Here is a 71806-nt window from a genome sequence, read left to right on the forward strand (position 1 = left end):
AAGATACCACAAGTATTGGGATCCATTTGGAAGTCTCTCAGATTCTTCCTATGGGGCATCCCTTTTGGAGCTAGGAAACAGTGTGGCTAGCAAACTAGGAGGCCATGATGAAAGATTTTCATGTAAAGGAGGTTTAACCTATAGCACTATCAGCTTCATAAAGCACTGGTCTTGGCTAGGCTGGAGTTAGGACTCTGCTTGCCCCCAGCTTGTGTGTGCATGCTTCCTTGCAACACTATGAGTTCGAGACTCTACTTGCAAGAAGGTCATCACCGTATGTGACCCCTGGACCTTGTACCTCCCAGACATGAACCAAGTCAAACCTCCTTTCTTTATAAGTAGCATGTCTCAGGTATTCCATTCAAGTAATGGAAAAAAGATTAATACACCAACTGTAGCTGAGAGGTTATTAAAATCGTACATATATATATATATAGTTATTTTTTTTCATCCATCAAAAAGAAAATTACTTCATTTATAGGAAATTGATTGGCCTGGAAAAAAAAAAGCTATGTTAAGTAAGTCAGGCTCAGAGAGACAAAGGATACATCTTTTCTCTCATAGGTGCAAGTTAGATCTAAATTACAACAATACATGTAAACACATACAGGTTCATGTGTATATACACACAAACATATTAACTAAAGCATGACCTATGCAGGGGAGGATTCCAGTGGTGTAACGCCTTTAAACAGCTAACTTACAGTGTAAGACACTGCAGACATAGAGCTGGAACTTGTGGTGTCAGGAAAGTGTTGAAGCCAAGGAATGGGGAGGAATGGAGAGAGGGATGTTTAAGGAGCAAAGAAGAAATGGAGAGAGGAAAGGTGGACAAAAGCAGACACGACACTCAATGTACATAAGTGAATGTGGATCCAGGACTTGGGATGGAGAGGGAGGGTGGAGAAATGGGGGAGTGGGTGCCAGTGGCTAAGGCCTATAAGCTTAGCTACTCAAGAGGCTGAGATCTGAGGATTGTGGTAGTAAAGTCTGTGAGATTCTTATCTCCAATTAACCACCAAAAAACTGGAAGTGGCACTGTGACTCCAAGGGATAGAGTGCTAGCCTTGAGCAAAAGAGCTCAGCGACAGCACCCAGGCCTTGAGTTCAAGCCCCATGACTAACAAGGTGGTGACAAGATGCATTATACTCACAAACTGACGTTATATTGAAATCTCTTTGTACAACTACTTAACGATAATAAATAAATAGCACATTAGGTGTGAAAGAAACATTTCAATAACAGATAACAGACATTCCATTTATTTCTTGATTATAAAGTATTTTTATTTGGTGCTGGTCCTGGGATTTGAACTCAGGGCCTGGGCAATGTCCTTGAGCTTTTTTGTTGAAGGCTAATGCTCTTCCACTTGAATCACAGCACCATTTCCAGGGTTTTGATGGATAACTGAAGATAAGAAGCTCATGGAGTTTACTGCTTGGGCTGGCTTTGAAGCATAATCCTTAGATCTGAACCTCTTAAGTAACTAGGATTTCAAGCATGAGCTACTGGTGCCCAGCTTGTTATTTGTTTTTGATAGTTTTAATAAAATTATAAGTTTTAACTAAAAATTGCAATAATGGCTGTCATATTTTAAGAGGACAAGTTCTTATTTTCCCATCAGATAATATCCTTGTGGGAGGAAAAGCACACTTAGCTATGTGGTTTGAACAATTACATGTTAAAATAAATACACAGTATACCATCAGGAGTCATATGATTGCACCCACAACATAGCACACACACACATTGATTACTCAGATTACTTAAGTACTGTGCATATTGGATTCAAGGCAAATTATTCCTAAATGACAGAATAATTGCTGGAACTACATTGTATTTTCCAACTCTAAATATGAGATAGATATTGAAAATCTTGTGTTAATTTTTGCTCCAACAAAAACAATGTGTATAAAACTATAGTATCATGAAAATAAACACAAAATATACAGGAGATTATAAGCCTCATGTTTTAGGTATGTAGCTGAGTTAATAATTCTGCTTTAAAACAAATAAAAATGTATTTCTGTTATTACCTTGGCATAGTTCTTAAGAGAGATTATTATTGGTGCTGAAATATCCATAAAGTTTGATGTTCCTTTAGAGAGGGTTCCTAAATCATTCCCAAGTCTTTGCTGAAGAGGCTCATTCTCTTATCCAACTTAAATTACCAAGTTATTTTGCCTCAACAAGAATAAGACACTATTCCTACATTTGTTATTTCCTGTAGACAGAAAGAGATCTATGTTCACGTTTGAACAATAGTTGAAAACACCACATGTGATCCAAGCAAGTACATTTGCCTAGTGACGTAAGGTAATAGAGGAAATACTGAGTATAAGAAATCCAGAAAGGGAAAGAGGTTGGCTTGGTATGGAGTTATGAGTCTTTCACAGGAAATGAAGACCTAAACTTTAAATCATGTTTAAATGTATTTCAATTGTAAGAGATTACAATTGGCAAAATTTCTTGTATGAAAAAATAATCCAGGTAAGAGAGCAGTTGGGGGGCAGAAAGTCTAGCCAGGTCTCAGTGTTTCACATGGCCCAGTGTGAGAGGGAGAGGCATGGCTCTGTCCCAGGGCTGGGCCTTCTCTACCTGGCAGAGTTGAAGATACACCTTGGTGCTTGTATGAGTCTTAGAAATGTTTAAATAGCAAAGCTGTGGTGGGAGAGATGGAAATGGGTTGCTCTGTTATAGCACCTGGAGACAAACAGAAGAGGTGGGGTACCCACAGAGTGGTCCTCATCTTAGACTCCTGCCTATCACCATGACCGTCATGTTTGAAAGCATGTGAAGCACTGGGCTCTCCTCATGAGTAGGCCCCAGTGCCTGTGTACGGTCCTCTTATCTTTGGCTCTGATGATCACTAGCAATGATCTACTCAAGGTGACTGAACAAGAATAGGGATACTCCACTGCCACATAGGGGAAGGGAGCCAGGTATTATGTCTCAAAGAAAGAACAGTGTGAAGGTGGGGGATGTAGTTGAGTGGCAGAGAACTTTCACAGTGTTGAGAGAGACCCTGTGTTACATCCAAACACAAACTATAACTCAATCAGGGAACAGAATCACTTCAATCAGTACCCTTGAAAACGAGAGTATAAAATGTAAATAAACCCAAGTTAATGACTTGCAAAAATTCAACAAAACAAGCAAGATAAAATGAACAAGCAAAAAACAGTGCCAGTGTTGGAGAGCACCTAGCCGGATCAAAATCAGTCTTTGCCACTATGCTGAGTTCTCTTTTCCTTTCCTTTCCCCTTTCCTTTCCTTTCCTGGCAGTGGAGAACCATCAGATCCTTACTGAGCTCTCCACTAGGGTAAAAGCCTTCTGTACTTTTCAATCATTTCTAAGAAGTGGGTTCATTATTAGAATGGATCAACTGTAAAAGAAAAGGGAACCTACCATGTGTTCCTGAATAAAATAGATTTCTTTCTTTTTGTTTACAGTAGGCAGGGCCTGGGAAGGGCCTGACTCCAAGGGCTGAGGGAAGGCATGTAGATTGAAGGAGAGGTTCCATTCTGAGGGTGTCACAAGAGGCTTTCAACTGGAATTCCTGAAATCAGCTGACACTCTTCCTGTGCCCTCTGGCTGCCTGCTTGATCCTGTCCCCTTCATGATACGGGACCCAGCATGGACAGAGTGGGCACTCTATTGGCTGATGATGCTGAATAAATGGAGCACAGGGTGGTTTCTAAGAAAGAAAGGCCATGGTAAGGACAAGGAATGAAAAGATCCCTCCTCGTGTTAACAAAGAAAAGAAAGAAAAGGATTTTAAGAAGCCAGAACTGGTGGTGGCTGTGGAGAGAGACAAAAGCAGTAGCTTTAAGAATCATTTTGTCAGGATGCAAGGTACTTATTAGAGATGGAGACTAAAGGGGACAAATGGGTCAAAACTGACTCTAAAGCTTTGGACCCAGGCAAGAAGATTGAACTTCTTTAGCAGACATCCAATAGGGTTTTTATTGCACAGAGCACTTTATTATTTACATATTAAAGGAATCTTGGGTTCAGTGGATAGAGTGCCAGCCAACAAGTAAAAGTGTCAGGTGAAGGAAAGAAAAAGAATCTTAACTCCCTTATAGTCAAGTTCATCCATTTTTTTTTTTTTTACAAAATATATCAAAAAACCATTTGGGATAACACTTTGTTTATTAATATAGATTAACTATAGTGATACAGATTGTTTTTAGCATAATACAAGTGTCACATATTTCTCTTGGACTAAAAGCTATAGATGGCAAGGTGAAATACAATAACAGAAGAACTGAAAATTGTTGAATGTGTTATAATATTGTATATTTGTATTGTATTACTGGAAGTCCCCCTCGATGAACTCAAACCCACTTCACAGATGAGGAAACTGAGAACCACAGAGGCCAGTGTTCTCCCCTCTATAAATGTTGAGGGCACTGACCGTGTGCCAGGCACTTCCTTGGTGCTGGGGATATAAAAGGTAAACAGAACACTGTACCTGTACTCAAGGGGATTTGAGCCAGGATGGCGGAGGGTAGCATTCAGGAAGCAAAAGTTGTCACATTGCATACTATGTATTGTGAGACAAGCATGCTTGTGCTGCTAAGCACGATTCATTCAGGCTCAGAGAGGGGCATGTGTGAGCTGAGCTGGGAAGAGCAAGCGAGGTCAGATAGTCAGAGGTTGTGTCTCTATGAGGTGAGACACCCAGGGAAGCCAAAACGAGAGCAAGCCTAGAGCATCTAATACTCAAAGGAGCTCTAGTCTTTGAGTTGGAATTGATACTCTCCCAACTCCAAGTTCAGTGCTATATGACATTATCTGTCCACTGACAAGTATGGGAAACTCCAGCCCATCAGTCAGCTCTCTTGCATGGAGAATAGGAAGTACACATGGCTCATGCTTCACTATACAGATCTTAAGATTATCCATGCACTCCTGCCTAAGACTTCTCCCCCCTTTTTAGAGAAATATTGCTTCACATGAGAACTTTTTATTTCCTTCTGAAATATTTATGTCCATGGGATCAGGCCATAATATTCTGAAATCAGTAAAGCATTTAAAGGTGTCACTTTGGAAACAGTGGGCCATAATGCAGACAGCTTTCTTCGTAGAGAACGAATAATAAAATGTATCAAAATCATTCTGTTTCCTTATTACCATCCATTCTTAATGTGCTCTGTACTCCCCTGAGCATACATCTACGCACAGAAGACACAGACCCACGTGTATTTTAGAAGGCCTTTAGCCCATTTAGCCTCCTTCTGTAAATGAAGCTGAGTAGCCAGCATCCAATCCAGGAGAAAACCCACATTAGTGCTGATCTGAAAAGTCTTGTTATTTATTTCCAGTGTAGATTCGGATCCATCCAAGTCTGTGTCCAGCTGGGGTCACTAGGGGCTGATGGTCCAGGCTGTCACTTATGCCTGGGCTGGCTCACCACAAACAGTCCTCACTCATCTTCTCCAGCCGGGCCATCTGGCATGTGCTTGGAGGGTTAAACACAGAGGGGTCCTTAATGCCCAGCTGCACATCAAAAAACCGTGTGGACAGCACCACACTGTAATTCCTGATGAACATTTCCTGGACGGGATAGCAATCTTTAGCTGTGTAAACGCCAATCCAAGTTTCATCTGGAGTGGGAGAAAGTTGGCTTTTTAATTGAGGAGACAGACAAAGTAGCTGTGCCTTTTATTACTGTGGACTCACATAGACACACACACACACACACACAATAAAATGCACCATGTTAACTACTTTTAAGCATCTGCTTTGGAGATAGAAAATGCATTCATCCTGATCCAGAACCACCACCATCAACCACCGTGAAAACCTTTCCATTTTCCCACGCTGAGAAATCTGTATCAATTAAGTGGTAACTTCGCATTATTCTTCCCCCCGAGTGCCTAACACCATGCTACTGTCCACCTCTATGTATTTGGGTACCTCATTTAAGTGGAATCCTCTCTCTCTGTCTCTATCTCTGTGTGTCTGTGTATTTGTGGGTTGTCTGTCTGTGTGTCTGTCTGTCTGTCTCTCTCTCTCTCTCTCTCTCTCTCTCTCTCTCTCTCTCTCGCTACCAATAATGAGGTTTGAACTCATGTCTGGGTAGTATTTCACAGCGTTTTCCCTCAAGGCCAGCACTCTACCACTTTAGCAACAGCTCCCCTTCATCTTTTTGATGGTTAATTGGAGATAAAAGTCTCATGAACTTCTTTGCCCAGGCTGGCTTGAAGCTCACAGTCCTCAGGTCTGTCTCCTGAATAGCTAGGATTACAGGCATGAGTTACTACTACCTGACTAACTTCTTTCCCTTAATGTAATGTCAGTAAGGACTACCCACATTGTACCATATGCCAGAATTTCTATTTTATGGCTGAATAAAATATGACTGAATAAATAGATCTCATTTTTGTTTACAAACTTATCTGAAAGTTAGAGCTGTGGATTTTTCCACCTTTTGACCATTGGCTATAATGTTGGTATGAACTCAGCTGTACAAATACCTCTGAGTTCCTGACATCAATTTCGGAATTGGAATTGCTGAACCATATGACGATTCTGTTCAATTTCCTGAGAAAATGCCCCCAAGATTTTCTATGGCATGAATACCTGTGTGTCCAAAACCATCTCAGAACTAAGGAAGTAGCAGCCCATCAAAGCAGGCCACCTTGTGCTCAGAATAATGGAATCAAAGCAGTCACTGCCACCTTGGAAGGAAAAAGTAGCATCTGACCCTGGTGTGAGCTGCAGAATAATGCCTTCAATGACACAGACTGCAGGGTAACCATGGAAGGCCCAAACTCTATTCTAGAAGAGCTAATGAGGCAGAAGATGGAGGTCTTTTAAGTAAAATGCTTAGATGTGAGTATCACATAGATATGAAAATTCATGAGGGCTTCCATTGGTTTTAAGCCATTAGTTTGGGTTTATCCATTTCCCTAGCCGCTACCTTCCTTAAGGGGTTTAACCTTTTGTTTCAATCATGCATCTGGAGATAAAATGCTCCCATCATTCCAGTGCTTACAGGATCTGGCCGACTTCCTGTCAGACCACTCCTGGACTGTGATCTGCTCCTGAGGGCCCCCGATGGAGTACTCGTCTTCAAAGGTAGAGTTCTGAGGAATGTCCAGAGGATCCCAGGGCTCTGTCAGGGGGATCTTTGAGCACTGCTTGGTGACCTGTTCAATCTGGAACATCACTCCTTCATCATAGAGCAGAATATATTCAAATAATCTGAAAGAGAGAAGTAAAGAAAATAGCTTAGGACTTTTACATCTCTCATCAGCATAAAACGCAAAGGATTCTGGGTATAAATTGGCTTTACAACAGAAAACAAATCATTTTGCTTGTCTACTTACTTAGAAACACTAAGACACACCAAAGAACCAGGAGGGGAAATAATTATGATTCAGAGGCCAGAATTGAATATTCACTGGAAAAATTCTCATCAGTGACCTGTTCCATGCCAGCTGCATTGAGGAGACAGACATGGAGACAACGTGGCCTTGGTTTGACAGCTGGGTTCTGACCTCTCACTCAACCAGGGGTAAAGGAAGATTTGTCCTTGGCTTATTTGAGCAAGCTCTTCTTGCAGCAGCAAGCCAAGGAATTGCAGGGGTATCTTGAGTGAGGAATGAACTCTGGGCCTCAGGCTATTGCTCAATTTTTCCACTCACAGCTGTCACTCTACCACTTAAGCTATACCATCACTTGTAACTTTATTTTGCCAGTTAACTGGAAATAAGTGTTTTGGGAAGTAATTAGAAATAAAGAGTTTTGAGGAATTGTCTGACTAGGCTGCTTCAAACCTGGACTATCAGATTTTAGTCTTCTGAGTAGCTAAGATTATAAGCATGAGCCACTGGCACCTAGCATGACCTCAGTTTACACACACACACACACACACACACACACACACACACACACACACATTATTCCAGGAAAAGATAGGAAATGGTGTGCAAGGGTAAAACAAAAACAAACAAATGGAATACAGACTTTTCACATGGAAGTGAATAAACGAAAGTAAATGTGTGTTTTGTGAGATACTGTTCAAAATATTTTATATTTATATACATATATATACATATTCCACATAAAACTGTTAGCTCAGCCTGTCACCAATGGGTCATACCTCTGTCATCCTAGCTACTCAGGAAGCTGAGATCTGAGGATGGTGGTTCAAAGTCAGCTGGGGCAGGAAAGTCTATGAGACCCATCTTCAATTAACCAATAAAAACCAAGAAGTAGAGCTGTGGCTCAAGTGGCAGAGTACAAGACTTCAGAAATAAAAAAGCTCAGAGACCATGCCTAGGCCCTGAGTTCAAGCCCCAGGAGAACACACCAACACACACACACACACACACACACACACACACACACACACACACACAAAACATGTTAGCTGTTTGAGTAACTTTGAAGTTGGATTGCCCTTGTCTTCCCAGTCTGTAAGTCCCTGAAGCACTCCCTGGAGGTCCGTATACTGAATTCCAACTTGTAGAGCACAGTGCACCCAGATATGGACGTCTCTGTCCACTCAGGGATAGACAGGGATAGGGATAGGATACAAATCCTATCCAAAATGCTTCTAATAATAATCAGTCCATCCACAGAACACCTCCACAGTGCACCGTTAGGATGTACAGTTAGTTGCCTTCATTGGTTTTCTCTTCACTGTTAGTATCACTTCACTGTTAGTACTGCTTCCTCCAGTCCTACATACCTCAGCCTGAAAGTCTTTCCTGCTAATTTTCTGATAGTCCAGATGTGTGCTTCTCAAAGCGTGATGGCTGTCCCCTGCGGGAAAGGCAGCTATGTGCACCAGGGAACTGGGGTTCCTTTGAGAGACCACTGTTTTCACCTCTCATATCCATAGGCTAGCAGAAAACCACCCCACAGCCACTGTGGTCATGGCAGACCTTGCCATTCCCAGGAATGGACCGGCAGTGGACATGTGACCCTGCATGCACAATGAGAGCAGTCCTCTGTATATGTGGAGCTGTGACTATGAGTCAGCTTCAGTGGATAACTGGGCATGTCAAACGTAAATTCAGAGGCCATAGGTTGTTCTTTTCCACCACATAAACTGACTAACAGTGAATCCTACAAGCTGAGACTCCAGCAGCTGTCCATTCCCTGGTACATTCATTTTCTGCATTCATTGATGCTCTGTAACTCCAGATCTGAAAGCATTTTTTTAATGTCACCATCAATAGTGAAGTTATGTTGATAGTACATTAAGTAAAACGTAAAATGATCGTTTTACAGGAAAGAACACAGAACTTATCATTCATCCAATGTGACCAGTATTGTTTACAAATTTTAGGAAGGGAACCTTTAATGAATGCTGTATTGGCTCCAGTGCTCATGTGAACATTTCAATCACTACATTATTAATAGTGACCTGAAGCTCAGTAGGGAAGGACAGAAGGTCAAATGCACAGATCAGCCCAGATGGAAAAGAGGCATCATGGGCAACAAACCAGTCTCACAGGAACTGGACATTTTCCAGGCAGGATCCAAGTCTGGTTCTAACAAGGAATACAGAAGTCAGAAATTGCACTTCTGGTGTACAACCAAATAAGGCAAGGTGCTAGAATGGGCATGTAGGATAAACAGACAGACAGGTCAACACCAACAAGCAAAATTCACCTCTTTGTTGGCCAGACACCAGACAGCATAGACCCTAAAAGGAAAGGGTGAGAGTTCTCACAAAGGCAGAGACTGACAGGAGGCTTCAGCATAAACAAGGTCACAGCTGGCCAGGCTGCCCTTGGGTTCAAGACTGAGATCTCCAAGGCAACCACAGCCTGGAGGAAGAGGCCCAGCCTGTCTCCATTCTCATCAGATGGGACAAAAGCTTATCGATTTTCTTAACAAAACCCTCATTATCAATTTTGAAAATCCATTTTCTTTAACACTATGCTACACCATACTTATGTCTTCTAAAAAACTGAAAATCTGCACACGTTTTATTTCTTTTGAAAATAGGTTTATAGCTCTCATAAAAATGACCCATGTTCAAAGTACAGAAATTTGAATAATACAGGAAGGAAAAGGAAGAAGTAAAAGTTGTTCAGAAATTCCAACTTTCAGAAATACTCAACTTTGTGCATGTATCTACATATATATATATATATATATATATATACATATATATATTTCTAGATAATCTTTATGGAATACTGGTTCTTAATGTTAAAATTTTAAATTGTAAAGGTATCAGCTTGATGATTTTCTTATTTTTGGAACCAGGCTTAAACTCTAAGCCTTGAGTTCTGGCTTATCTTTCTTATTTACAGCTGTGTGTGAAATACTGGCAGATTTTTCCTCATAGGACTGTGTTATTTTGCACTCTTACCAGAAATATATGTGAATGTTTGTTTTCTTTATAGTCCTGCCAACAGAGAATGCTGTTAAATTTGGCTTTGAGCCCATCTGATAAGCAGGATGTGGAAATTGACTCTCAAGAGCAATACGGTTTTTTGTTAATCCCATTGCACGTTTTTTCCTTGAGAGAGAGACAGAGAGACAGAGGCAGAGAGAGAGACAGAGACAGAGACAAAGACTGACTTGATTGTGTGCTTAAAAATCTGGTCAAATTTAATGGTTGTTGTTTTCTTCTTTTCCAGGGCTTTAACAGAAATTGGGGATTTTAAATCTTCGCATGTGAAATTTACAGTGAACTTATTTTGCACGCCAAAAAACCTAATCACAAACTTTTCGGCATTTTTAAGATTTAAATGTATACATTATTACAAATGCAATTAGTATCATTATCTTTACTCATCTCTCTAAAAACAATCTGCCCATTTTTTGTGATACTTTGTATACTTCAAGAATATTTTTTTAAATTTTTCTATACAAGTTTTACCCATTTCCTTTGAATTTATTCCTAAAGAGTTTATCTTTTCTTGAGGGTGATAGTTTAATCAGAATATTTTCTTCCATTGAAACTTCTAGCAGGCAGTTTGTATATTTGGAAGCTATTGATTGTTCATGTTAATTTTATATACAGTCACCTTATGGAATTCTATTATTACCTGAGTTGTTTTTATTTTGGGGTCTTTGGGTTTTTTAAGTTAACATACTCTATAGTGCTAACAATGTTGGGTTTTATTTATCTTTCTTGGTTCTCATGTCTCTATTTTATCTGATTTTACTGGCCAATAAATTCATTTCACTATCAATGTGTTCAAATCCTTGAGTTCAAATCCCAATGCTGTCAAACATTTAAAATGTACTACAATCAGTTAGGCAATGGTGGCTCACACCTATAACTCTACCTACTCAGGAGGCTGAAATCTGAGGATTATAGCTTGGGCAGGAAAGTCCATGAGACTTTTATCTACAATTAACCACCAAAAAGCCAGAAATGGAGCGTATTTCGGTTGGTAGAGCACTAGCCTTAGGCAAAACAGCTCAGGGACATTGCCCAGGCCTGAGTTCAAGCCCCAGGACCAACACACCAACACACCAACACACACACACACACACACACACACACACTATTACAATCCACTCTATTAAGCAAAGAAGAGGAAACTTTTCTGTCTCATTTCTTACTTGAGAATAAGGCTTACAACCTGAAAAAAGTATTGTCAGAAAGTTTAGGTCAAGGAACCAAGGTGTTTTATTTACTCTTAGTGAGATGTCTGATTATAATTATAATCTATTTCTCATATGTATTAATGATTTGAAATTTTTGCTCTTACAGCATTATTATGAAGATAACCTAAGATAACTGAATTGTTACGCAAATGCAAAATTATCTTGTTACAACAGGAAACTCATCACTTAGCTTCTACATAGAAGACCTGTTACACTGTGAAACAGGGAGGTTAAGTTATAGAAGGGGACAGAGAGCTAGTGAAAAGACTTATTGAGAGCTCTAGTACAAACCTTCATAAAGATTTAGCATTTCTGCCTCTTGCTAAGTATTTCATATTGCTTGTTTTCTTCATCTATCTTACAGCAAGAAGTAGAATTGATTCTGGCCTTGGAAATGTAAAGGAAAGTCTGCAGGGAAGGTAATCCTTTTTCACCAAGGAAAACGAAAACTCATGTCCTTTTCTGCTTCTGTTATTTCCTGTCCTTGAATGTAGTAGGGTAAAGACAGGATGCTTGGGGTGGGGTCAGTCCTTTCAAAACTACAAGCAACAAGTCAACATACTATCTGGAAACACAGGGACAACATGTGAAGAAAAGCAGAAGAAATGGATGAAGAAACTGTGGTTCTTGATGAGCATGTTGAAACAAAACTAGGAATGTGTATCCCCAGAATTCTAGAATAAACAATAAGCATCTTATGATTTAACATGTTAGATTTTATTTCATCTGTAGCTGTAAGCATCCTTAATGAAATAAACACCCCTGTGTTCAGGCATGATAGATTTGATTCCTTAGACTCTTATGAGCCTTCCCTTCCAGAATGTGCAGGAACCAAGTAGTTGGCTCCTATTAACAATATCAGTCATTGGAGCTTACCCTGGGTATGGGTGAACCCATCAGTTACAGTCAAGAAGTATTGTTTCTCTGTCTTAAATTGGGAAAGTTGGGCCGAAAAAGGTCTAAGGTAAAGTTTACAGACTAACAAATTCAGCTGCTGACAGGTTATTTTTTTAATAGATGAAAAAATGCAAGGCCTGGGTCATAAATACTCAATAATGTGTCCTGGACTAGACCCAAGTTGGGTCTCATACCAGATTTATTTTATTCTCTAACAACATGCCCTGTGTTCACTGGGGAATGGATAATTCTCCCCATCCATGTAGGAATGTTTGGCTATCTACGGAATATTATATTACAGAAAAGGGAGTGGACAGATATTAGGTTGTGATTACTAAAGGACTTTGGATTTTATGGAAGATATTGGTCAAAGTCTGGATCTGTTTAATAGACAATATAATAGGTTAGTAATGCGTGTTGGCCTTCTGACTCCAGTCCACAGATCTGGAGGAGGAAAATCTGAGCTACAAACACTCGCCATTCTGTCATACATCAGCTTTTGAGTTACACCCTCTTGTAATTATGAGCCAGAAAAAGAAAAACACTTGCCCCAAGTGCCCTGTTAGACACAATGTCATTGTACACATCAATGCCAATCACATACAGCAGGGGAAAGTTAAATTGCTTAAGGATACAGTCCAAGGAAAAGGAAAATCTTTCTGAGTTTTACCCTGAGAGACGACCTTCTGTGACCACTCCGTATACTGCACTCAGTCACGTCTCACTCTTGTGTCCTCAGGGTGTATCATGGCAGGCAGTTTTACACATACTGTTAACTGAGACGGGATGTAGTGCAAGATCTATAATATATGCAGCATGGAAATATCTTCAGATACCAGAAGATGTTAATAAGAAACATATTAGATGTTAAGTACTTTAAACATATGAGGTGGTCACGGAAGGAGATACGGTAAAGCTTGTGAGTGGGTTGTGCAGTTTTTTGGGGGGAAAAAACATTCTAAGCAGAATAAAAGAGAACTACAAGTTCCAGTTGAATTAGCAGGCTGAAGCTGTAAGCTGGCTAGGAAGCCCAGGAGATTAAGGTGAAGGGTGGGTGGTGGGAAGAAGATCCTATAGGCCCTTCAGGTCTTCTAAGACATCTTTGTTCAGAGTATGGACACTGACTCTAAAATTGATGGGAAAGCATTGTTGAACTGAATGTGGTGAACAGATCAGGGACATGATACATCTTTAAACACAATAGCTTAGTCTAGTAGGATACTAGACAAAAAGGAGCCAGGACAGAGGTGTCAGGGCCAATAGGAGGCTATGACAAAAATCCAGGCAACAGAGGACAAAGGTACGATGAGAAAGGGAGTTATGTTTAGAATCTGGGTATCCATCAAAATCATAATCAATCAGATTTGCTTTTGAAGCACTTGTGGCAGGTGGAGAGAAAGATAAATTAAGAATCATTCTAAGGATTTTATGCAGAACAACTGCTATCACATAAAGAAACTAAAGAAGGAGGAAGTTTAGTTTGGTTTGGGTTTGGGCTGGCTGTTTTGTTTATTTGCAGGGGAACTTTATCTTGGACATGCAGAGCTTGAAATGATGGTTGGAGTCCCAAGGAATCAATCAACTAAGAATCTGGGCCTATAGTATAGAGTTCACAGGAGATCTGTGGAGCTAGACATGAAGGAATTCTCCACAGAGAGGGGTTCATTTAAAACCAGGACCTAGATGGGATCACCAAGAAAGTGAGTTTAGACATACAGTAAAGGAAAGAAAGCTAGGACTTTCCATCATGACTAGTCCAGAGGAGGAAGAATCAAGAAGACTGGGAGAGGAAAGAAGGCAAGGGAGAAAAGGCAGAAGAGTGTCGTATTAAAAGTCAAGTGGATGGAGTTCACATCCAACAGTAAAATCAGGACTGATAAAGACGAACTGGTTAGTTATGGGGCGTTTATTGCTCTTGCTCAAACCATCCTCAGTGGAGCTGTGATGAAAGTCTGAGTGGAGGGAATTCAACACAATCTGTGAGAATAGAAATTGGAATCAGTATCAGAGCTGCTTTAAATAGAGGGGAAGAAAGAGGTTTCTGCTCATGGCCTTCTAGAGAAATTGTATTTTTTTAAGATGAGTAAAATAAAATAAATTATAAAGGGGGGGAAATAAAAGACATTTACGGGAATTAGAGAATACAAAACTATCATATTTTTTTTTCCAGGAAAAACAAACCACTAATTGGTGGAATATATTCAGATCTTTGGGCATTTTGCCCTTGACCATCTTCTTTAAGGTCAGAATCAGGAAGAATCAGCTCAGGGTTACTGGATAGAAGAAAAACTGTTTCCAGCTTTTTCCAGTATGGCAGCCACCTCTAGCTCTCTGGCTTCCATTTGTAAGTCACTCTTATCTTCTAACAGGATTATGGATTTATCTTCTTGGCACCTCTTTTTCCTCCGTGCCTTTCCCACTTCTTCCTTCCCACCCTGATACCCTGGGTTTATAGACTCTGGAAATTGGATCCCATAAAGAACACTTTACTTCTTTGAGATAAAATCTCTTTCTTGGAGAAAAACTCAGTGTTGCAAATCAACACAGTTTATTCTTTGAGCATCAAGAGGCCACGAGCACTCTGACTTCCTGAGCTAATAAAAGAAAACATTAGCTCCAGCCATCTAAATATCAGAGATCAAGAGAGGAGAGGAGAGGCCAAGGGAGGAGTCATTCCTCTGAAATCCTCAAAGGCATGACTGCTTAAAATGAAAGCCCAATCCTTGCAAAACAGGGCCCATGATCAAATAAAATCTGTTGCACACTTTATACTAATCTATACTAATACCTCCCCCAGACACACAGACACTGTCTGAGGACTTGCAGTGATGATACACTGAGAAATCCAAGAGAAAACAAGCATACAAAAAATGCAACCTGACCTCACTCTTTCTCTGGTTGAACAACTTAGACAAAAGCCATTAGGAGGGCCAAACAAGACTGGTTTCTACAGGGACTGGCCTCTCATACAGCTCTCAAGTGGGGTGAGGAGTAGGTTTAGATGGGAAGAAACTATCCTAACAGCATGTAATCAGTCCACTGCTGCCACTGCATATGGGAACCTATTTTTTTTTGGTCATTGTATGGGAAAGGAGTTACAAAAATAAAAGAGAGCCCTCATGCCAGTGGATGATGCCTGGCAGATTGAGATCTGAGGACTGTGGCTCTAACCATCTTGAACAGAAAAGTCTGAAAGATTCTTGTCTCCAATTAACTACCGAAAAGCCAGAAGTGGAGAGATGGCTCAAGTGATAGCGGACCAACCTTAAGGAAAAAAGCTAAGGGAAAGCTCCCAGGACCAAGTACCAGTACAAAAATAAATAAATTAAATAAGACATATCTAATAAAAAAAACCTGGATGGTGATTCACCAAATCTGTGACATCAGACTAAACACCAAGAACAAACAGAATCAGGTAAGATATTTGAGTTCATATGGAAATAAATGAGTAAACTGAAAGCTTAATGAGGAATGGGATAGGTATAAGGCTTAAAAGTATCTCCCAAGAAAAATACTTATTAATGACAAAGGAAAATGATGTCTCCTCACAGTGAAAAGTCAAACAAGTGATTAGGGTGAACATTGGGATGAAATAAACATATCATATCACATCTGAGATATTTCTGCTAAAGGTAAATAACTCAAAGTTAATGATGAGGAAACCTAAGACAAACCCAACTGGGGAGACTGGGGATAAAATCACAGGCCCAGCATCTTAAAAAAAACTCCAAAGTGAAAAAAAGAGCTTTTAGAGCAGCTCCAGATAGAAAGAGATTGGAGCTGGTCACTGTAATCGCTAGGGTTGCACGCCTGTAATCCTAGCTACTCAGGAGGCTGAGATCTGAGGATCTGTTTGAAGCCAGGAAAGTCCATGAGACTCTTATCTCCAGTTGACCACAAAAAGCCAGAACTGGAGCTGTGGTTCATGTGGCAGAGCACTAGCTTTAAGCACATAAACTCAAGGATAGTGACCAGGACTTGTGTTCAAGCCCCAGGACCAGAGGAAGGAAGGAAGGAAGGAAGGAAGGAAGGAAGGAAGGAAGGACTGGACACATACCATGTACTTATAGTCTTGAACTTAAACTGTTCTCTTTTGTTATAAAGAGACACAAAAAACAATTGGCAAAACCCTAGGAATGAGGGGCTGGGAAGGTGGCTCAGTGGTAAAGCACTTGCCTTGCATGCCTGAGGCCCTGAGTTCGATTCCTCAGCACCACATAAGCAAAAAGAAAAAAGCCAGAAGTGGCACTGTGGCTCAAGTGGTAGAGCGCTAGCTTTGAGCTGAAGAGCTGAGGGACAGCGCCCAGACCCAGAGTTCAGGCCCCACGACCGGACCCAAAAAAAAAACAAAAAACTAGGAACAAATCAGTGTTCACTTCCTGACTTTAAAGGATGCATTGAATTTACACAGGAAAATAAACATTGAGGCATTGGAGGATGGTCTATCAGGCAGTCAATTCACACTCAAGTAATTCAGGGATTTTCTTCAAAAAGTTCTCGGTACTGGGCTGGGAAGGTGGCTCAGTGGTAGAGTGCTTACCTTGCATGCATGAGGCTCTGCGTTTGATTCCTTAGCACTACAGAAGCAGAAAAAAAAGCCCGAAGTGGGCACTGTGGCTCAAGTGGTAGAGTGCTAGCCTTGAGCTGAAAAGCTGAGGGACGGTGCCAAGGCCTAGAGTTCAGGCCCCACAACTGACAAAAAAAAAAGTTCTTTGTACTCTAATTGGGATTTTTCTATTAAGTGAGAGCTAGATAGCTTCCAAAATAAAATTAAATTCTGTGTTTGGAAAGGAAGCCTTATCTTCATTCTTAAACACTGAGATTGTTAAAGTTGCCTAGGGTGATGAAGCCCCAGAAAACTGACCTTCCACAGCAGACACACGGGCAAACGCCCCGCTAAGCAATCCTATTCAATTCTTAGTATGGAGATGGCTGGAAGGAAAGGACAGTCCTGTGAACTTAGGGCCACACATTGAAAAATAACTCATATGTACAGGCTTACAAGAAAAAGAAAAGGAGGGAAAAAATGTGAATTTATTGACACAAAGGGACAACTTGAGAATCATTTTAAAATTGGTGCATTATGGCAGAAACCAGCTTGATAGGTTAGAAGCACAATTGCTACCTTCATGAAATCAGTTAATTCTCTCTACCTAGCTTTTAAGAAATGATCTGAGTCAGGCATGGGTGCCTTACAGTTGTAATCCTAGCTACTCAAGAGGCTGAGAGCTATGGATTCTGGTTCAAAGCCAGCCTAGGCAGAAAAGTCTATGAGATACTTATCTCCAACTAACTACCAAAAAGTCAGAAGTAAAAGTGTGGCTCGAGTGGTAGAGCGCTGGCCTTAAGCAAAAAGGCTCAGGGACAGCCTGGGGCTCTCCTTTAGCTTTTTCCCTCAAGGCTAACACTTGAACTGAGTTCAAGCCCCAGTACCATCCCCCTCACAAAAAATAACCTGGAAACTAGGAGGGTATGTGTTACTACAATTAAATTAAAAGATGGTAAGCATGGAGGCTCTGAGTTAAGGACCACTAAAGAGCACTACTAGAGGCCCTGGTCAGCACCCCTGACCACCTAGCAGATGTTAGTGCTCTCTCTGATGCAGGCAGCTGGTTCTGTATAAGAGTTAAGTCTATTGATCAGGCAACAAAACAGAAACAGACTTGAATTGATCAGAATGAAAGCCCACTGCCACTCCCTTTATAACATATTTTTCATCATTTTCAGAATCTAGTAGAACTTGTTAAGACTGAATAGGTCTTAACTGAATGGATTGCTCTGATCATTCCCTCTGCGTTTTCATTTAATAATGCCTCTGTACAACACCACACCCACAGATATACCAAACCCAACACTGAAGCCACCATGTTGGAACAGCAGTAATTTATCTGTGGCTTTGTGGCCTTCACTCAATATCGACATTGCTTTTCCCATAAAGTTCACCATATGGCCCGAGATAGTAAATAATTGCCTTGTTTTTCCTCCAGCCTTCCAAACATAATTCTTGTGCATTTGATCAAGGAGTTGAGAAAAAACAGTTGGGCTAGGAAAACAAAATGGTATCAATTACTAATATCCCTCATTCTCCATTCAGGCTTATCTTCAGCTTACAAAGTTGTTTAATCTTTTCCATCATCTCAGGAAAAAGAGAGCTTGGAAAATCCTGGTCATACCACAGTAACTATCAGTGGGTTTTTCCATAGCTTTCTGGATGCGAAATGAAAATCTTAAGAAGTCGATCCAATTCTAAAACTCACTTCTCAACTTACTAATAAATACAAAGAGACAACCCGATAATATTTTCTCCAAATAACATCTGGTTACTTGGCCACACTGCTGATACCTGAAAATATTTTTGAGTCAGTTCCAACAAACCTACATTTAAGAAGTTTAAAAGATATTTGTACACTAAACATTCTTTTCATCATCTGACTTAGAGCCAGTGATGGAACTGTGAAACAGAATCTTGCCAAGAACTTGAATAAGAAGAAAAAGAAATCTCCTTCTAAACATACAACTGTGAGACCAACACTGAATGTATGGGTGAAGAAAAGTGGGGAGTTACAAAAGCTTTTGGCCATCAAGATTTGACCAAGACCCCACTAAGGTATTAATGCATCTAAATACCCCAAAAGGAGTTCGCAGGGAGCAATGACAAGAAAGCTATATAGTGAAAATATAGGCATTGCTTCATCATTACCTGACAACCATTAAACATCGCTCTGGGCTAGCCTGTCTTATTCATGACAGAAAACTCAACATTATGTTTAAATGTCTAGCATAATCACCAAATACTTGTTTAATGTATTTGTTCCAACTCGTTTTCTTTTTTTGAGCCAGTATTGGGGCTTGAACTATCACTTGAGCTATAGCTCCCCTTCTGACTCATGGATTTTCCTGCCACACCACTGGCTTTGCATGGTGATCCTCAGATCTCAGCTTCTGGAGTAGCTGAGATTACAGGCTTGAGTAATGAGGGCTTCCCTTCTCCAACTCTTTACTTGTGACCTTTTGATTCCAAACTGGCTGCCCAACTAGTTTTGAATACAAGGAGAGAACAAGTTAGTCTTGTGGATTTGAAAATGCTGTTTCCTATGCCAGGTACAAAACTCATAGAAATATACCACATAGAGCTGAAGCTTCACGTGTTGTGTCTGCTCCCAAAGGAAGAGTGCTTATGTGATTGCTGGATCAAGTTCAGAGCCCATAGAGGCTGGCAGAGACTCTCTGGGACACAGAACACCCACCACGATGGTGCTGCTGCTGATGGCAATAGACCTTGCACTGAGCATCTTCTCTATGTGATCAGAAGGGGATCTATGTACTGACCTATGTCATCTAAGAAATGAGTTATCATAAAGATTCCCATTTTGTAAAAGAGGAAGCAGTGTCAGAGAACTGTATTAACTTGCACAAAGACTCCATTTGGAATCTGGATTCAAATCTAAGCTTACCTGGCTTTACAGTAGAATTTCTTATATCATAAAAGAAAATACTATCTGAGGGGGAGTGGAATGAAGTTTCATCTTTCTCACATCATCCTGTATGCTTTTAATTATCTCGGGATTATGTACAATAGATTATTTATAGTAGCCAATACAGTGTGTGATAGAAACAGTTGTACATAGACTGTATTGTTTAGGAAATAGTAATAAGAAAAAATGTCTACGTGTTCAATACAGGCACAAGCTTTTTTGAAATATATTCCTGTGGTGGGTTGACTCATTCAAAGAAGAGTCCAGGGGTGTGGAGTGCCCTCTGTGTTTATAATGTCTTGTCTTGAACTCTCAATAGATCAAAAGGTTCTGTCCATTCCCCGTCTTCCCCAAGATGGCTACCACACCCACCAATGCTTTCCGATGAAGTGGTGTTCTCTAGCTCTGATGTGCTGTAGAAACAATGGAGCCTTCATCATGGATCTTACAGTCTACTGAAGCTTAGCACACCACCAAGGATTCAGTGTCATAACCAGGGGCCAGCATGACCCTGAGAGAAACCCACAGGAGAAGCTGGGGGGGGGGGGGAAGGAGAGGTGGGTATCCCAAATTAGAAATCAGATCTTAAGCCAAAAGCAAAAAGTGCTGCCCCAGGCAAAAAAGAGTAGCCTCTGTTATCTTTCAAAGTGGAAAGGTGAATGACCTGAGATAATGATGTGTATGTATGCACAGACTATGAAATATTGTGCAGCTGTTAAAAATAGAGACCCAATTTTAAAACATGTATGAACATGGAAGAGGCGAGATTGAGTAAAGAAGGGCTAGATCATAGTACAGGCTGTGTAAAAACTAGCTGGACAAAACGAAGGGTATAAGATAAAAATTTTAGTGGCAACAGGTTGTGAGTTTGTGGGTGTCATTTTCTTATTGTCATATTCCATTAAAATATATATTATATGATACATGATATACATCATATATCGATCTAATACATAGTGTATGTAAATCTATATTAATATAGAATCTAATAAAAGTACATAATTATGTATTATATAATAAATTTAAAAACCTATCGTATACTACATAATATATACTATATATTGCTTTAAAAATATGCTTTCCTAGTGTGACTCACAGAAGGCAAGCCCTAGGCTTCTGAAGGCCCCAGAGCCATGAACCTGACTTGGCAACTTACAGACTTAGAGGTGAACATGGACTGGGGTGCCAGGTGGCTGGCTCTCTGGCAGGTTCTCCTCTTCACTTGGCCCTGCGACCTGCAGGCTGCCCTGGTGGGCTCGTGCCTAGGCCCTGTGGCCCCCCGCGAGGCTCTGGCTGCAGAAGCCTCTTGCGGGGTGGGCAGGGCGGATCCCGGGGCGCAAGGCCGGTCCCAGCGCCCCACCAGCCGCCGCCTACCTCTTGCAGGGGATCAGCGCCTTCCGCTCGTCCAGCACCCGCACGCGCCGGCCCGGCCCGTCGTAGGCCAGCAGGGCGCGGCTGTTGCGCCCGCTCCGCTGCTCGTACACCACCTGGCGCCCCTCCCACTGCTGCGGGGCCTGGCAGGGCCGCGGCGCGCTCGGGAGCCCCGCGGCCCCCAGGACGCACAGGCCGCCCCACAGCAGCCAGACGCCCGCGAGCCCGAGGGCCACGCGGGGAGGGCCGCGCCCCGGCATTGCCGCTTCCTGGAGGAACGAGCCGATTCCCCGCGGGTGCCGAGGGCCGGGGCACGGGGCGGTGCGCGGGGCTACCGCGAGCCGGCGCTTCCGTTGGGGTCGGCGCGCGCGGAGGCCCCGCCTGCCGCCTGGATCTGGGCGCGCGCAGCGGGCCCGGGTGCTGGCGTCCTCTCCGGGCTCGCGGCTGTCAGCTGGGAGCGCTGTGGCCGCAGGGCCGCTCTCAGCCGGAGGGCCGCGCGGGGAGGGCGGGGCGGGCCGGGGAGCTCTGCTGGACAAGGCACTCACCGGTGACCCGCAGCGACTTCGGGGTCCACGTGAGGAATAGGGGCTCTTGGCACACCGTGACTTGGGTGTGCCAATAGAAGGTGGAAAGATGGGCTCCTGGGTGAAGCGATGACTGCGGCTTCATTATGGCCCTTTTGCCAGCACTGGAGCAAGGGCTCAAGGTCGCTGGGGCTCAAGGTTACTGAGCAGTGGGCCAGCCCCCCCCTCGCCTTCCCCAGCCTGCCTGGGACCGAAGGAAGTTGGGGAGACCAAGCTGAGCCAAGATGCTTGGGTTTCGGGTGGAGACAGTGCGATGGGGTCTGGAACCACAGAGGAAGACCCCAATTCAGAGAGGCCTCTGCTTTGAGTCAGTCCCACCTTGGCTGACCTTGAGTTGCTTGGGGGCTATTCACCCAGGAGAAGGTGCAACCATCAGACTGGGGTTTGAATTTTAAAGCCATAGGCCCATTGTTGGTAGAACACAGGGGCCAATTTTGCTTCCCTTCTCCTCACCCACCCCCCCACCCCCTACCAGGGAACTCGTTGCTAGGAATGCTCCAGCCCTAGAAATCAAAAGTGGTGAGACTGCTGTCACTGGTGGCTCATGCCTGTAATCCTAGCTACTCAAAAGGCTGAGATTTGAAGACCAAGATTTAAAACCATCCCTGCCAGCAGGAAAGGCCTTAAGATTCCTAACTCCAGTTAACCACCAAAAAGCCAGAATAATTACAATAATAATTAGAATGTGTCTATAAATCTACAAGTAAATCCAGTGGATAGTGAGCAACAAATAATTACACCTGAGCCTAATAATTAAGCAGCAGTCTAAACATTCACACAGTGAACACAGAGAACTAAGGAGGATATGCTTAGGAGAGGATCGAAAGGGCTCAATAACTATGGGCATATGATCATATAAAATGATGCTTATTGAAGTGAACTTCAAGAAATGGGAGCAAGAAGTTTTTTATTGTACTGTTTGTGTTTCTTTTTTTCTTTGATTTGGGGAGGGGATGAGGAAGTAAAGAACAAAGGGTGAACCAATTCAACAGAGAAATCTACTACGTTGGAAATTAACTATACAACTTAGGGAGAGGGCAGAGTTAGAAGGGGAAAAACTGGGAGAGAATGAGGGAGATGACACTGTTCAAAAGGAAATATACTCATTACCTGCCTTATGTAACTGTAACCCCTCTGTACATCACCTTTACAATAAAATTTTAAAAATCTAAAAAATTGGGAGTGTGGCTTAGTAGTTGAGTGCTTGCCTAGCATGTATGAAGCCCTGATTTCAATTCTTCCGTATCACATAAACAGAAAAGGCCAGAAGTGGCACTGTGACTCAAATGGTAGAGTGCTAGCCTTGAGCACAAGAGGCTCAGGGACAGTGCCCAGGCCCTGAGTTCAAGCCCCAGGACCGGCAAAACCAAAAACAAACAAAAAAAATAAAACACATGATTGGTTCAATTTATTTCCTTTTTCTATGATGTTGGGGGTGAACGTAGGGCCTCATCAGGCTAGGTGAGTGCTCTGCCACTGAGGTATCTCCATGACCTGGGCAAGACTATTTTAAGTACTCTCATCCTTGCTTAAAGGTCTTGCAATCAGAAATGATTCAGGGCATTTCATGAAACTTAGTGATGGATGTGGTACTTGTAAAACAAAACAAAACCAAAACCAAATGCAGTAGGTTTAAATTGGCTGCAGAAATTTGGGCCCTGTCCACATTTGCCTCCCTCAAGAGCATGTGCACCTGCTCTTTCTCTGTTCCATAGGTAGGGGCTTGAATGGCACTTGATGTCATTCAATGAGGGCTTTAGATCCGGTTCACCAATGGGAGAGTCTGCAGATATCACCTGGGCCATACCTTGGCCTGGTATCTTTGGAGCTTGAGATTTGTTCTATAGGAAAGCAGAATAGCTCTCTAGATTCAACATCTGGATACCTCCAAATAACACCAAACTCCTTCAGTCCTGAAATATAATTGTTTCATTTACCACCCTAATTTACCATGTTTAATTTGTATTCCCTAAAAAGTAAAGCCTTTAGAGTAATTAGCTCCATGACTTGTCCATTATAGAGGCCCAATACACTCCATTTGGACTTCTTGATTTTATTTTAATGTTAGCTAGTTTAATAAGGGTTTTGCTCAGATTCAAAAGTAAGCTAACTTTGTCTAAGGTGGAGAGACAAAAAAATGCCTTAAATTCAAGTTTCCAGTTGAACTGTTTTTTTCTCTGTAAAAAAATTATCTTTAAATAGTTGTACAAAGGGTTATCACTTAACAAAAGTTTATGACTACAATATATCTTGATCAATGCCATCCCTTTCAACATTCTCATTCCTTCCCTGAACTGGTGTGTGTGTATGTGCATGCACGTGCACACCCATGCATGCACGCACATCAGTACTGAGGCTTGACCTCAGGGCCTGGGTGCACTACCTCTTGACCCACACCTCCTCTTCCAGCCTTTGGTAGATACCTGAAGATCAGAATCTCATGGCCAGTCTTAACCCTGGTTGGTTCTGAACCTCAATCCTCAGATCTCAGCCTCCTGAGTAGTTAAGATTACAGGTGTGAGCACCTGGCTTGAACTAGGTTTTTAAAGCATACCATTCAGAGAACATTGCCCTATTTTGATGCATTATATAAATATCCAGTAGAAGCCTTGCTGTCTGAAGTTTGATGCAAATTTGCAACCATAAGGCTTTCCTTTTCTGTAGATGAGAAAAAACAAAAGGTGCATACTTGATCTCCACAGCACAGTGCTTCGTGATCAGTTCAAGCACCTGTCCAGGAGTATATCCAAGACCAAGATTTTAAGTTGTTGAGATGGAAATGACTTGAGAATGGGTAAATCTTTCACACTGTAATGTCCCAAATTGTCTGTTTGTTCTCGTGTTGCAGAAAGGAGCTGGTAGTTAGAACACAAGGGGTGGTGGAAGAGAACATTTCCTCTCTTTTCTTTTCTTGTCGGTCGTGGGGCTTGAACTCGGGACCTAGGTGCTGTCCCTGGGCTCTTTTGCTCAAGGATGCGTCTCTACCACGCTGAGCCCCGGCGCCACTTCCTGAACTGGAAGATGCTCCTGGACCTGTAATTCTAAATTACTGGCACAGGAACATACCAAGAGCCAGTTGGCGTGGGGGGGGGGGGGAGGAAAGAAAACAAACGAACCAGAACTAATGTCCACTAGCTACAATAACAACAAATGCCAACAAACGCCAAGCCACGTAGGGGGGGTACCTTCCCTGATCGCAGCTTTCCCGGGTCCGCCCCGCCGACTCAGGACTCGGCGCGTCTCCCGCCCCCTCGTGGAAAAGCGCGGTATTACAGCTCTTCTTCTGTTCCCCCAACTCCGAATCTAGGGCGGGGGGGACGGCGCGGCACAAAGAGCGAAGCGTGTCTCTCTTTCTCTCGCCCTCTCTGGCAATCCCCGTATCTGGTGTCCAAAAGGGTTGGCTACAGACGCTCCCTTTCTTGCTCCGTAGAAGGACTCGTCAGACTGAAAAGGAGGGACTTTGAGGGGACCAGGATTGCAGCCATTTGGGGCGGAGACGAAGTCACCGCCCCGCACCGAGGGCCTGGGACGGGTCGGGATAAATAGGGTCCCGCAATGGCCGAGGCCGGCTGCTCCCGGAGCGGTGAGGTCCCGGACGCGAGTTTCTCGGTACGGGCCATCGGCGGGCAGAGCCCCGCAGACTGGAATCTGGGAGGAGGAAGTCCCCTGCGCCTCCCCAAACTTGCTCCTTGGAGAAAGGACCGGGACCGATCCAGGAGGCGCGGGGAGACGGGTCCTCCGGGCCGGTGGGAAGCGCGTCTGCGCCGGGCCGGGCCATGCGGGCTCCCAGACTGCTGGCGCTGTGCCTGTGGCTGCGCCTGGCGCGGGACGTGCGCGGCGCGCCCTGCGAGGCCGTGCGCATCCCCATGTGCCGCCACATGCCCTGGAACCTCACGCGGATGCCGAACCACCTGCACCACAGCACCCAGGAGAACGCCGTGCTGGCCATCGAGCAGTACGAGGAGCTGGTGGACGTGAACTGCAGCGCCGTGCTGCGCTTCTTCCTGTGCGCCATGTACGCGCCCATCTGCGCCCTGGAGTTCCTGCACGACCCCATCAAGCCCTGCAAGTCTGTGTGCCAGCGCGCCCGCGACGGCTGTGAGCCGCTCATGAAGAGGTACAACCACAGCTGGCCCGAGAGCCTGGCCTGCGACGAGCTGCCTCTCTATGACCGGGGCGTGTGCATCTCCCCCGAGGCCATCGTCACCGACCTTCCTGAGGGTAAGGCAGGATGGAGCGAGGTGCAGCCGCTGAAAACCAGGGGGCCACACCTATGGGTGCCCGCGGGTGCCCCGCATCGCACTTCTATGAGACTTGAAATGAGAGATGGCTTGCTCCCAGAGATTTCACCACGGATCGGCCAGGCACGGGGGGGGGGGGGGGGGGGGGGAGGGGGGAGACTCCAGGACTGGAGGGAGTGCAGACAGATTTTGCTTACAAGGAGGCAATTGGCAATGAGGCTTTTCCTGATGATGGCAGCGACTAAGTTTTACTGGGTGTGCAAAGCCCAGTGTCTGTGTGAACTCATCGAATGCCTAAGCCCGTCCCACCAGCTGCAGGCTAATGCTCTGTCTTTTAATCCCATTTCTCGAAAGTTCTGTCATTTAATAAGGCTTCTGGAAAGTTCAAAGCGGCAGTGGTCATCTCTGGCCAGCGTGAGTGTGGTAAAGAGAGCTGACCTGGAAAATGGTGGCCTCTGTTTCATGGTCTCTGACTAGGAGCCAGTGACTGTGGCATCTGTTGATCTGACCACTGATTCACTTCCTTCCTTTCTTGGGTCCTTTTACTGTTTTTTGTTGCAAGGAGCACATCTACAGTTACTTCTTGAAAGGAAACCTAGGGAAAGTTTCTCTTTCTTCTCTGTAGGCATCCCCCAGGGCAGCTTCCGCCTTCCTAAGAGCTCAGGGCTGTGGTCTCTTAGTGTGGTTTCTGTAGTTAGGTCACTTAGCATTGCCCAAACAGGAAAGATAACCTGTCAAGTGGAGGCAAATACAAACTCATCTCTAAGTAAGACAGTGTTTACAAAATACATTTGCAGCTTCAATGTGTTTTCTGTGTGCATGTCCTGGGGCTTGAACTCAGGGCTTGGGTGCTATTGTTGAGCTTTTTTTTTCTTCTTCAAGGTTAGCACTCTACCACTTGAGCCATAACTCCACTTGCAGCTTTTTTGGTGATTAATTGGAGATTAGGGTCTCACGGACTTTCCTGCCCAGGATGGTTTTTAACTGCAGTTATCAGACCTCAGTTTCCTGAGTAGCTAGGATTACAGGTGTGAGCCACCAGTGCCAAGCTTATGGCTTAAATCTTATGAATGGTGTAGTGTTACGCAGCTGTGAACTTTCCTACTCTATAAAACATGAGGTGGGGATTTGGAAATGTTCTTCTTCCCTTTTTTTTTTCTTTGTTAGTCGTGGGCCTGAACTCATGGCCTGGGTACTGTCCCTCAGCTCATCAGCTCAAGGCTAGCACTCTACCACCTGAGCCATAGCACCACCTCTGGCTTTTTCTGCTTATGTGGTGCTAAGGAATCGAACCAGGGCCTCATGCACACAAGACAAGCATTCTACCACTGAGCCACCTTCCAGTCCTTGGAAATATTCTGTGTTTGTTTTTTAATGGTGCTAACTTGAAAAAAAACCAACATTTCTTTTGTATGTGTGCTTGTGCAGGTACTGGGGCTTGAACTTAAGGCCAGGCCTCTATCTCTTAGCTTTTATGCTCAAGGGTGGTGCTCTACCACTTGAGCACAGCTTCACTTGTGTTTTTTTTTTGCTGGTTAATTGGAGACAAGAGTCTCATGGACTTTCCTACCCTGGCTGGTTTCAAACTATGATCCTCAGATCTCAAACCTCCAGAGTAACTAGGATTATTAGGTGTGAGCCACTGGAGCCTGGGAAGAATCAACATTGCGATACAGCTTTGGGAGAGAGTAATGTGATTTATCCAGTTGGTTAAACAGATGTGCATTGTGTCAGTGTTTGCTTGGATAACAGAGCTGGTATAGAAGACTGCCTTTCTCACCTGCTAGCATTACTATTTACTACTATCAGGGTGTGTGGATTGGCTCATTTGTGTCCTTATTTTGAGGAGAGTCAGTCACTGACCACAGCAGTGTGGCCGGCCCTGTTTGTGTTGCAGATGTGAAGTGGATGGACATCACACCAGACATGATGGTACAGGAGAAGCCGCTTGACGCTGACTGCAAACGTATGAGCCCAGGTCAGTTCTTTCCTCAGACTCCTTCTTATTCTCTGCAAAGACGTCTGGATCCATTGCCAGCTTTTAAAAAAAATCTCTTTTCCCACCCTCTTTTAGATCGGTGCAAATGTAAGAAGGTGAAGCCAACTTTGGCAACATATCTGAGCAAAAACTACAGCTATGGTGAGTTCCCTAGTACAGCCATTCACTGTTCACATAGTGTACGTTAGAAAACCAAAAATTGTGCCCTTGGCCAAGCTGGATCTAATCATCACAGAGGAAAGAAAACCACCACCACTGGTTGATATTTCTACTCAGTTCTGTGGAGTTCTCAATGACATAATAGCAACTGGGAAGTTTCTTACTTTTATAGATGAATGAAAGTAAATTACTGCAGTCTCCCATAAAGGCACTTGTACAGATTAGATTTATAGTGTGATACTTGCTTAGAAAAGGCCACAGTGCCCTTCATCTCTTCCTTTGGTTCTGTTGCTACAAGAATGATGGAAAGTAGCCCAGGTTATGATCACTGAGACCCAGAGCATTTAGTCCTGCTCCTGTATCTTTTAAACTCATAGTTATAAATATTTAACATCTTCAGGAAATCGTGAGGACATGTATATTAAAATAGTTCACATGTCCTCCTCTATCTTCTATGGATGACTCATTTAGCCTTTGCTTCCAAGGAAAATGATATTTTAAAGGTTTTTAATACAATTTTAATTCAACTACCATCATTTGAAAGTAAATTTCACTAAAATGCCTTTAAAAACATCTACTTAGCCTGTTTATATATTCTTGCATTTCCTATACTATTTATTCTAGAATAATAAAATGTTTGTTGAAAAAAGAAACACCGATGCTGTTTGTTTGCTAATTTAGTTTTCATATTTCATAAGAAATGATGGCTTGTTTATCACTTTATTTATTTATTTATTCAAGTAAGAGGAGTGTGGAAATTCAGAAATTTGGAAAAGTAACCTAGACTTAAGTCTTCAGGTTTGGGAATCTCACATAGCTAATGAAAGTAATTCAACAACAACAACAACAAAATACAGGATCATACATTATCTTTCCAGGTAGCTTTTTATTTGAAATATGTTCTATGTAGATAGTGTGTATGTGTGTGTGCGCGCACGCGCATGTGCACGTGTGTGTGTGTGTGTGTGTGTGTGTGTGTGTGTGTGTGTTCCTGTGGAAAGCATATGTATGCTGGTCCTGGGGCTTGATCTCAGGGCTTGTTCACTGTCCCTAAGCTTTTTATGCTCAAGGTGGCTACTGTTCCATTTGAGCCACGCCTCCAATTCTGGCTTTTTGGTAGTTACTTGGAGATAAGAGTATCACAGCCTTTTCTACCTGGGCTGGCTTTGAACCACAATCCTCAGATCTCAGCCTCCTGAGCATCTAAGATTAGTGGCACAAGCCACCAGCACTAGGCCTAGGTACTGTCTTAATCTCATCTCCTCAGTCCTTTCTATGCCATGATCCATTCTTCAATGTGAGTATTTCTCTGTCATGCTATTTTCTGGGATGCCATGCTCTGGATCCACCTTAATGAGTAAGCCTTTCTTGTAAAAGTGCTTTGGTTCTTCCTGCAGCCAGATTCCTAGGTTGCAATTCAAGACCAACTCATAGTTGGGCTGATTTCCACTCCACAAGAGGCAGTAATAATAGCAAGAAACCAAAGAAGTCAGAATTTAATCCTTGATCAAAGACAGTAACACTAACAGCCATCTGTAATAACAATTCTACTTCCACAACCCTGACCTTGCCTTGTCAGTCTGTGAAGCCAGAGGATTGTGAACAGCTATCCTCAAGGAAATGTTACAACTTTAATTATTTTCCCTATGAACTAGAAGTTGAAGCATCTGATGCATGATTGTTGGAATAGGAACTTCACAGTGACTTCTGAATCTGAGAGTTGTGGTATTGACTTCAAAGAGAATGGAAGCAAAAAAAAAACATCTGTTTCTATGAAACTCATCCTGACGTACAAGGGCAAACCCAGAGTAAAGCCCACTTCTAAAATTTTGCTTTTCTATCTTGCTGTGTGATTCAAGACTTTGAAAACAAGGTTAGCGATTTGAGATGCCTTGCATTGACCAGGAAACTATAAGGGCTCTTTTTCTTTTGTCTTTTTTTAGTCTACACTGGGACTGCTTTGGACATAAGCCCAGTGACAGGAGTGATGCTTTATAAGAGTCCCTAAATTTGAATTGAACTTACCAACCCCATTTTTCCTCCAGAGCTTCAACAATACTTGCATTGCCTTTTCATTGCAGTCATCCATGCCAAAATAAAAGCTGTGCAGAGGAGCGGGTGCCATGAAGTGACCACAGTGGTGGATGTAAAGGAGATCTTCAAGTCCTTGTCACCCATCCCACGAACCCAAGTCCCACTCATCACCAATTCCTCGTGCCAGTGTCCACACATCCTACCCCATCAGGATGTCCTCATCATGTGCTATGAGTGGCGCTCTCGGTAAGCTGGGAGAAGCAGGCAGGCAGGCATAACTGCTTGTAGCTTACAAAAGCAGGGGACCTCATGTAGCAGGCGTGGTTTTAAAAACAGCAGCAAAATTTTGCCAAGAATCGTTTTTATAGATGCCTCTGTTAGGATAGTATAGATCCTAAGTGACAGGTAAGTCCTGAACTGGATGCCTTAATTACTTTGCTAACAGAATGAGGGAAAACTAGAGATGGGAATATTTGAGTAGAATCTTTAAAAATCAACTTCAGATTTCATGAAGCAATTCCAAAACTGTACAGATGAGTACATCACTTTGAGTCAGAACAATTCTTTTTCAATTATCTGGCCAAGCCTAATGTGAAAAGTATTAAGGAGTTTTGATAACATCTTTTGTAACTTAGCGGTCAACTGATCAACCATCTATGGATTTTCCTGATGTATTCATACAAAGCTGTGAATGTGTGTGTCCATTATTATGTGTAGTAATGGGGTTTGAACTCAGGACCTTGCAGTTGGTAAGCAAGTACTGTACGGCCAGGCCATGCCTCCAGCTCTTTTTACACTGGTTTTGTGGAGATAAGGTCTCACTTATTTTCCTGGGCCTGGAGCTCTATCAATCCTTGCATTCTGTGTTTTCCACTGCAGCTGGGATAATAAGTACACACCGTTGTGATGGCTTCTTCTGTTGAAATGGAGTCTCATGGAACCATGATCCTTTATTTATTTATTTATTTTTAAATCTCAGCCACCCACAAAGCTGGGGCGACAGATTCACATGGCTAGCAATGCTCAGCTGTTGATTGAGGAGTTTCATAAACTTTTTGCCTGGGTTGGCCTTGAGCCATGACCTTCCTGATCTCAAGTTTTTGAGTAGCTATGACCGCAGGTATGAGCCTGTGATCTAACGGTGACTTTAGAATCTAAGAAGGTGTGATTTCCAGGTGTCAGTGGCTCATGCCTATGATCCCAGCTACTCAGGAGTCTGAGATCTGAGAACTGAGGATTGAAGCCAGCCAGATAAACAAATCTGTGAGATTTGTATCTCTAATCTGTAAAAAGCCAGATGTGGAGGTGCCAGAGTTTCAGAGATGGAACTGGTGTTGCTCAAGTGGTAGAATGTCAGCCATGAGTGAAAAATCCACGGGAGAGTAAGATGCCCTAAGTTCAAGCTCTGGTCCTGGCATGGGAAAAAATAAAGTGTGATTGTCAAATCCACACCTGGCAAATTACAGATGTTTCATGAATGTACATTCACACACACACACACACACACACACACACGACCCTAGATTGGAGTGCTTGTCACCCCACCAATTTGCTACTCATCCTTTTATAATCAGCACCATTTTTTAGAATATGAAGTTGAGTGCATTAGCCCACGTGCCAGTGCATGACCCCTAAGTTGCTACAAATATACTTCTCCAGAAAAATCACTACTTTTTATAAGAAGTAACCTCTTTCTCTGCTGTCAGTGCATACATCTCTCTTCTTGGTGGGGTCAAGACCCCATTCCTCTGAGAAGAAAACAAGTCCTTTTTCAAGGGGACTTCACTTAGATCATTTCTTGTTCTGTATTCCCACAATATTTGTGCCCAGCCTCAGATGCTTCCCTGGGTTCTAAGCTCTCAAGCTGTTTGTCAGCTTGCATTTGTGTCTCTTTCAAGAAGCAGGCATGCCTCTCCCCTGAGGCTCGTCTCTGCAGTACTTCTACTTGCAGATGGGGAGATAAATGGTCTTGTTTATTTGGACAAATGAATGGATTTTAAATCCACCCCAGTACAAATATTTTGGGATGAGGATTTATGTATTCACAAATGATGTTTATGATTATGTGGAAAAATAAACTGGGAAGGGATGGAAGGAGTTTTTAAAAATAAAGATAATAGGGCCGGACAATAGTGACTTATACCTGTTATCCTGGCTACTCAGGAGGCTGAGATATGAAGATCACAGTTTGAAACCAGCTCAAGCAGGAAAGGCTGTAAGACTCTTATCTCCAATTAACCACCAAAAAACCAGAAGTAGAGCTGTGGCTCAAATGGTAGAGCACTAGCCTTGAGCAAAAGAGCTAAGAGACATCACCTAGGACCTCAATTCAAGTCCTAGTACCAGCATACACACACACACACACACACACACACACACACACACACATACACACACACACACACACACACATACACACACACGTAAAGGGAGGAGATCTTGTAAGATACACAAAACTGGTGCAAAACTGGTATATCACAACCAGTGATATAAGGATGTTAATATAAGTTAAACACAGGAGAAATATGTGATACAAATTCTAAAGCAAAAGAGAGATTTTTATTCCAAAGAAATACAATGATATGAGGGAAAGAGAATACGTCATTCAGACTTTGGGAAAATCATATTTTTCAACTTATACTCTAATATAAAGTAAATTTAAAATAGATTAAATTATTTTAAAAGTTAACTGGAAGGGACAAGATTAGTTAAATATGTGGAAGGCTAATACAAGAAATTAAAAGGAAAAATATCGCTATGCAGAGTTGGCCACATAGTATTATACACATAAAAATCACATAAACACAGAAAGGCAAATAAAAATTGAGAAATTGCGATCACACAAAAAAGGAATGGCCACCTGTCTAATGAAGAATTTGTACAAATCCATATTTGAGATGTCAAAAATAAATATGTGTGTACAAATCCACAGAAAGAAATTCCATAAGAAATATGAGGTGACATTGATCAAGATGCATTGTGTTCATAAACTGCTTTGTGAAATGGAAACTCCTTTGTACAACTACTTAACAATATTTTTTGAGGGGGGGTCCAGTCGTGGGGCCTGAACTCTGGGCCTGGGTGTTGTCCCTCAGCTCTTCAGCTCAAGGCTAGCACTCTACCACTTGAGCCACAGCGCCACTTCCGGCTTTTTTCATTTTGCTTATGTGGTGCTGAGGAATCAAACCCAGGGCCTCATGAATGCAAGGCAAGCGCTCTACCACTAAGCCACCTTCCCAGCCCCTTAACAATATTTTTAAGTAAACTACAAATAGTAACTAAACCGTTACAATTTACTGTCTCAAGTCCAAAAACCACGAAATCCAGATTCCATTTTAACTTAATTCTTAATATCAGTGTATTGCATGAAATTACAATGACTTAGAAAATAATTTGTCATGCTGTGTTGAAAATGTGTTTTTGATTGTTTTTGTTTTGTTCTAGTCCTGGGGCTTGAACTCAGAGCCTGGGCGCTACTCCTGAACATTTTTTTTGCTCAAGGCTGCTGCTTTATCAATTGAGCCATAGCTCTACTTCTAGCTGATTTGGAAGGCTTCCCAGGCTGGCTTTGAACTCTGATCCTTGGATCTCAGCTTCCTGAGTAGCTAAGATTATTAGGCATGAGCCATTAGCACCTGGCTCATGAGACTCTCCAAGTAACCATCCAAGAGCCAAAAGTAGAGATGTGGCTTCAGTAGTAGAACACTAGGTTTAAGCATAAAAGCTCAGACCCTGAGTTCAAGCCCCAGGACACACACACACACACACACACACACACACACACACACACACACACACACACACACACACAATATCATTTGACTCAATTAGTCAACTTTTAGAAATCTGCCCTGAGCCAGTACACACTACCATGTCCAACACATGAGTGGGTAATGAGTCATAGCTAAGCAAAAGGGGGAATGGATTCCATAGTTATAATGTTTATTTTATTTTACTCTATTTTATTTTTATTTCTATCTCTATTTTATTTTTGGTGTTAGTCCTGAGGCTTGAACTCATGGCATGGGTACTGTCCCTGAGCTTTTTGGCTCAAAGATAGTGCTCTACCATTTGGACCACACTTGTACTTCCACCTTGGTTTTTTTGTTTTTTGGGCTTTTTGTGTGTGATTAAATGAAGTTAAGAGTCTCGTGGACTTTCCTGCCCAGGCTGAGTAGCTGGGGCTACTGGCATGAGACCCAGTGCCCAGCTTGCTTTTAAAGGCTTTTTTTTTTTAGTTTTTCTAATCAGAAAAAGGATACTATATGGACAAAGGAGATATCTAGTATGATCTAAATAGCCAACATCATTGAAAATATGCACATAGGAAGAAGGAACAATGTGAGGAAATGCTAATGAAATACGCATGATAGATATATGGCTTACAGACAGAAGGATTTTTGAAGACATTTTATAATTTTTTTCATGTTTAATTTTTTGCTTTTATAATCAAATGCTGATTACTAAGATAAATTGCTTCTTTCAGGATGATGCTCCTTGAAAATTGTTTAGTTGAAAAATGGAGAGATCAACTTAGTAAAAGATCCATAGTAAGTATATTAGCAACACTGTTACAAACTCGTGTAAGGAAATTCTGTGGAATTGGGAATTCATATTTTTGCATCCGAGCTCACAGGTTGCCAGAAACATACACTATCTGCCTTTTTAACAGATAACTAAAGAGGTATAATCATTCTTCCTTGCAATCTTTATGAGAACATTAATGAGTCAACTTCTAGTTCCATTTGAATATTCTGTTGTTTACAAATTAAAGTAGAATTTTTATCTCCTTAGTGAATTACAGTTTAATTGCTGTTAGTAAACAGTAAGAGACATGTGGGCAGAATTATGTCTACTAGAATTAAAAGCAACATATACTTGTTCTAAAACTCATACTGTCATGGTACCTAGCAAAATCTTTCCCTACATTTAAAATAAGTCGTTTTCAAGGGGAAAAAAAAGGTGAAAAACTATTTTGTGGCTAAATGTACCTTAGTAACATTCTGCAGATGTTGACAATTTAATTATAAGAATTAGAATCGTTTTTGCTCAAAGAGCAGAAATTGTTATCAGAGAAGACATAAGGTAATTGGTTCAAATGTCTTAAAGCATTTCCTTTCTTCTGAAAAATAAATTTAGAGTGATCCTGAGCATTTGTATTTTTGGTTTCATAAAAGGGTCTGTTTTGCCTACATTTTTGTAGATGGTAAGAACAGAGAACCTTGGGCAAGGCCAGGGGATATATTGATACTTATGACACTGCTTCTCCAGACTCAGCATTCTGCACAGCAGGGCCCATGCTTCTGCACTGAATCAGACCTAAATCTCATGACTGCTGACTCATAAAGTGCTCGGTGTTATTAGACAGAAAACTCTGGAGGAAATGGGTGTCTGCTTTCTCTTGCGGTGGATTAGAAGCATCTATGAGGAAAGCAGGCTGACCATAAGGACCTGACAGGGCTGAGATAAAAGAGCGCTTTCAAGAGTCATAGCTTGTCAGGCCGTTCACCCTGGCTGCAGTGTTCCCAGGAACTTCAGTAAGAATCTGAAAACAGTCTCCATGGGAGAGCATACACAATGCTGACGGTATTGCTCTTGAGGTTTAGAATTGTGCCCTAGAAGGGCAAGATAGTGCCTTCTTTTCCATTGCATCTGTGGTGCCTGGAATTTTGTCCTGCCTATGTTTCTTCACAAAGTTTTTTTTTTCTTTTATCTGTTTTGTTTTGTTATGTGTTGGTCAGGGAGTGCTAGACTGGGCTTTGGCACTCAGAGCCTCACACTCTGTAGCAGGCACTTTAGCTTTAGTTATTTTCAACCATTGTCTTGAGAGTTTCCCTGGAGCCACATACAATGAGCTGCAATTCTATCTATGCCTCCCACATGGTTGGGATTGCAGGTGTGCACCACTTCACCTCATCTCAGATTTCTTATTGGAGGAAATATGCTGTAAAAAAAGAAGGGACATAGATGTGGTAATACAAACCAGTGACTGTCCAAGTGAGACAACTTCCACTTATTTCTGACATGAGTTTCTTAAAGAATTCACCTCTGCTCTCAGGGAAAGTTGATCAGTGTTTCCAAGGTCTGGGCAGCTGGCAGAATTCTTCATTTACCCTGAATTCCTGTTTGTGACTAAGATCAGTTTCGTCCCCCAGCTACAATACACAATGTACACAATCTGTACATTGAGAGTTAAACCATCTTCACTGACTTTTATTCCAGTATGTTATAATTGCCTTAGTTTAGTAAATTATAATAAAATTATTAATAGCTATTAATATTTATAGTACTTTTTACACATTAATGATTATTATTTAGTATATTGTTTACTATATTAATTGATTGCTATCTATATATTAATTGGTAATAATTTATAAATTAAACCTTACCATTGGCATATTGTGCAGAAAATCAAGAACAGTATACATAGAAGGTAGTTCTATCATGGTCTCCAGCATTCACAGGGGATCTCCTCACCAGGGTTACTGTGTTAGGCATCGGTATGTTTCTCTGGTGCTGTGGATGTAGGTGAGCTCCTGAGTGTGATGCAGTTGTAAGGAAAAAGCAGAAAGGAGATGGAGCCACATATTCTGAACAAGACAGCCAAAAATCCTTTATTAGGATTGCAGCTAGGAGCAGAAGGGAACTAACACTGTTCAAAGAGCTAATCAGGCTGGTCACTTAACCAAGGGACCAGAGGCTTTTATTAATTTTTCTAAAGCAGGCTAAAGTTTGATAATTGCCCATTGTCTATGGGCATGATCTCAGAAGTTGTTCTCCTTTTGAGGTCAAGAATCCTGAGTCTGGTGAATGGGCAGCCGACTTGACCCAGGAACTGTCGCATGAATGAATCACTGTCAGGCATAGAACACCCTGGCTTCCTGATTTGTTCAGGGCCTTATGGTAAGATAGGGAGACTGTAGATGCCTGAGCTGTACTGAAAGCACAGGGCAGGCTAGAAGCAGCATACAGCAACTCCAACATGCAGCAGGCTGTGCTAACTCCATATTTTAGTCTTCGACAAAACATTTTTTTAAATGACAGTTATGTCTGCATGCAGAACTGAGTAGAATCAGATCCAAGGTTATAGGCAGCAAAGGAACACACAGAGATGGAAATGTCATTGTTCTTCTCCTACCCCCATTTTTTCTTCACTCATCTGACATCTCAGGGTTTCAGCAAAAATGGTCTTCAAGTTTCTACAAAGGAATCTAGGTAACTGTGAACATAATCCATGCCAGCATTATTGTCTCCAATCATTGCTGCTCAGCTCAATGACCTCCAAAATTAGTAATTTTTTTCAAGTCAAGTCAGAGCAAATGCTGTGATTTTCCTCTGACAGTAAATTGATAGCAGGGCTGATTCTAGAGACGCATGAAGGGCATTTTACAGGGATTAGGCTTTTCCTTGGTACCAATGTCCCCTTGTCTTTGCATCTCACTTGTGTAGATTTAGCTCTTTTATTAGTCATGAGGGGTTTTATGAATGGGGAACAAATGAATGGATCTGCAGCTGTGCTGTGAAGTATGATACTCATCCTTGTGCAAACAGATTTAAATGTACTTGACAGACCTGTTCACTAATTTCTTCTCAGCAGTGGGAAGAGAGGCTGCAGGAACAGCAAAGAACAATTCAAGACAAGAAACGCACAGCTGGACGTATCAGTCGTAGCAACCCCCCCAAACCAAAGGCAAAGCCACCCATTCCCAAACCAGCCAGCCCTAAGAAGAACATTAAAGCTAGAAGTGCTCAAAGGAAAATGAACCCCAAAAAGACTGTGAGCTAACTGCTCTTCACAATGGAGACTCTTCACAAGACAAGGCTGAGCGTTTCCCCGGACAGCCACCTATGGTGCCCACACTCTTTCTAGACACCATCTTGCAGGATTTTTCTTACTGATAGGATTTCTTTCATCTTTATAAGCCACCTATGTCATGTTAATGGTATACTATTTGCTATGGAAGGTGTAATAAATAAAGCTGGTCAGAAGACTTTTTGCAGATATGTGTGCATACTGTGTGATCTTTGTATGGGAGGAAATGTAATTCTATTCTTACTATTTGTCCTAATATACACATTGCGAAATTAATGCCATATTTGAAACAAAGCAATTGTTTTAGGGGGGAAAGCCCACATTTTTTTTTATTGTGAAAATACCATACACAGGGGTTACAATTACATGGGCAAGGTAATGAATACATTTCTTTTTCTTCTTTTTTTTTTGGTCCAGTTGTGGGGCCTGAACTCGGCCTGGCCACTGTCCCTCAGCTCTTCAGCTCAAGGCTAGCGCTCTACCACTTGAGCCACAGAGCCACTTCTGGCTTTTTTCTTTTTGCTTATGTGGTGCTGAGGAATTGAACCCAGGGCCTCATGAATGCAAGGCAAGCGCTCTACCATTTAGCCACCTTCCCAGCCCAATGAGTACATTTCTTATCAAGCATTGTTGCCTCCTCCTTTGTTTCCCCTTCCTATCCCTTCCCATCTCTCCCCCATACTCCCCTCCCCCGGCCAAAGTTGTAAAGTTTGTTTTTCAACATAACGACTTGTACATCTCATTCCTGCAATGGGTCCACCTATATCCCTATTTAAATGATTTGTTTTTTCCCTTCCCCTCCACAAATTATACCAACATCAAATACAGTGAAAGCAGGGGGAAAACCACATTTTCATATCCATTTAACTCCTACTAGAATTCTGGGGATATTTTAAAATGTGATTGGAAATCTAATCATCTAGGAAAGTGAGAGAAATGAATATTTAAAAGATCTTTGTGTTGTGATTATGTGTAAGGAGTTTCCTGATGAGTGAAACATCATGTTTGTAAGACTTTCAGCTCAGTGTTTAGCCAGAAGCTCTAAAAGCTAAAATAGTAATGACAAATAAAACGGAGAGACAGATAATGCCTGGGCTCTTTTTTTAATGAAAAAATGTTCATTTATTATAAGTAAAGCACTGTTCCTAGGTTCTTTACTGTCTCAAATAATCCTGAGATATACATTTAAATGCCTTTTTATTAGCTTTTTTATTATTATTAACTTTAAGTGGTTGTACAAAGAAGGTCCGATTCTATAAAACAGTATATGAATACAAGGTGTCTGACAACATTGTCACCCATCACTACTAACCCATCTTTCTTTAACTTTTTAAAAAAATTGACATTAGGTGATTACGTAAATTTCACATATTTCACAGTATTGTGGAATAGTGATACTTAAAGTCACAAGCACATTTTAACCTTCACAAGGCAAATTTTCATTACCACAATCTATAAAGTTTGTGAATGTTATGAGCTTTGGCAATACAAATTATTTCTTCCACCTCAAGTGATGTCTATACTTCTTTCTTTTGCTTAGTGTAGGCTCTTCCCTCTTTCCCTCTCATTCCTCCCTTCCCATCGCTGTCTTTGGGTTGCTTAGTTCTTGTTCTTCTGTGTCCAGTGCAGCTGCTGGGCCCCTTAGTTGTGTGTTGTTCCATTTCCCACTTATTCTGTGTCCTCCTCTGGGCTTGCCTCAGTTGCGTGCATATATCTACCATATATATGGTCAAGATCATGGAGTCACTTAGTAATGATACAACAAAATGAGTGGCTGTCCTTTGTTTTTCTATTCCCATTTACTTTGTCATATCTCCTCATATTTTGGCTTTAGCATCCACATATCAGGGAGACCATGTGCCATTTGTGTCTTTGTTCTTGGCTTACCTTTGCTTAAAATAATTTGCTCTAGTTCCATCCGTTTCCCTTCAAATGCCATTATTTTGTCCTTTCTAATGGCTGCATAATATTCCATTGGATATAGGTACCACAATTTTGGATCCACTCATTAGTAGTGGGGCATCTGGGTTGTTTCCAAATCTTGGCTATTGTGAACAGTGCTGCAATAAACATGGAGGTGCATGTGCCCTTCTTTACTGGTTCCTATTGTTCAGGGTAGATGCCTAGGTGTGGTATGGGTCATAGGGGAGGTCTATATTTGGCTTTCTGAGGCACCTCTAGACTGCTTTCCAAAGTGGTTGTCTTAGCATTCATTCCCACCCGCAATGCAGTAGGGTTCCTCTTTCTCCCCATCCCCTCCAGCATTTGTCATTGGCTGAATTTAGAATGTGAGTCACTCTGACTTGGGTAAGGTAGTATCTCAGTGTCGTTTTTATTTGCATTTCCTTTACAGCCAGGTATGATGAACATTTGCCTTTTTTTTTTTAATCTCTTCTTCTGAGAGAAGAGATATCTCTTCTTCTTTAGTTCCCTTGCCCATTTCATGATTGGTTTGTTAGATCTGTGAGGGGTTAGTTTCTTGAGTTCCCTGTATATAATGGATATTAGACCCTTGTATAATATATTGCTGGTATATTTTTTTCCCAATTAGATGGCTTACTTTCTAGTTTGGTTGCTATTTCCTTATCTGTGAAGAAATTTTTTATTTTAAAGCAGTCCCATTTGTTGAGTCTCTCTCCAATTTGTTGTGACCCTGGAACTCTGTTCAGCAAGTTCCTGCCTGTGCCTGTAAGTTCAAGTGTCTCTCCTACTCTGTCCTGCAGTAGTTTCAGAGTATCAGGTTTGATGTTAAGGTCTTTAATCCATTTTGAGTTGATGCTAGTGCATGGTGATAGGCTAGGGTCCACTTTTCTGCATGTGGCCACCCAGTTTTCCCAGCATCAGTAGTTGAAGAGGCTGATTCTTCCACTGTATGTCTTTGTCTCCTTTGTCAAATATCAATAGACTGTACGTATGTAGCTTTATTTCTGGTTTCTCTAATCTGTTCCATTGGTCTTCAGGTCTCTTTTTGTACCAGTACCAAGCTGTTTTTGTTATTATGGCTTGAAATTCGGTCTCGTGCTCCCTCCTGTGTTGTTTCTTTTGCCTAGAATTGCTTTGGTTATTGTAGGTCTTTTGTTGTTCCATGTGAATTTTTGAACAGTTGTCTCTATTTCAGTAAAGTACGTCATTGGGATTTTAATGGGAAATGCATTGAATGAGTATATCAATTTTGGCACTATGGCCATTTTCACTATATTGTCTGCCTATCCAGGGAACATGATACCATTTCCTGGTATCCTCTATGATTCCTTTTTAAAGGCTTTTACAGTTTTCATGAAATAGACCCTTTACATATTTGCTTAGGTTAATTCCTACTTTTTTTTGTTGTTGTTGAGGTTATTGTGAATAGGGTTGTTTCCTTGATTTCCTTTACTACTTGTACATTGTTGGTTTACAGAAAGGTGACTGATATTTGTGGGTTAATTTTGTATCCTGCTACTTTGCAGAAGTGGTTTATAAGCTCTAAGAGTTTGGGGACGGAGCTTTTGGGATCATTAAGATATAAAATCATGTCACCTGCAAAAGAGATAGTTTAACTTCTTCCTCCCCTAGGTGGACCCCTTTAATGTCTTTTTCTTGCTTTATTGCTCTGGCTAAGGATTCCAGAACTATATTGAAGAGGAGTGGAGACAGTAGACATCCTTGCCTTGTTCCAGTTTTTAGGGGAATTGGTTGTAGTTTTTCCCCATTAAGTATAATATTGGCTATTGGGCTGTGGTATAAGGCTTTTATTGCTTTAAGGAATGTTCCTTCTATTCCTATTTTTCCAGAGCTTTTAACATGAATGAGTGCTGTATTTTATCAAAAGCCTTTTCTGTGTCAATGGAGATAATCATGTGGTTCTTGACCTTGGATCTGTAGATGTGATGGATTATGTTTATTGACTTACATATGTTAAACCATCCCTGCATCTCTGGGATAAAGCCTACTTGACCATAATGTTTGATTTTTTTTTATGTGTTTCTGGTTCTGTTAGCTAGAATTTTGTTAAGCATCTTTGCATCTGTGTTCATCAAGGATATTGGTCTGTAGTTCTCTTTTGTTGGGTCTTTGCCTGGTTTGGGGATGAGTGTGATATTGGCTTCATAGAATAAGTTTGGGATTACTCCCTCTGCTTCTACTTCTCGGAAGAACTTGAGGAGTGTGGGTATTAGTCCTCTTTAAAGGTCTTATAGAATTCCATAGTGAATCCATCTGGTCCTGGGCTTTTCCTTGTTGGAAGGCTTCTGATTGCTTCCTCTATCTCATTGTAGGTTACTGGCATATTTAATTGATTTATTTCTTCTTGGTTCAGTTTGGGCAATTTGTATTTTTCTAGAAATTAATCCATTTCTGCTAGGTTTTCCTTCCTTTGTGAGTATAGAGTCTGGAAATATGTCTTAGATGTTTGTTGTAATTTTTCCTGTGGCATCCCTGATCTTATTGATTTGGGTCTCCTCTCTTCTTTTTTTTAGTTAATCTTGCCAGTGGTCCATCAATTTTATTGATTTTTTTTTTAAAAAAACAGCTTTTGTTTTATTAATTTTATTTCTGGTTTTCTTAGTCTCTATCTTGTTCATTTCAGCTCTTACTTTGATTATCTCGCTCTGTCTAGCAACAGACAATTTTTTCTTGTATCTCTAGTTGCATCATGAGATTATTTACTTGGCCTACCTCTGTTTTCTTAATGTGTTTATGGAGAGCAATAAATTTGTCCCTCAGGACTGCTTTTGCTGTATCTCATAGGTTTCTTTGTGATATATCTTCATTTTCACTGAGTTGTAGGAACTTTTTAATTTCTTTTTTAATTTCTTCTGTGACCCATGTGTTGTTCAGCAGTGTGCTGTTTAATTTCCATGTGTCTGAGTTTTTTCTATTTTATGCCTTGTTATTGAGAAATAGTTTGATTCCACTATAGTCAGATAGAATACAGGGGATTATGTAGAACCTCTTGTATTTGCTTAAATTCCTTGTATGAACTAAGATATGATCTATTTTAGAAAAAGTTCCATGGGCTGCTGAGAAGAATGTGTACTGGGTTGTTATTGGGTGGAAAACTCAGTATATGTCAGTCAAGTCTGCTTGAGATATGGCATCATTTAATTCAGAGGCGTCTTTGCCAATTCTTTGGTTGGTAGTTCTGTCCTTTGGTGAGAGTAAAGTATTAAAGTCTACTTGTATTATTGTATTTGGATCCATCTTTTCCTGTAAGTCTGAGAGCATCTGCTTAACATATTTGGGTGCACCGATATTTGAGGCATATAGATAGACAATGGTAATATCTTCTTCTTGGATTGTTCCCTGTATTAATATGTAGTGACATTCTTTGTCTTTTTGTCATGATTTGAATGTAAAGTTTATGAGATATCAGGATGGCAACTCCTGACTTTTGCAGGGGCATTTGCACGGTAGATCTTCCTTCATCCTTTCACTCAGAGTTTGCTTTTATCTTTGGCTGTGAGGTGGGTCTCTTGAAGACAGCAAATTGATGGATCTTGTTTTCTGACCCAAACTGCAGTTCTTTTTCTTTTAATTGGTGAATTACATCCATTAATATTTATGGTTATTATAGAAAGGTATATTGTGTTTCCTGTCATTGTCCCACTTTCCTAAGTTTTTCTTCTTTCCTTTCCTCCTGTGTTTACTAAGTTGGTCTCCTAACAATATCTATTTGGAATGGATCCCTGTTCTTGATTGTTTTCTTTGGATTGTAATCCCTCTCTTAATATTCTTTGTAATGCTGGCTTATTGTTTATGAATTCATTTGGTTTTCCTTTACTATTAAAAATTTTAGTTTCTCCATCGAATGTGAATGCTAGCTTCGCTGGATATACCAGTCTGGGCTGGCAGTTATTGGTTCTCAGGGCTCAGATGGTATTTTCCCAGGCTTTCCTTTCATTCAGTGTCTGTGTGGAGAGATCTGCAGTGATTCTAATTTTTTTTTCCATTGTAGTATACTCTTTCTTTGCTTTTGCTGCATGCAAGATTGTATCTTTATTGCTAAAATCTAGCATTTTTATTATTATGTTCCTAGCAGTGTTCCTCCTGGAATCTTGCTTGTTAGGTGTTATGTAGGTAAGATTTTCTCTTTTAAGACTGGGGAAATTTTCGGTGATGATCTTATTGAATAAGTGTTGCATTCCTTTCATCCACCCAAGTTATAAAAAGGTTAAATTTCTTGGCACAGTCTGCTTGTTCTTGGACTTCCCTTTGGTATATTTTGAGTGTTTTTTCCATATCTGTATCTTTTTTTCCCAGTGCCTGCATTTTGTCTTCAGTATCTGATATAGTATTTTCCATTTCATTCACCCAATTAACTGTGGCTTCCATTGTGGTTTGCATGGAGGAAGTTGAATTTTGCATGGAGGAAATTGAGCCATTTATAATTTCTAGTATTAATCTCATCTTTTAGTGTGGTGTGTACTGCATCTAATTTTGAGTGCAATTCTTGTTTAAAGGCCTGGATCTCTTGTGATAGCTCATTCCTTCATTCTTCAAATTTCTGATCTATCTCTCATTTTAATTCTTGAGTCATTGCTTCTATTGTCTATTGAAGCTTGTCTTCCATTTCTTATTCGCTTCCACTGGTATTCCCCCCTGTGTGGTTGCTAGCCTTTTTGAGTCTGGTTTACTATCTTGGCCGTTGTTGAATCTTGTAATTTTTCGCTGTGATTTTCACATGTGGATTCAGGGATTATTGGAGACCAATTCTAGGCTCTGATTGTTTTGATTGGTTCTGGATTTGTTCCTGGATCAATTGATGTAGCTTGCTCTCGGCATTGGGTTGGTTGAGAGAATTTTACCTGGTCCAAGGTTCCGCCGTTGTGGGAGGAGCTGCTTTCCAGCTGCTGGTCTGACCCACATAGGGCTTACTTTTGTTAGATTGTAGTGAGCAGACATACTGCCCTCTGCTGGGGTAGTCACTCAGATCCTGACCAGTCAGTGGTAGACAGTTAAGATAGCTAGGGTTCCTGCCTGGGATGCAGGTAGGGTTCCTTCAACTGCTTACTGGATATCCTAGGAAGTTCCTGCCTTTAGTCAAGGACCAGTAGCCTGGACAGGGGTGCTCTTGGTCAAACCTGGTGGGCTGGGTGTGTCTGCTGGTTGCTGGTACACTTGCACAGATCCCAGGTTCCTTAGGTCCCAGGTTCCTTAGGACCTGTAGCCCAGGTGGTAGGGGGGTCCAAGTCAAGTTCTGGGGGCTTACCACCAGTGCTGGTCTCCTGTGGAGGTGGGGGATTTGATGGGAGGGGCGTCCCCTGTGGGGTACTCACTCATCTTGGTACTGGTCAGGAGCTGTCCAGCAGTGCTATGGCAGATCATTGTTTTTGTGTGCGGTAGGTTACTGGTCACCACCATGTTCAGCATTCGTTGAAATGATTGTGGGCTGTGCTGGGTGGTGGTGTGGGCTGAGTCTGTGTTTCACAGACTTTGCCACTGTTTATGCAGTCCTGGTCTGCGCCACGGGTCCGGGATTCCTCATCACTACTGCCCCCCGCTCCAGGCTGGACCGCTTCTGTGGGCCGGTACAGGGAGGTGCAGGGCCACGCCACGTGTCTGGGGTCCTTTGCTACCTCTATCTCCACCTCGGCTGCTGCTGTCATCCCAGGTTAGGCTGGGTTGCTTACACAGGCTGGTGCAGAGAGGCGCAGCACCATGGAGTGGCGGAGCATCTTCATGAGGGCTCTGCATTCTGATTTTTCTGTTTGTATTCTCCGGGTCAGCACCTGCTCTTGGGAGTCTTTTGGGAGCCTTGGGATGCTTGTGGCTCTGTGGTCCCCCATGGATCCCCAGCCGGGACGCTTCTCAGCGCAGAGCCCCGCCACCAGCAATGGGTGGAGGAAGGGTCTTCCCATCTTTGTGTAGGTTCTGAAGTTTTTCCCTTTTCTTTTTTTTCACTTCCTGTATCTCTCTGAGTAATCGCCTTTTTGTTGTTGTTGGTCTCTTGGAGAACTCTCCATTTGGTTGGAGAGAGCTGTGGTGCTTCCCTATTGTTCCGAGGCCATCTTGGCCCCTCCCCAAGGGCTCTTTTGTTCTGGCTAGAGAATGCATGGTCAGGAAACTCCTTGTCAATAGTCTCTAAGCACCAGCAACCCTGAGTTTTATGCCATTATGACAAATTCCAGTTAGTGGGCCAGCCCCTATTATATGTTCACAAGAGGAAATGGAAGACACAAAGACACTCTCACTTCCTAGTGCATACTAGGGTCATGATTGCCAGAAAGAGTTTCTCTCTGTCTCTGTCGCTCTGTCTTTGTTTCTCTCTCTCTCTCTCTCTCTCTCTCTCTCTCTCTCTCTCTCTCTCTCTCTCTCTCTCTCTCTCTCTCTCTGTGCCAGTCCTGGGGTTTGAACTCAAGCCTGGCTGCTGAGCTTTTTAACTCAAGGCTGGCATTCTACACTTGAGCCACAGCTCCATCTCCAGCTTTTTTGGTGATTCTTTGGAGCCCCTGTCTTTGAGCCACCATTCTCAGGCCTCAGCCTCCTGCGTAGCTAGGATTACAGCCACCACTTCCCAGAAGAATTTTCTCTCTGTAATAGCAGATGCTCACAGCCGTGCCTGTGGAGTCATGGTCCAAGGATTAGATCACCCAATATGGTTCTCAACCTGGTCATGGCACGGCCACCATATCCCAGCTCTGCACCTGGGCCAGTGTGTGTGAGGTATATGTCCCTTTGTATTTTGATTTCTATTTGATTTAATCCAAAAGAAAGACCCTTAGTCTGCTGTATCAAATATCCTTGTACACTTAGGTCTAGACTCACACATCATAGAGAGCAGCCTGCCATCTGCTGGTGTGTGTGATAATAAAGGGAGTTGCAATGCTTTTATAGTTTGCTGTCATCTCAAAGGCACAAATCTTGGATGAACACACAAACACATCCAGGCAATGCAAAACTGTGGATAACAATGCCCAATCTGAAGAAGCAGGAAAATTGTAGAAAGTGAGGAAGATTTATAGTGTACTTATTTCTGGGCACAATGCAAAAAAAGACATGAGTGATTTAGTTTTTTTAAAGGCATTTTGGAGAAATATTGAGAAATAATCTCACTGATACAATCTAGATTTTGCATAATTTAAAAAGAGAGATAATTGGAAGGAGCTGAGAAAGATGAGAGGATTGACGCATGGCTCTTTCATGGACACGTGGAGAGACTGAAGAGGGAGAGGAAGGCCATGCTGAGGGAAATGCCTCCAACTCAAGGAGCCAGCAGGCCTCTAGGACTGAGATGCCCAACAAAGGGTTTCAGGGATTTATTGCAACTGGTGCTGAACTGTGTTTGAAAGAGAAATGTCCTTGTTATCTCACAAGAACTTTTAAAAGTAATTATATATAAGAGCTTTATAATCAGGATCACAAGTGTCTTCCTTTAAATATATCATAAGACAGATACGTTTTGCTATAATTTGAAGAGGGTTTTTTGAGACTTAAAGAAAAATAGTCTTCCTGCTGAAACTTGCTAGAAAAAAAATTTTGTCTTCTAAGAACCATGACCAATAACAAGGAGCCATTGTGGAGCACTGAAATAAACAATAAACTAGCCGAACACCAGGAAGATGGTACAGTTGCTAGAGGGGGAGACAGGTCAAGGGGAGGGTCCAGATGAATGGAGAGAGGAAGGATGGGAAAACAGTCATAATGCTCAAGGCACATAGGTGAAAATGGAAGCAGGTAACTGTAGGGCACAGGTAGGTTTGAGAGAGATGCGGAGATGATGAAAGGGGTGACACTGATCAAGATATATTGCACCCATAAACTGACATTATAAAACTACCTGAAGAGGTTAAAGAAGAAACATAATAGTCCTTATGGCATTGCTCTGAATATTTAAAGTTGCATTTGAAGCATCGAATATGGGAGAAAATACAGAAAAGCGTACAGAAGAAAAATAATTACACTTCTTTCCCCAGACATACAAAACCCAAACTTCCTCCTCTATTTTTTTGGTCTTTAATATTTTGGTGCCAGTCCTGGGGCTTCAACTCAGAGCCTGATTGCTCAAGGTTAGTGCTCTACCACTTGAGTCACAGCTCTAATTCTGGCTTCTGGCTGGTTAATTGGAGATAAAGGCCTCCGGGACCTTGCTACCAAAGTTGGCTCTGAACCTCCATTCTCAGATCTCAGCCTCCTAAGTGGCTAGGATTACAGACTTGAGCACTGGTGCTTGGCTAAGCTTCCCTTGGGAGAAGGGCTTTGGCTCTTTGCTGATTGCCTTCCAGAGACTCCAGACACCAACTCAGTGGGGTCAGGGTTTTGAGCTGTGAAAATAGAGTCTGGTTTTGTCACCTAAGCTCACCACTATCCAAGCAGGGTTTCTGCAGCTCAGGCTGGTGAAGGAAATCCACACAAGGTTCCCTCATACCCTGGTCAGCAACAGGGGTGTGTGTGAACTCCTTTCTAAGCTTCGCTCTGGAAAAATTTTCTTGGAAACTAGAATTTCTCATGCTTTCAAAAGAACAAAGAAGGAGGCTGTGAGGAACTAGTCTACAATACCAAAGTATAAGAGGTAGACATTGTATTGAGAAGTGGTCTGTGCTTCATCATTACAATGTCTGTATTACAACAAGTGTACCATTAGGGATTAAATAATAGTGTGATAAGGATTCTATATCGATTTTTTGCATATACCCTTCATGCTATGCCATATATATATATATATATATATATATATATATAGAGAGAGAGAGAGAGAGAGAACCGTTAATTTATTTATATATTTATGGTCACATATACAGATCACATACAGAGGGAGCCTTCATTCCCGGTGTCCGGATCCACAGGTTCAGCTCAATGAGGAATAGAAAATACTAGAGAAAGGTTTCCTCCTATTCTGAATGTGTACAGTTTTTCTTTGACATTCTTCTCTTAAAAATGGGAAGGTGGCTCAGTGGTAGAGCACTTGCCTTGCATGTCTGAGGCCCTGGGTTCGATTCCTCAACACCACATAAGCAAAAAGAAAAAAGCCGGAAGTGGCACTGAGGCTCAAGTTGTAGAGCACTAGCCTTGAGCTGAAGAGCTGAGGGACAGAGCCCAGGCCCAGAGTTCAGGCCCCACGACCGGACCCCCCCCCCCCAAAAAAAAAGAATGACGTAGGGCAAATGCCATTTTGGGCTGGGAAGGTGGCCCAGTGGTAGAGTGCTTGCCTTGCATGCATGAGGTCCTCGGTTTTCGATTCCTCAGCACCACATAAGCAGAAAAAGCCGGAAGTGGAGCGCTAGCCTTGAGCTGAAGAGCAGAGGGACAGCGCCCAGGCCCAGAGATCAGGCCCCACAACGGGCAAAAAAAAAAAAAGCCTTTTATTAGGCATTACTATGATTCACACACATAGGCTACTTGCAAACCTTACCTCATTTTACACTAGGAAATTCAGCCTTCAATCCACCCAGGAATGCAAGAAGCCACTGAAGCTGTCTCTATGGTTTGATGCTATTCTTTCCAAATGGGGAATAGCAGAAAAACTTATAATGATCATTTTCTACTCAGGGTGGCTTTTATGAGATAAGCAATAGTGCAGGTTTGTATTTGAATTTCCTTTTCACAAAGGACCCCAATTGTTTCACTAACTGCAGAAAAATAAATATCCAGCAGAGGGAGCACTACTGTTGCTCATATTAGAGGTCTTCAGATTTTAGGGGAACAGGTTGGTTGTGGATGCATTATTGTTTGATAAATGATTCAGGAACACTGCACACGTGATATTCAACACATAGTAAATAAAGTGCACAGTACAGGTTTAGGGAATACTACAATACTTTGCTGAGTGTGTGTGTACACACAAGTGGAACTATTCACTATGGAGCTTAGCTGAGCAGTGCTGTCTGGTCCAGCCTGAGCCAATGGCAAGCAGGGTTCAGAGACCTGTGTGATCCCACAGCATCTCCATCAGAGCTGCTGAGTTGGGTGAACTGGAGCCTGGAGAGCCATACCATTTAAGAGAAAGAAATTAAGAGGCAAGGAATGAGTTTTGATGTTGTGCTTGCAAAGGTCCCACCACTAAAAGCCTGCTGGAAAAAAATCAAGGTAGGCCGGTATTACAATATGGTGGCATTAAATATTAAATATTTTTAAAGAAATATACAGCAAGACCTCATTTCAGAAGACACTTCGCTCCAGACAAAACTACTTTACTGTGAGTAGCCAACTCCTAAACAGAAAAGAGTAAGAGGGAGTTTCTAGGCATCATCAGCTTTAAGTGATCTCACTTATAACTTTGTCAAAAGGATGATCATCAGCTCTATCCACTTAGCTGCAAATGACATACTATCTCTTTTGATGGCTAATGTTTGGTGGTAAATAGAAACAGAGTGGGTAATAGTCCATGGTATATATGTATCATATTACTAATAGTCCTTGCCTGGTATGTATTATGTTTTCTTTATCCACTCATCAGTTGTTGGGCACTTGAGCTGATTCTACCATTTTGCTATTGTGTACAGCACTACAATCCACTTAGGTATGCAGGTGTCTTTCTTGTGTATTTACATGCCTTCTGGTATATGCCCAGTGGTGGTGTGGTAGGATTATAGGTGAGTATGCATTCAGTTTTTGGAGGAACCTTCCTATTAACTCCATAGTGGTTGCACTAGCTTATATTCCCACCAACAGCGTGATGGTTCCTCCCTCATTTCCCTTCCTTGCCACTATTTATGTTGATTTCCTAATGACTTCTAATTTGACTAGAGTGAGATGGGATAATTTTTCCTCTCAAGGATGTAGCTTTACCAGCAAGCCACTTTGCGCTTTTTGGTGATTATCTGAAGATAAGAATCTCATGGACTTTCCTTCCCCATGCTGACTTCAAACCTCAGATCTGTCCTGAAATGTGAGCCTCCTGATTCAATAGGATTACAGGCATGAGCCACCTTTGCCCAAAATGATGGAATCTTACTGTAATTGTGATTGGCACTTCCTCTATGGCAAAAGATACTAAATATTTCTTCAGGTATCTATTACCCATTTATATTTGTTCTGAGAATGGTTCAGTTCACATGTCCATTTGCTAACTGATTTCTTGCTGCTTAACAACTTGAGTTCTTGGTATATTCTGAATATTAATCCTTTATCTGTTGACATCACTGAAAAAGTTTTTCTCCTATTCAGTGGATTTTCTCATAGTTTCTTTGGCTGTTTAGAAACTTCAATTTGATTCAGTCTTAGTCCATTCTTGCTATTACTTTCTAGGCAATTGGGAATGTTTTCAGAAGATAATTCCATGTGCCTATATTTTCCAGACTTTTCTCTATCTTTTCTAGTCATTTCAGAATTTCTAATGTTATATCTGGTTCTTTGATCCTTTTGGGGTTGCTTTTGTACATGGTGACCTAAGGCTCTAGTTTCTGTTTCTTCTATTAGTCACTTTCCCAGCACCATTTGTTGAAGAGGCTGTCTTTACTCCAGTGGATCTTGTGACTTGCCCTTTAGCTTTCATTCATTTATTTATTTTTCTTGCTGGTACCAGAACTTGAACTCAAGGTCTTGTGCTCAATTAAGTTTTTTCTTCATGGCTCTTGCTGTACCATTTCAGCCATGCCTTTAGCTGACTTTCTGCTGCTCAGTTTGAAGATGGGAGTCTCATGGACTTTCTATTTGGAGCAGCCTCCAACTTGCAGTCTTCCAGATCTCAACCTCCAGTGTAGCTAGGATTATAGGCCTGAGTCCCAACACATGGTGCCTTTAGTTTTGAATAAATACACAAGATGAAGTAAATGTTTTGATGCCTTGCATGTCTGAAAATACCTTTAGTAGAACTGGCCTTAATTTGACTATGTACATTAATTCTTAGTTGACATCTATTTTCCATAACAATGTTGAAGGCGTGCTGGTTCTGCTCATTTTCAGATTGCTAAAGAGTAATCCAAAGCTGATTCCTGATCCTTCATATGGGACCTTGTTGTTTATTTCAGAGTCCTCATTTTGTCCTGAAATTTCCTAATCAAGTGGCTAAATATGGGAATACACATCACACCAAGCATTTATTGAACCTATTCAGTTTACAAACTCCAAATTTGAAGTATGGGTCGCTCTCTTCCCCTCACTGGGGGTGCATGATTTCACTCTTCTTGGTTGTCAGTGGATACTCTGACTCATGCCTCCAGCCCAGCTGCTTGCTACTCAATTTCTTAAGCACATTTCATTTCTGCCCTGGTTGGATCTGGTGAAAAATCCTCCAAACTCAGCATCCTGAGAAGCTAGGCTTATGGGCATGAGCCACCAGCATGTGATTTCTCTTTCCTACATTCTTTTTGTTCTACTTTCTTGATATTACCTTGACAACTGTCCTAAGGTTTGCATTTCTAGAGCCATGTTTGTGTCTTCTATTTTTTTTTACACCCTAGTCTTTTATAGAGCATCCTGTTTTCATTCTATCCTCATTCTCTACCTCTCTGAACATATCAAAACATAGAGTGGAAGGTGGTTGATGGCACATATGTGTCATGTCTATGTCCTATGCAGATCCCATATACATGTCACCTCCACATATGTCATTAATATGACATTGGTGATAGTCGCATATCCCTTCCTTCCCAAGGAAGTCTACCTCACTGCAAAGACAACCATTCCTTGTGGGCCTTTTCTCTCTAAATAGTCATCACCCACAAATACAGTACTAGGGAGTTTGCCCCAAATGTGAGCTGAATGCTAATCCATTCTAGATATTTCCATAAAATCCTTCAAGCACAAATTCAAATCTCACTTCTTGACTACAGAGGCAAGTAAGTGACACTGGTGAAGTTGTATGGGCTCAATGACCCAGGCTCTTATTAACTTATGAGGAAAAAAATCAATACACCAATGTAATTTGCTTGGCTCAGTGCCTGGTACCCAGTAGGTGCTCTGCAAATGCTAGATTCCCCTTCTCCCATCAGAGATCTTTTGGGTACTAAATTTCCTTGCTTCTAGGTCCATTTATAGTCTTTGCATATCGCTCCTCATTCAAGCTTTCTAAAAAGAGTGAAGATCACCCAGAAAGAATTAACAGACAAGTCCATGGGTAATTCTGTGCTTTGTGGACTTTTCCCTCTGACTGACACGTCTTTCCCCCTTCTGGGTTGTTCTGACCATCCTGAGGAAGGGTACATTGGAAAGTCGCATGGCTTTTCTTAACTTGTAAAGCAGAACTGTGAATAGAATATTAGGGGGAAGTTAGAGAAGACTTGCCATACTTAGTTGGTGTGTTCCAATCTGTGTGGAATGCACTGATTGTGAGTTAGAGAATTCAGTGACAATTGGCAATGTACTAATTATCACACGTTTAAATTGCTGCCATTTACCTTGCTATCATTTCTCTGCTTCAATTCCTCTCTGTGACTCCCTCACCCTCCTTCCTTTGGTCTTGGCTACCACTGTATGTACGGGCTAATGAAATCTAACCGGAGACTCAGTGTATCTCTGTTAAATAAACAAAAAAATTGCTTAGATTTACTCATGTGGGATGGGGGCGGTGTCCTGGGCTTGAACTCAGAGCCTAGGCATTGTCCCTTAGCATTTGTACTCAAGTTAGTGCTCTAAACCACTTGGAGCCACAGCTCCACAATTTTTCTGGTGGTTAATTGGAAATGAGAGTCTCATGGACACTATAGCCCTGGCTGGATTTGAACCATGATCCTCTGATCTCAGCCTCCTGAGTAGCTATAATTACAGACATGAGCCACCAGCACCTGACATAAAGCAAAATATTTTTAAGGAGAGCTTGAATCCATCAGCTTGTTCCCTATCTACTACCACATGTACCATGTCTCAGTGGCTCTAAGCAGCTCCTGCCACAAGCTGACAGACACACAAAAGCTGTCACTCCACTCTGCACAGAATCAGTCTCCTGGGAATCACGGGAGGCAACTTGGAAGAACACTGTGTAGCCAGCAGATGATAAACCAGACACCAGTACCACAGCCATCTCCATGGCTGTTGTACCAAATAGGTGAGCTATTGTGCCCTCTCTCCAAGAGCCAACCCTGAGCAAAGCTCCTGCACACTTACCTAGTCCCACTGCTTCGTCTCTGCCTGCATAAAGCCCTCAGGATGACATGCGCTCCTTGTCTGACCAGTGAATTCAGTCAGAAGTCTTTCCCAGTGGTCGTATTGGTGAACATTTGCCTAGCTTACACAAAAATATCCCTGCCTACCTTGCCAGCTCTTCAAGTCCTGCCACATCCTGCATAATCTATGCCTAGCTTTCTGTTGACTCACTGGGAAATTTGCCTTTCTCCTGAGGGAAAGAGAAGGCCTGAAAGAAATTTTGGTCTATGAGGAGCAAACTGGTTCTATTCCCTGTATTCCACAAACCTAAAAAGTGAATTCCTACAATCAACTGGAAAGTATTTGGATTTAGAATATTAGATCAAAATTACTTAACGGCTTCAGTAAGTTTTCATAACTTACACACGCCATAGCTAATCCTTAAACCTTCTGTTTCCAAATCTGCATTTTCAGCCTCAAAAGAGCTGGTTTTGCAGGACCAGCACATTAGTGGCCAGCTTCTATCTAAGCATAGTTGCCCAGTCACACTTGTCCTTGCTGTTATCCACAGGAAGATCACCTTACAGCACACAAGTCTTTGTTTTTCCTTTTATATTATTCTGGGAGTGTGTGTGTGTGTGTGTGTGTGTGTGTGTGTGTGTGTGTGTACTTGGGCTTAAAATCAGGGCCTGTACTCAGTTTTTTCACTCAAGCCTGATACTCTACCACTTGAACCACACCTCCACTGACAGCTTTGGGGTGATTAATTGGAGATAAGGAGTCTCAAGGACTTTCTTTCCAGGCTGGCTTCCAACTTCAATCTTCAGATCTCAGCCTCCTCAATAGGTACAATGATAGGCACGAAATATCATTTCCTGGCTGAAAAATTATATTTGTTACAGGTTGCATTTTTATGTGAATCTACCAGCAGTGTACCATGTAAGAATCATCATTTTCAAGGATTTAGCTTTCTTTTAAAGCACTTGTTCTCTTTCTCAGCTCTATCATCAATCAAATTTACCAGACTTTAAAAAATAGGCATTTCTAAACACCACACCTCTCATTATCATGATTTTGAGCCAAGACAGTGACATTCTATTATTTCCCTCCCTTGGGAAAATGTACAATGTTACTGTGACAAACTTGATGATGTGAACAGCAGAAAACCGCTACAAATTAAAAATAAAAGTAAGTCACATTTGCTCACAATAGTTTCAATTATTTGAGAAGTTACAATAAGTTTACAGATACTTGGGAGACAAGCTTATTGTTTGTAACAGAATAAAACAAATGCAGTGATATATGGGGTACCTCTAAATGCTTTGAACATTCTGTCTTTACAAAACCACAACCGACTGACCACTTTACCACTCTTACTAAATAACACTGCTTGAACCAGCACCCTATATCACTTATAACAATTGTATTCCATACAATGGCTTGGATTGTAACAAATGCTACTTGTTTAATGAGAAATTGGATCTAATTGTTAGCTCACATCAACTTCCTTGATTCTTTGTGCCTTAGGTCTGTGACTACAATAAAGATGAAATTTGTGTCCTTTCATTCTTTCTTTCCAGCCTCTCTTCACCTTTCCTTCCTTTTGTTCCATTCTTTTCTTCTACCCTTCCTTTCCTTCTTTCCTCCTTCCTTCTTTGCTTTGTTTCTGTTTCTTTCCATTCGCTCCAGCATTCTTTTTTCTCCCTTTTCTCTTGTTTTCTCTCTTTCCCTTCCCTTCCTTTGATTCTTCCTTCCTTTGTTCCTTCCTTCCTTGTTTCATCTTTCTGTCTGAACTGGAATTTGAACTGAAGAGCCTTGTGCCTACATTGCTTCTTCTTCATCATCTTTCAACCTAAAATTCTTTATATTGATTTTGTTATGCTGTATGTCATATTATTTCCTTTGTTATTTTACATTATCTGGATCTCTTCTCTTGTCTTCTTTCTCACCCTGCTTCCTACCTACTTTATTCCTGTCCATCCTCCTTTTTTTCTCCTTTGCCTAGTTTTATTCTCAAGCATTGTTTTTTTCCAATTATTTTCATTCCTCTTCTTCATAACTAATACATTATTTCATGGAATATCTTACCTCCTAGAATATCATCTTTCATCTACTCTCTTTGGAATTGTGGTATAATTACTTTTACTTGGGGGCTGCTTTTTTAAAATTTCCATTGCTGCTTTGTCTATCAGCTATGGAACTGCAAGGCTGGTTCATTGCCCTGAGCATGTGAGTTGAGTGTTTTGATTTACAACCTCTGTCTGGGCTAGACAAACTGCCTGCCATCCTGCCACAACCTAGTTCTTCCTCTAAAGCCATGGCAAATTCTACAACAGAAAGAATATGAAATAGGAGCTGAAGACTTTTAGACAAAGACTTGTCCCTGGCTATGCAAATGGCAATGTAAAAATAAAAGCACGTATATATACACATGCAACCTATTAGGAAAAAACAAGACAACATAACCCTTAAAATGTTAATTTCATACATACACTGATTTTCATCAAGTCAAACTGGAGAAATTCCATTCCAAAGAATGATTCTAAGAATGAGGAACATATACAAATACAATGCTGCTACCTCTGCCACCCAAGCAGCCTGGACTGTAAGTGTGTCCCACAGGCTTAGTTTCTCCAGGGATTTATTTGATGGGGTCTTTAACTTATATGCATGTAAACTTGTGTGACTTATTCATGCTTGTACATAACTATCCTTTACTTGTGCTCCACGTGATCTCATATCACATCTATATCCGTCTTGACTCATCAGTAAAGGTTACCAATGCAATATTTGTCATAGAAAGAAAGCTTACTGAACAAGTAAAGGATTCCTTCCATCAAACAGCAGCGGAGATAAGAGGGCTTTGAAATGAGCTACGGTATATTCAGAAACAGCCAGGGATTCTTAGGAGCCTTCCATCTTTAAGATAGAAAAGCAAAGCAGTATGGCCAAAGAAATGAGCCTCAGGTGTTTGTGATCCTGTCCATGTTATGGTGTTGAGAAGATGGCAGCTCTGGGGAGATCTCTATTAGAAATGAGGACACCCTGACAAAACTGAATGTGTGGCTCTGTGCTTTGTGGAAAACCTCTTGTCCTCTGCAAGTGAGGAGTCAGTCATTTCCTATGCTCTTGTACCCTGGACTAAAGGCTCTCTGGACAATGACCCTGGAATGATTCCACCCATTCTTTACTCAAGTCCTTTCTCTCAGGTAGGGTTATGAAAACTAAATTTGCTCAAGTCCAACAATGGTAAATATTCTCTCAATTGCTCCAGTTCCATTCCAAGTGTCCAGTAGCCACCTGTGACTATGGGGTTGCAGAGCATTGGGAGATGTTTGTCACAACAGAAATTCCTACTGGACAGCAGTGTGCAGATAGAGCTGGCTAGTCTCCTCAACCTATTATTTCTACCTCCTGTTTCCACATGTAGCACACAAAAGCAGCTCACAGACTCAGGCCAAAACTACCACTTTGTCATCTTCTATGGCTGTGACCAAACACCTGACCAAAGCCTGTAAAAGGACAAAAGGATCCTTTTGGCCCAAGGTTTTATGGATTTCCATCCATGGTCACTTGGCCCCCTCTCTTTGAGCCTCTGGGGAGGCAGAAATCATGACAAAGCTGTTGAGCTGGTGATGGTCAGGAAGCAGAAACGACATAATGGCAAAGCCAAGGTCCCAACAACCCTTCCCATGGGGACCCCATGACTTCACTTCCTTTTGCTTCGTAAGTAACACCAGAGGCTAGTGGCCAGCCTTGAGCACATGGGCTCTGAAGCAATTTCAGTTCCAGGTATTCATAGATATTGGATGGAGCTCAGAAGGTTGTATGCTAACATTCCTGAAGAGTCTTACAGATCTCCGACCTTCCCTCTTCCCCCTTCCTCATGCCTGATAAACATTACATGAGATTGGACACATGACTCATGCATGCAGTCCCAGCTAGTGGGGAGGCAGCAATCGGGAGGAACACACTTCAGGGCCAGGCTGAATAAAACTGTTAGCATGACCCTACCTCAAACAGTAAGCTGGGTGTGGTGTGGCAGCATGCACCTGTGCGTGTAGCTCCATGGATGACTGCAGGTTCAAAGGATCCTGGTCCAACCTGAACTAGGAAAAACTAGGAAGGGATATGATAGATTTGCCTGAGAGAAGAGTAGGGAGTAAATTACCAGTGTGGTATGTCACCAACAATGATAAAAACTAACATCATATAGGGCACTGGTGGCTCATGCCTATAATCCTAGCTCCTCAGGAAGCTGAGATCTGATGAGTGCAGTTCAAAGTCAATCTGGGTGGGAAAGTCCAAGAGACTCTTATCTAAAATGAACCACGAAAAAGCCAGAAATAATAGCCTTGAGCATAAAGTTTAGGGGCAGTGCCTATGCCCTGGGTTCAAACCCCAGGATCAACACACACACACACACACACACACACACACACACACACACACACAAATTATGACACAACTAACCTCACATCTCAGTATATAAGAATTAGGAAAAGGGGCTGGGAAGTTGGCTCAGTGGTAGAGCGCTTGCCTTGCATGCCTGAGGCCCTGGGTTCGATTCCTCAGCACCACATAAGCAAAAAGAAAAAAGCCGGAAGTGGTACTGTGGCTCCAGTGGTAGAGCGCTAGCCTTGAGCTGAAGAGCTGAGGGACAGCACCCAGGCCCAGAGTTGAGGCCCCATGACCGGACCCCCCCCAAAAAAATAGGAAAAATATTTTATCTCAATGACAAATATATTAGTAGATTAAAATAAGAATTTGTATGCTATAGACAGTGGATAACAAGTCATCTGTAGTAGATGCAATGGCAATACACAATTTTATTGATCTCAAATACATTTTTTCTTTTTTCTTTTCAGGTAAGGCATAGGTTTATTCATCCTTCTGGCTGACACCTGGCCATCTTGACCCTTGGTGGGGGGGAGGGGGGGAGGAGGAGCAAGACCTGGGAAAGAGCTAGAAAAAGCGCTAAATTTTTTCTTATAAAAGCTCTACGAAAAGATTGTAAATTGTGGTACATATTTGCTGCTTATAATCCAATAAAACTGGAAATTCCCGATAAATGGCTGAACCAAAATATCCACTTAAAAGGATACTTCTTTCTCAATGATCTTTGAAGACAAAATAAGGAAAGCTATCTGAAAGCTCCTCACAGGAGAAAGGAAACATTTCTCTTTACAACGAAACATTGTATCTTCAGCTTTGTTTCCCCTCTCATCACATCCAGCACTGATGCTGTTAGGTCATTCATTTGGGCAGTGATTCCATTAGGAAGTTGGGTTGACTATTCTATTCTTGCATCTGATAGAATTTACCATTTCATGAAATGTAGCTTTCATGCAAAATCTGAACTCCACTGTATGGTCATGGATATGAAAGCTTATATTTTGACCGTCTTAGGTTTCAACAGTCTGCAAGGATATCTGGAATGACAGTGTGTATCTCAGTTGTAGAAGGTTGAAGATCTCAGGCTCCTGAGACACTGAAATTGCAGATGTGAGTCACAAGCACCTGGCAGGTAATTTACAGTAGAGGATTGAAACAACATTAAGTGCATTAACCTCTATTGATCTCTTGCTGGGCTCCTTTGCTACTGCTCTGTGGAGGAGTCTAGAAGCATAGTCCCCACTTTCCTTCCTGGTCATGTGTGTCTGCTTGGCCAGATGGAATTTTGTTCACTGCAACTCTGGTATTGTAAACACAAAGGGGAAGTGCTCTTGCCATGGCTTTCTTCAACTGTGTAGTGGAGAAAAGATAATATATCTTCTTCCTGTAACTGGCATAAGAGCTCAGGAGGGCAACTATTGAAGAATTACTTGAACTCAAAGAAATGATGAGTCAAGAGGGTTTATATTCCCTTAGGAAACTGTGAGTGGCTCTGGCATTTGACTGATGTGCTTTCTGTGATCTGTATCTTCTCCTTTACATGTTTCCCTGGGTTTCCCTTTATCAGTGTGCTTATAGTTTTAGGCAGGTACTTGCTTTGGAAGAATTGTGATTTTGGTCTGACTACGTTTAGCTCTTCTTGCAGCTCAGCAGTGTCTCCCTCCCTGAAGCACTGCCCTGGGTCTGGTGTGGCCTCATTTGATTTCCCCCCAGGGTCCTGCATGGTGACTCCAGTCCCTCCCAGCAGGTTGAGGTGGATTCCCTGCCTGCACAGGAGCCAGCAGCTTCCCACACAGATGATGGCTGTTGCAAAGGAGACATTTCAACACTCAGATTTCCAGGCTTGTGGAACAGTTCATGAGAACACCTGACTGAAAGCCTAGCCCCTAGAGGGACCTGCTCTTGCTCATTCTGCAGGAAAAAAATGAGCTCAAAGCCTGAAAGGATTTCTTCTTAGAACAGAATATGCAGAAGTCTCTGCCATTAAGGAAGGCAAAGAAAAGCACCCACCAAAACCTTGCTCTTGTAAAGAAATGGTTTTAACACGCTATTAGTGTTTCCACATAGGTTTTTAATCTAAATGACCTGACATTTGAGTCTTTGTGCATTGTGCAACGCATTTCCCATAACTCATTGGAGAATATGATTTTCTCTGGTTGGAGTGCACGCATCTTGGCTGAAGAAAGGACAGCCTAGGATACAGCCCCATGCCCAGCTCTCCGGGAGGGCTGGGGGCTCAGGAACGGCAAGATTCCCTCATATTCTGTCATCTTTGCCATGCAGATGTTTGGGGCCGACTGAAATAATCGGTTGCAGTGTGAAGAAGGCTTGGGTGAGCAGCCCAAGTGCATGCTGGGTGCATGGCTGCCATTCCCACCGCTGAGCTGCTCATTTGTCTCCAACTGGGAACTGCCATTGTTGCTGAGCTCTCTTGTCAAAGCCTGGCAACTGAATGGAGGGACTGCCTTAATTCCAGGGCTTCCCTGAACCACAGGGCTGTCCCACACCCACTGCCCCCTGGGCTTGAGGCAGCCTTCCTTACTGTTCATTTTCAAGGAGCCATATGCCCAATCCTCTGAGGACCACCGTGGGACCCCAATGAAGGAAGTGAGGTGGGCAGAGGTCAGGCCACACCACCCAGACAAAGGCTTGTGTGGCAGGTGGTGGGATGGCAGCCCCAGCTCATTGGGCTGCCTGTCCCACCACCCAGACCCTGGGGAGTCCCTGGCCCCTGGGCCAATGTACTTACTTTCCTGAGCGCTTCCTCAGGGGAGGGCTCCTCTTGTTGTTCCTGCTCAGGACAAGTACCCGGCGGGGAGGCTCCAGCTCCCTGGATAGCTTGGAGCTAAGACAAGAAGTAGCTGGTTGGACAGCAGGCTCCACCCTGGGGGTTCCCTCCCAGGGGCCCTGGGGACTCAGGAGCTCATACACCCTTCCTTCAACAGGTCTGGTGGGAGGCTGACTCAGACAACAGGCTCTCATGGACTGGTGCTGGGGATTCCCATGTTTGTTGCCCCCACTGCCTACCCCAGCTCACCTTTCCAACTCATTTAGGCGGTTCATGTTGTTAAACCAAGATACGAAGTTCATGTCAGGAACCACCTGGAGCTCCTGACATGAGCCCTTTAGTTCCTTCATTAGTGCCATCACCTTGAATTCCTGGTTGAGAGAAAGGACACAGTGGTGATGGACCTGGACCAGGGCAAGGTAGGCCAGGCAGCTGACTTCGGGTCTTCACTTGGCTTCACTCTTGTCTCTCCCCAACACACTCGCCTTTCTCTACTGAGATCCAGTGCCCAACCCCAGCACGCTGTCCTAGGTACCCAGCTCAAGGCCCCATCTCCTGACCTCTGGAGGACAAGTGATGTGACCATCCACATCAGAGGGAAGGAAGGACCTAAGGGACCCGCACAGCTGGCTGCCTGCAGAGGAAGGTGTCATTTTCTCACCTCTCGTCTTCTTTTTACATTCAGCCAAGAGCCCTGCAAAGCAAAGAATATGTGCTAAGAAAATGCTGTTTCCACTTGGCGCCCTACCAAGTCCTTCCAGCAGAGGGCAGGCTGGGTGCACAGCTGGACTAGGATTGCTCTCAGTCTAGGGCAGGGAGGCCTAGGTCCTGAGGACAGGGAGCTCACTGCTCAACTCTCTGTGCACATGGCAGAGACTTGAGGCTTCCAGTGACAAGGCCATGCTGTTCACACATGCTATGTCAGCTTGAGCACCTGCTGTCACACTGCCACCCTTGCTCACCACCCTCTGAGACATGGCCCCATGTCATCAGCAGCACTGAGGTCTGAGGGCATAGGGCATCACAAGTAGGATTGCTGTGGTGCTTGGCACTCTGGGGCTGGGGAGGACGTGGGCTCTTGCTGGAGGTCAAGGGGCAGGGAGAGGCTCTTTGTCCCCAATCTGCTTTGCCAGGGCTGGGGCCCTGTTCACTCACATCCTTGGAATCTTGGTCTTTGTGCAGTGAGGCCAGGTGTGTGAGGACGGTGCCCAGGTAAGGGACTGTGCCCTCGGGATAGTCCTGTGGCATTGGGTGCAGAAAGATCAGAAGAGTCCTGTTAAGCTCCTCGCAAGAACCCGACTTACCCCAGTCCCATGGAGCCATCTATCTAGCAGAACTTGGGGCAAGACAGGCTCATTCCTCAATGATCCACCCTCTACCCCATACCAAAGACACAGCCCTGCATGGGGAAATCTATCTAGGTCTGGGCCCCTCCAGGGCTGGCACTTGACACACGGGCAAGGTCTGTGGCCCTGCCCTTCACCTGCTCCTCTACTCTTGTGCAGGCCTTAGTGCTGTGGCTGCAACTCATTGCTGCAACATGCCATCTGAGCAGAGGCCAGGTGTGATGGGGCATTAAGGGAGTGGGCCAACAGGTCGGTTGGGTTGGGGGACCCCCCTCAACTACTCCTTCTAGAAAGCCCCTGGCCTCAGGCATGCACACTCACCAATTGTTGAGGCTTCTTGCAGCCTCTCTTGAGTTTCTTCCAGAAGCTCTTGTATCTGGACTCTCGCCCCTGGCAGCAGTTAGCATGGATGTAGAACATACTCCTTCTCTAACCATTCAACCCTCCAAAGTCCCCTCTTGCCGCAAATGTGGTGTGACAGCCATGGCTTGGGCCCTAGGATCTCAGGCTCCCTGTGACCATCAGCACTGTATCCCTGGGCAGGCCAGAGCATATGCCAAGGCCTGTCTCCATGGTGGATGTGGCCATTTGCATCCCCTAAAAGATGTTTCTGGGGCTGCTTGATCTGAAGGGACATCTTGACCTCACATGACTGGCTAGGCTTCCCTCCTGGGACGGGAAGGCCACCCAGAAATAGAGCCAGGGCATGGCTTGGCCGTGCCAGGCTGGCGGGGTGTAGAGAGGCAGCCTCAACACAGGCCACACTCAGGAGGAAGCTTGACAGGAAATCTCAGCAGCAACCTTGACAACCCAACCCTGTCACTTTCTCCACCCTCCTCAGACACCCAGGTGGCCTCCTCCACTCACTCCACGGGGTCCCCAGGGACCTCCTGTTCCCCATACGATCTGTCCCCCACCCAAGCCCACGACGGATGCTTCTCCTAGCTATGTTGGATATGCTCCTTGAATTCCATCAGAGAGAAAATTTCCCTCGCCTCCGTCCGAGGGTCAAATCTTATTCCGGGGCTCATACAACCTTGTACACTTGCTCCTGGCAGTGTATCCTCCTCAGCTCCTGATAGACAGCTACTCTCTCCCTGGACGATGGGCAGAGACAAGGTGACAGATGGGAGAGGAAGGGAGAGGAGGAGTGTGAATGGATTTCCCATTTGCAGGCAGGACTTTATGCTAATGGGCACAGGGCTGTGCAGGGAGAGCCACTGTGACCCTTAGGTCACATGGTTAGGAACAAAGTCTTGAGGGGAAACCTCCAGCTCCACCCCAATTCCCAGAGTGGTTTTGCTTGGAAGAGCACTGCACAGACTGGTGTAGCTGTGATGTCTCTGAAGGAAAACGTCCCCAAGGGCCTTGTGCAATGTATGGCAGAAGAGGAATCCCAACCTAGCAGGCAAATCCTAGGCAAGGCCATAGAGCTGTGGTCTCTGCCATGGGGCACTGCCATTGGGCTCCCAGAAGATGGACGCTAAGCTGAGGAAGCAAGGGTTGCCCAGGAGAAAGGTGCACCCACCTGCAAACCAATCTCCACGTCTTCTTCAGGCCTTGGAGCTGGCTGCTCTGCAGAGCACACACGATTGCAAATAAGGTGGAGATATTTTTTCGTAGGTGGCACTCCTAGGAGTGAAGAATGGGTGAGGAGAGCTGTGGAGGAAACTCCTGGGCTCCTGCTTGGCCTGGGGCTGGGCCTTTGTTACTAGGCTGAACTGGGACAGCTTGGGGGAGGGGAATGGCAGTGGAAGCAGGGCAGGAATGCACACAGCCCAAGTGAGGGCAGAGTAGGAGGAGGGCTTTAAGGCTAGGCAGTGGCTGTGAGTGAGCAGGCAGCCACTTGGTGGGAGTGGGAAAGGGAAGAAGGGTCCCTGGGCCCCTCCTGCTCATACCAGAGCCACCTCTATCCAGTGCTGCACCACTTGGGCTCTCTCTGCTGCCTCCATGCTGTGGTCCCCAAGGCACGTGGTGATCACACAACTGGAGACCTGCTCACAGTGCTCCAGTATGGGAAGCAGAGTGGGTGCCAGGCGCTCCAGACACTCCTCCTGGTCAGCTTGTACATACACGTAACTCAAAAGGTGGTAAGGGATGAGTCTTTTGAACAGTTTCTGAAAAGATGAAATGAATGGTCAGCATGACTCTGCCCTGAGGCAGGTGTGGCAGTAGAGGTGCAAAGGAAAGCCCGCACGCCCAGCCCTGCCAAGCTACTTACGACGGCCATGATGGAGAACTGATCTGCCTTCTCTTCGGGCAGCCAATCTAGCACTCGAGCTGTCTCCTCATCACTGTCTAACTCTAGCATGGACATCCGGGCTGGCCCCCTGGAGGAAATCTGCACATCCTCCATCTCCACGCACTCCCAGGGAGCCGGGTCTATTTCCGCAGGCCTGTCTGCCTCGCTAGCTGGTGGGCGAGCAGGCTCTTGCTCGGCAGCACAGGTCAGAGCACCATCGGCGTCTTCAGCCACTGGCGGCTCATAGTATTTGTCAAAATAAGTAACTGGATGAATGTCCTCTCCTAAGCCTGTGTCAGCTTCCAGCTGCACAGATGGGACGGGTGCTACATCCCGGCTGGGCGGCAGAGGCTCCTGTACGGGTGGCTCTGGCTGCTCAGCAACAGACTCAAGGCAGTCAGCCTCTCCAGCAAGCGGGCAACACTGCACTTGCTTCCCAGATGGACCGAGAGACTCCCCTTGCTCCCCAGATGGACCGAGAGACTCCACTTGCTCCCCAGATGGACCCAGAGACTCCCCTTGCTCCCCAGATGGACCGAGAGACTCCACTTGCTCCCCAGATGGACCCAGAGACTCCACTTGTTCCCCAGATGGACCGAGAGACTCCCCTTGCTCCCCAGATGGACCGAGAACAGACTCCAGGCTTTCATCTCCTGGAGCCTCTAGCTCTGGCCCTGAGCTGCTCACTACAATAGGTTTGGAGGGCTCTGGTTGAACTGCAGATGCGTCTCCTTCTTGGGCGGGTTGCAGAATTGGGTCACACTGGCCTTCAGGCAGCTGGGCTTCTGGAGTGGGCACTGGCATACCCTCATCACTGGCATGTTTTGGTGCATCAATGGCTGGCTCTAGAGCCATTGCTACCACTGGGCTAAGTGCCCCTGGCACTGAGGGATCAGCCACTCTTTCTTCATTTGAGTATTGCAGGTCAAGATCCAGACTTGGTGCTGGAGATGGTGCAAGGCTGTGGGCCATTGGCTGACCTGCAGGTGGATTGATCTCTTCGGTCACAGTTGACGGAGGTGAGTCAGAACATCCGTCTGCATGGGGTTCTTGTTGGAGCTCCACTGCAGCTCCTGGAGCTGAGGGGGCCTCTGAGGCTACAGCTAGTTCCAGCTCTGACTGACATGGTAGTACTGCTTCTACGCAGGGTGTTGGATCCAGTGGGTGTACAGTGGTTTTCTCATAAAGCCTGGCAGTTGGTGGAACAGCTGCAAGAAAAGATCCCCTACAGCACTGCCTTCCCCTCAGTCATTCCTACGGCCACGAGACCCCTGCCTGCTGAGAAGCCCTAGTCCCTGGACTCCACCCCAGGAAGCCCTGCCAGGACAGGTTTCATGCCAAGGCATCCAGGTTCCCTGGCTGTCCTATTGATGGCCCCATGGTAGCATGGGAGCTGCCTTCAGGTGGACAAAGCTTGGAATCCCACACCTGTTCTCTCCTTTGCCAGCCCATGCTACTCACCCTCCAGCTCTGGCTTCTTGAGAAGCATGTGCTCCAGCTGGCTGAGCAGAAGGCGGGCCTGCTGTTCCTCAACAGAGCCAGGCATATTGAGGTGTAGATATGTTACCAGGTGTTGCAGGCAGGACGTGTCCGGTGCTCCAGTGAAGTCTTCTGGGTACTCCCTCATCCAGGAGCCCAGTATGAAGGAGAAGGCTCTAGGTGCAGAGGGAGAAGCAGCAGAGTCAGAGGCTGGGCCTACCCTCCTTTCAGACCCCCTCAAACACAGGTGTATGAATTGGGCTCCTGGGCCTGCCCATGCCCATAGCCCATAACGGGCCTGGTCACCTGGCTGCACTACACACATTGTCTACACGAGCGATGCGACAAGACCTACATCACAGATGAAACCATCCCACCCACACCCACCGCCTGGTGTCCCTGGGCATGCTCCCCAAACTGTCATCTCTGGGGTGCTTTGTCCTGTTGCTTGTTATCTCCAGAACCCAGAATCTCCTCACTTGGGCAGCCTCTAGTGGCCTCTAGTGGCCTCCTGTTCACATAGAGCCAGGGGTCAACAGTCTTGTCCTGACTCTCAACCCAAACAGCACATCCTGGCCCTTGAGCACTCACTGAGGCCCCTGGAATCTCAGGGGATTGTCCATGATGGCGCAGTGTCGCCCTCCCCGTTCTGTGTGGTCCTGAGGATTCCCAGGGCAGGCAAATGGGACTGGGTTGGTCACATGCCAGAGGCTTCTCCCACCCTCCATAGGCACCACAACAAGCACACACAATCCCTGCAGGGACACATTTCTACCTGGACTTGAGCCTTCCCCTCAGGAATCTCAATTTCCCTTTGCCCAGGCCTCCCAAAGCCAGCTCTTTGCAACCACCCCTAAGACACATGCCCTCCCTCCTCCCCCAGACACACTCACCGCTGCAGGTGCTCCTGCGCGCCTGCCTTCTCCTCCTCATATTCAAGGAAATGACTGTATCTAGGGGACACCATGAGAATGTCAAACATACTGTGTCTGCACATGATGTCTACAGTCCCAATGGTCTCTCTGAGCACAGGATGGAGCTCAGGATGACAAGGATTTCCCTGTTCTTTCAATGAGTGGTGTCAAGCGTCTGGAAATGCATCCCCACACAAGATGATGAGCCCATTAGCTTCCTCCCCCACACACAACTCAATGGGCATGGGGTCTCTCAGTGTTTCCCCTGGGCTTCCGAGTGAGGTTCAGGTAGGTCAAGATGCCCAGATGGAACATCAACCACCACTGTCAATTTGGAAAATGCTTTTCTTGAGGTCTTATTCATAGGAGGCCTCGATGTAGAGAGGAGTTCTTCATGAGAGAGGGGCTTCTCCCAGCTCCGCCCACATCCCTGCGCTCCCTAGTGTGTAAGGTCATGATGTGGACAGGCCTGTTCAGGACCCATCCCACCCCTCCAGCCTCAGGCAGTGAGGATGTTGCTCCTAGCATGCCAGTAGTCAGGATCCAAGCAGATCCTTACTGGTGCAGCACATGCCAAGGCCTAGCCAATGGACCCATCCCCAGGATCAGAGGTGGCACTTACCTGTTGAACAGCAGGTTCAACACGTGATGGGCAGTCGTGAAAGTGCGGTATGTCCCCAGAAACACTGGGACAAACACAGCATCTCCGAAGAGCAGGGCAGGCACTAAGTGGTCTACTAGCTTCTCCACTTTGCCTCCCTGCAGGTATCCTGCTTTGCAGGGATCAGGAAGGGTGGGGGCTAACACCCACTCTAACTGCTGTGGAGAAATGAGACACAGTTCAAACATAGAAACAGCAGCACACTGGGAAAAGGCTCAGGGCCATACAATGAAAATAACCTGGGGACACACACACGCACACATACACACACACACACACACACACACAAACTCATGTATTTACACCCCACTCAAGAATGTAAACACATGGCATCTGAGGCTGCCAGAAGGTAGTAGGTTAGGGGACTCGCCCTCCCTCCACACCCTCCTTCTTCCTTGATTCACCCGTGGGATACATGGTGTAGATCTTCTCAGGCGACTGGGACAAGGGATGACCCAGCGTCTTCGAACAATATCGAACTCGCTTTGTGGCGCTGTTCTGTGGAATAGCGGGCAACAGCAGGAGAACATCCTGCTGTCCCTCCGCTTTCCATACAGCTCAGCTGGTTCAGCTGATAACCAGCACCAACTCCTGCTGGCCCTTTGTGACATCATCTCTGGAGATATCATCATCAATGAAGGGAAGTCCCCTCTTCTGAACTCAGCCTCAGACCAGACCTCTGCAAATGTCCCCTGGGTGCTAGCTGGGCCCCATGGCAGGGCAGGAGCCAAACTAGACACACTCCACATACACAACCAACTGTCCTCTGTCTAGTTAATGTCATGGTTATGAGGACACACTTAATGAGTTCCCACCAGATCCCTCCTACCAGTTTAAATGTCTCCTCATGTACAAGTGCCTGTGCTTGCCTGCCTCCCCCAGTCACCCATTCATTCCTAGTGCTTCCACCCAGCACCTGCTTGAGCATATTATACACTGAATAAGACCCGGTATCTATCCAATGCTTGGGAACCCTACAGCTGGTGTCAGTCATTTTCACTGCACTCTTGTAGAGATTCAGTCCCTGCACATGGTGTCTAGACAGAGAATAAACTGCAAACCACTTGTCCTTGCCTAGGCCTCTCTTTCCTGTAGTAGGAGCCTCCAGGAGGAGGATACCAAGTTCAAGGAGGATAACTAGGCAAGAGATTCTATCTCAAATCCATGCAAGCCAACAATGAACGACAAAGAAAAAGGAAAGGCAACATCTGAGCTCTATGTGGGGGTGAGCATTTCACAAGTGCACACACAGATGAGGTCTTCTCTATTTGGAAGCCTACCCATGAGAGACTCCCTTCTTCAACACACCTATTGAGAGAGGTACACACATGACCTCACATGGACACATAGACACAGATTCATCCACACAGGCACGGTGGCACACGTCTGTGTTCATTCATATGGGTCCTCACATGCGCATACTGGAGCTCTACCTGCCACAAGGTCTGTGTGCGAATGAGAGGGTGGGTGAGAGATGGGAAGCTGAAAAGAATGGGGAGTTTGTTCAGTGTCCTGTATCCTCAGCTCTCTACTCTTCTGGAGAGTCAGAGAGTGTGGCAGCCTGGGATCCAAGAGAATTTGAGGCCAATCTCTGGGCTCATTTGGTGGGCTGATGGAGTGACCAGTGTGGGCATGGAGAGCCAGTGATTTCTGCACCATGTTCACTGAGGTAGAGGTGGAAAGGGCACAAAGGGATCGGGCTACCAGAGTGGATTGGGCACCACTCAGCTCCTAGGGCTGAGAATTTTCTGCTGCCACTGCACATGGGAAGAGGAGTTAGAGTGAGAGCAGCCTGGACGTGGAGTTGGTTGATGTGGAGAAAAGTGGAGATGGGAGGCCTTCACTTTTCAAGCAACAGGGAAGTGGACAGGCGCCTCCACCACGGGGATCCTGGCAGGGGAGGGAGAACCTTGGCATCCTTTGCCTCTAGATTCCTAGGTGTGCCCTTCCCTGTCTGCTCCTTCCCTAGGTCCACCATCTCCCTTGCTCAAGATGTCACAGTCAGGGCTGAGAAGGTAGCTCAGTGGTACAGTGCTTGCCTTGCATGCCTGAGTCCCTGGGTTCGAATCCTCAGGACCACATAAGCAGAAAAAGCCAGAAGTGGCGCTATGGCTCAATTTGTAGAGCCCTAGCCTTTAGCTGAAGAGCTGAGGTACAGCACAGAGGCCAAGTTCAGGCCCCATGACTGAAAACAAAAATGTCACAGTCAGTGCCCAAGACTCTGATGATGGCAACTTATGCTCACTGGCATGGTTCGTGCATGCAGGGCCAAGGAGGTCTATGCATTCAGCCTGACTGGGAGCCATGGTGGGGGCTTTTTCATGGGAAACAGAGGCCAGGGTTTCCTGCTCTAAAGCCACCCAACAGAAGCCCTTGAGGTAACCCTCCAATGTGGTTTCCACCTCCATCACCAGGACCATGTTACTGGTCCTGCCGACCATGGCGCTGATCCTGCCATCTATCCTGACGACACAGTCCCTGACTCCTCCTGCCTGCTCTGAGGAAGTGACCACTGTGTGAGGGCTGCAGGTGGAATCCAGGCCTATGACACTGATTTGATAAGTCTACCATTATAGACTTAACCATTTTTAATTTCCAAAGGCTAATATACCAGTGACAATTGTCCACCTCTTAGGATGGTGGGGAAGAACTAATGGAACCAGAAGTATGGCACAAGCAATTCAGCTCCACCATGGTATGGACTTTCTTTGTACACAACTCCAAATCTCACTCCCACGATTGGTAGCGGCATACTCATCCTCTTTCTCCAACATGTTTAATGGTAAGAATGGAAGCAAACAGCCAAGAACATCCAACTGTGATGTGGTGCTGGTGGTACCCACTGCTTCTTCTCCTACTGCTCCAAGCAGCAGCACCTCTGCACCACCTCTGCCAGCACCCGGCAGTGCAGGATGAGCTTCCTTTCTGCAGCCAGTTCCTTCTAAAGACCTGGCCCTAGAGCTTCTGCACAAACAGATTTGACTCTTTCTGGAACCTGTTCTTGCTGACACCTCCACTTGGTACATTCTCCAGGGATCCAGATTTCAAATGGAACCTTCAACGTCTGTTTCTTTGAAGACAGGCCCTTTCTCCTCAAGCCAGGTTAGCAGATTGTAAAAAGACAGGAGAAGCCTCACTTTAGACAGCACATGGTGGGGAGCAGGTGGGGAGGCTTGCCCACCTTCTTCAGACATGGCCTCACTGTGCACTCAGCTTCCTTGCAGCTGTGGCTCAATGTGGCAGCTCAGTGACAGCCAGATGTCCATCACGCCACAGGCCATCAGAATTCTTAGTGCTCTTCTCATCACATTCTCATGACTCTCTCAACCTAAACATGCCAGAAAATACCAACAATTGGGCCCAAAGCAGACAGGGTCCTCTGTTTCCCTTCTGTTTCCCACTGAAGCTCCCATCAGAGCTCCTGAAAACCTACAAAGTATGTAAAACGCCACTTCTCCAAATTGTGACCCCTTTCTCTGGGTTGTTTCTCTTCCGATAGCAGGGAAGAGCTACGATGTCTGCCTGTGCAACAGTGAGGACATTTTCCTGGGTAAATTCTGTCCTAAAGGAAGGGTCTGGTTCATTCATAACCTGAGTATGTATGGCAACTGATGCTACCCAGTCCACTGGAGCCAGGCCTGGGCTCACTGAGGGGGTTCCTCTTTGACATCACTCATGAATATTTACAAATGCAACTACTCACCAACCAGGGCACTGGCAATTCATTCTTTTCTTTGCAGGAAGCCACATCCACACCTGTGTCAGCATGTCAGCACATGCTTTGTAGGCATGGCCAAGGTGGCGATTCTGGAGCAAGTCCTGAAGAACCAGACAGGGCCCGTGCCTCCTTCCACAGCATCCTGAGGACCTGA

General features: G+C 43.8%; 2 protein-coding genes across 2 annotated transcripts; one reads left to right on the forward strand and one right to left on the reverse strand.

The window, feature by feature from the left end:
- Positions 1–25700: 25700 nt before the first annotated feature.
- Positions 25701–38305, forward strand: Sfrp4 (secreted frizzled related protein 4). The gene is made up of 6 exons (XM_042695031.1): positions 25701–26145; positions 28063–28143; positions 28240–28305; positions 30405–30603; positions 34844–34907; positions 37952–38305. The coding sequence occupies exons 1-6, from the start codon at positions 25701–25703 to the stop codon at positions 38141–38143; spliced, it is 1047 nt and encodes a 348-aa protein (XP_042550965.1). The 3' UTR covers positions 38144–38305.
- A 22249-nt stretch (positions 38306–60554) lies between these two features.
- LOC122120812 (ral guanine nucleotide dissociation stimulator-like) lies at positions 60555–70960 on the reverse strand. The gene is made up of 14 exons (XM_042695033.1): positions 70745–70960; positions 67896–68092; positions 67253–67312; positions 66342–66535; positions 64860–66088; positions 64537–64755; positions 64167–64270; positions 63675–63735; positions 62960–63028; positions 62448–62531; positions 61954–61986; positions 61542–61663; positions 61254–61349; positions 60555–60952 (listed from the first exon to the last, which is right to left on the reverse strand). The coding sequence occupies exons 1-14, from the start codon at positions 70958–70960 to the stop codon at positions 60697–60699; spliced, it is 2940 nt and encodes a 979-aa protein (XP_042550967.1). The 3' UTR covers positions 60555–60696.
- Positions 70961–71806: the final 846 nt, after the last annotated feature.

This window comes from Dipodomys spectabilis, unplaced genomic scaffold (assembly GCF_019054845.1).
Source record: "Dipodomys spectabilis isolate Male_0828 unplaced genomic scaffold, ASM1905484v1 ptg000178l, whole genome shotgun sequence".
In the NCBI taxonomy this organism is placed as follows: Eukaryota; Metazoa; Chordata; class Mammalia; order Rodentia; family Heteromyidae; genus Dipodomys; species Dipodomys spectabilis.

Bases quoted from the DNA above. Each gene is read 5' to 3' on its own strand.
- Sfrp4 (XM_042695031.1), top strand. From the start codon at position 25,701: ATGCGGGCTCCCAGACTGCTGGCGCTGTGCCTGTGGCTGCGCCTGGCG. The intron at 28,306-30,404 runs GTGAGTTCCCTA...TTTTCATTGCAG, and splicing joins GAGCAAAAACTACAGCTATG to TCATCCATGCCAAAATAAAA. The intron at 34,908-37,951 runs GTAAGTATATTA...ATTTCTTCTCAG, and splicing joins AACTTAGTAAAAGATCCATA to CAGTGGGAAGAGAGGCTGCA.
- LOC122120812 (XM_042695033.1), bottom strand. From the start codon at position 70,960: ATGTACCAAGTGGAGGTGTCAGCAAGAACAGGTTCCAGAAAGAGTCAA. The intron at 63,029-63,674 runs GTTGTATGAGCC...AACTGCTGCCAG, and splicing joins GCCAGGAGCAAGTGTACAAG to GGGCGAGAGTCCAGATACAA. The intron at 61,664-61,953 runs GTGAGAAAATGA...TCTCTCAACCAG, and splicing joins ATGTAAAAAGAAGACGAGAG to GAATTCAAGGTGATGGCACT.